At 52.8% G+C, this 64,952-nt stretch overlaps 8 protein-coding genes and 1 long non-coding RNA gene across 16 annotated transcripts in view; 5 read left to right on the top strand and 4 right to left on the bottom strand.

Annotated features, from left to right (window-relative positions):
• Positions 1-4,761, top strand: part of LOC309889176 (C-type lectin domain family 2 member B-like) — a 22,219-nt gene extending 17,458 nt beyond the window's left edge. Inside the window, exons 2-5 of the mRNA XM_082781932.1 lie at positions 2,739-2,849; positions 3,192-3,373; positions 3,759-3,862; positions 4,161-4,761. Coding sequence (XP_082638058.1) covers positions 2,739-2,849; positions 3,192-3,373; positions 3,759-3,862; positions 4,161-4,302 — 539 coding nt within the window. The 3' untranslated portion in view covers positions 4,303-4,761. The remainder of the gene's footprint in view (positions 1-2,738; positions 2,850-3,191; positions 3,374-3,758; positions 3,863-4,160) is intronic.
• Positions 4,762-11,078: 6,317 nt separating this feature from the next.
• LOC309889177 (C-type lectin domain family 2 member B-like) lies at positions 11,079-16,070 on the top strand. The gene is made up of 6 exons (XM_082781933.1): positions 11,079-11,331; positions 13,182-13,344; positions 13,600-13,710; positions 14,047-14,228; positions 14,607-14,710; positions 15,009-16,070. Exons 2-6 carry the CDS (start codon positions 13,257-13,259, stop codon positions 15,145-15,147), a joined length of 624 nt encoding a protein of 207 aa, XP_082638059.1. The 5' UTR covers positions 11,079-11,331; positions 13,182-13,256; the 3' UTR covers positions 15,148-16,070.
• Positions 16,071-16,846: 776 nt separating this feature from the next.
• LOC309889191 lies at positions 16,847-18,876 on the bottom strand. The gene is made up of 3 exons (XR_014319201.1): positions 18,326-18,876; positions 17,774-17,902; positions 16,847-17,452 (listed from the first exon to the last, which is right to left on the bottom strand). It is a non-coding gene; the product is annotated as an uncharacterized lncRNA (long non-coding RNA).
• A 6,404-nt stretch (positions 18,877-25,280) lies between these two features.
• Positions 25,281-29,575, bottom strand: LOC309889169 (C-type lectin domain family 2 member D-like). 3 transcript variants are annotated; one of them, XM_082781919.1, is made up of 7 exons: positions 29,489-29,575; positions 28,692-28,854; positions 27,039-27,236; positions 26,738-26,821; positions 26,125-26,303; positions 25,904-26,004; positions 25,281-25,789 (listed from the first exon to the last, which is right to left on the bottom strand). In XM_082781919.1, exons 2-7 carry the CDS (start codon positions 28,777-28,779, stop codon positions 25,609-25,611), a joined length of 831 nt encoding a protein of 276 aa, XP_082638045.1. In that variant the 5' UTR covers positions 28,780-28,854; positions 29,489-29,575; the 3' UTR covers positions 25,281-25,608. The 3 variants fall into 3 exon arrangements, with proteins under 3 accessions (XP_082638045.1, XP_082638046.1, XP_082638044.1); XM_082781920.1 differs by lacking the exon at positions 29,489-29,575 and having other exon boundaries at positions 27,039-27,233; positions 28,692-29,465; XM_082781918.1 differs by lacking the exon at positions 29,489-29,575 and having other exon boundaries at positions 28,692-29,461.
• Positions 29,576-30,997: 1,422 nt separating this feature from the next.
• On the top strand, positions 30,998-32,671 carry LOC309889174 (killer cell lectin-like receptor subfamily F member 1; the record flags this gene model as incomplete). Its single annotated transcript, XM_082781927.1, has 6 exons — positions 30,998-31,122; positions 31,500-31,622; positions 31,709-31,834; positions 31,946-32,100; positions 32,325-32,440; positions 32,548-32,671. The coding sequence occupies exons 1-6, from the start codon at positions 31,038-31,040 to the stop codon at positions 32,669-32,671; spliced, it is 729 nt and encodes a 242-aa protein (XP_082638053.1). The 5' UTR covers positions 30,998-31,037.
• Positions 32,672-33,907: 1,236 nt separating this feature from the next.
• On the top strand, positions 33,908-44,430 carry ZNF692 (zinc finger protein 692). The gene is made up of 12 exons (XM_082781881.1): positions 33,908-33,949; positions 34,904-35,104; positions 35,202-35,233; positions 35,679-36,089; positions 36,602-36,650; positions 36,861-37,007; positions 37,632-37,760; positions 40,254-40,316; positions 40,547-40,625; positions 41,023-41,137; positions 41,439-41,538; positions 41,993-44,430. The coding sequence occupies exons 2-12, from the start codon at positions 34,917-34,919 to the stop codon at positions 42,318-42,320; spliced, it is 1,641 nt and encodes a 546-aa protein (XP_082638007.1). The 5' UTR covers positions 33,908-33,949; positions 34,904-34,916; the 3' UTR covers positions 42,321-44,430.
• LOC309889151 (E3 ubiquitin-protein ligase TRIM7-like) lies at positions 43,683-50,356 on the bottom strand. Of its 2 annotated transcripts, none has more exons than XM_082781886.1 (7): positions 49,759-50,356; positions 47,397-47,483; positions 47,072-47,299; positions 46,423-46,445; positions 46,222-46,337; positions 45,865-45,897; positions 43,683-45,113 (listed from the first exon to the last, which is right to left on the bottom strand). In XM_082781886.1, exons 1-7 carry the CDS (start codon positions 50,269-50,271, stop codon positions 44,587-44,589), a joined length of 1,527 nt encoding a protein of 508 aa, XP_082638012.1. In that variant the 5' UTR covers positions 50,272-50,356; the 3' UTR covers positions 43,683-44,586. The 2 variants fall into 2 exon arrangements, with proteins under 2 accessions (XP_082638012.1, XP_082638011.1); XM_082781885.1 differs by having other exon boundaries at positions 43,693-45,113; positions 47,397-47,501.
• A 2,981-nt stretch (positions 50,357-53,337) lies between these two features.
• Positions 53,338-57,867, top strand: LOC309889139 (uncharacterized protein). 3 transcript variants are annotated; one of them, XM_082781861.1, is made up of 5 exons: positions 53,338-53,492; positions 53,852-53,967; positions 55,004-55,113; positions 55,285-55,383; positions 55,813-57,867. In XM_082781861.1, the coding sequence occupies exons 3-5, from the start codon at positions 55,026-55,028 to the stop codon at positions 57,804-57,806; spliced, it is 2,181 nt and encodes a 726-aa protein (XP_082637987.1). In that variant the 5' UTR covers positions 53,338-53,492; positions 53,852-53,967; positions 55,004-55,025; the 3' UTR covers positions 57,807-57,867. The 3 variants fall into 3 exon arrangements, with proteins under 3 accessions (XP_082637987.1, XP_082637986.1, XP_082637985.1); XM_082781860.1 differs by having other exon boundaries at positions 53,849-53,967; XM_082781859.1 differs by lacking the exons at positions 53,338-53,492; positions 53,852-53,967 and having other exon boundaries at positions 54,819-55,113.
• An 820-nt stretch (positions 57,868-58,687) lies between these two features.
• LOC309889155 (uncharacterized protein) lies at positions 58,688-61,645 on the bottom strand. 3 transcript variants are annotated; one of them, XM_082781891.1, is made up of 3 exons: positions 61,508-61,645; positions 60,760-60,917; positions 58,688-60,348 (listed from the first exon to the last, which is right to left on the bottom strand). In XM_082781891.1, exons 2-3 carry the CDS (start codon positions 60,845-60,847, stop codon positions 58,973-58,975), a joined length of 1,464 nt encoding a protein of 487 aa, XP_082638017.1. In that variant the 5' UTR covers positions 60,848-60,917; positions 61,508-61,645; the 3' UTR covers positions 58,688-58,972. The 3 variants fall into 3 exon arrangements, with proteins under 3 accessions (XP_082638017.1, XP_082638019.1, XP_082638018.1); XM_082781893.1 differs by having other exon boundaries at positions 58,688-60,345; XM_082781892.1 differs by having other exon boundaries at positions 60,760-60,936; positions 61,508-61,639.
• Positions 61,646-64,952: the final 3,307 nt, after the last annotated feature.

Raw genomic sequence — 64,952 nt, 5'->3', positions numbered from 1 at the left:
GGGTCAGTTTCCCCACTGAGTGGGTAATCCAGGTTCACAATCTATCTGTTGCTTCACAAACAATGCAAGACCTTCAGTTGCCAGCCCGTTAAACTTCAGATTTCTTTTGACATTTTTGCTGTTTGAAGTGGTAATGTTTCTTCACTTGTCTGACTTGACTTAACACTGCAATTTTCACCTAATTGCCCTATGGAGTCTGGTGTCTGCATTTTACAAGGTCCAAGGTCGCCTGCTAAGCTTTCTTGTCACTGTAAGCATATCTCAGTACCACATTCCTTCCTTGTACTCTGCACAATATTTCTATTCCCACACAGGCACTCCTACTACCTCAGTTGTCATCAGGCTGAGTGCTCCACCTCCCGCACTGTTACTGCGCAGGAACAGGATGACTTACATAAGACGCCAGGACTAGGCAGAGTGCTGCTGGGGTAAGTCCACATCTGAGAACCTAAATTTGGGGCCAGCTGAGCAAGGAACGCTCGGCTCGGGGCTGAAATGGGGAGGGAAGGAGCAGCCAGCCAGGGCGGGTCTCCATCTTCTTTCTTTTTATTTTTTTTTTTAAGATTTTTTTATTCCTTTGTCCTCTCCAGTTTTTTCACCCTCTTTATCTCTTTAACACTTCCTGCACTAGGAGTAGCTACTCCTCTCATTCATTGAATTGCAGCACAAGCAAGACATAAGACACCAGGAGTAGACACACTGCTCTTAAGGTAAGTCCACGTGCGAGCAGCAAAATTTGGGGCCGGCTGAGTAAGGAACGCTCGGCTAGGGGCTGAAATGGGGAGGGAAGCAGCAGCCAGTCAGGAGGGGTTTCCATCTTCTTTCCTTCTTTTTTTTTTTCTCCAAGATTTTTTTATGTTCCTTTGCCCTCTCCCATTTTTCTACCCTCTGTCTCTTTCTCACTTTTCTTTTTCTGTTTGTGTCTCCTCTTGTTCTCTCCCTTTCTTTAATGCCAAAAATGTGCCCCCAGTGAGCTTCCACACCACCCATGTGTTTCTGTGAATAGATCAAAAAAAAAAAAACACATTGCCCAAATTGTTCCTTTTCATCTGGCTTTATTGCTGCTTCTGCTAGGGAATGAAAAGAAGAATAAAGGTGAAAAGAAGCAAAAAATAATATTAATCAGTAGAATTAATAATCTGGGTGGAGCTGCGGCAAAAAAAGAAGACTGGGAGAGGAAGAGGGATGAAACCTGGGTACAAGCTAGTCGCATTGCTAGTCGAGGGAAGTGATTGTCCCGCTCTACTCTACCAGTGCAGCTTCACCTCGAGTACTGTGTGCAGCTCTCATTGCAGTCTACAACTTCCTTGCAAGGGGAAAGTGGAGAGGCAGGTGACCTATTCTCCATAATCACCAGTGATAGGACCCGCGGGAACGGCATTAAGCTGAGGCAGGGGAAGTTCAGGCTGGACATCACAAAGAGGTTCTCCACCGAGAGGGTGGTTGCACACTGGAGCAGGCTCCCCAGTGTGCAAGCCAAATCTGAAGCCAAGCCAGGCTTTGTCGTACGGAGTCTGGGGAACCTGCAGCCCACTCATATTACCACTGTTTATTCCCCCCTGCCAAATTCAATCCTAAAACTTCTTTGAAAACACTATTTCCCAGCACAACCCCTAGCACTGAAAGTTCCTCATGCAATTTTTCCTTGCGTGCTGCTGTATTCACTCAAAACCAAAACTTTTCTCCTCCTTAGGAGCTTATTCCTAAAAGTTTGCAATGTGGATGAAGGCTGTTTTGGAAACAAAATCTTTCCTTGTTAATTATTTCCCAACAACAGTGACAAGTTCTGTGGCGCAAGAGCTGCTCTGTTTGGACAGCAGACGGCTCACCCTGTTATCGTTGCAGGGGAAACTGAGATACGGAATGGCTGCAAGCCAAGAATGTCAGCACAAACAAATGCTGGCTTATTACCTCCTGTGCTTCTTTTCCAAATTCAGATTCTTGCTTGCTTGCTGGGCTGAAGCCAGCTGGGGGAGGGTGTTCTGTCACAAACAGCTCAACTCCCTTTGAGTTTTGAACCCTAATGGGTGGTACACTTTTAATTTATTTTAGCATTTAAAGTCAGTTTAAACTTCTGTCTTTCTCTTTTCTCCTTCTCTTTCCTTTTCTCCTTTTCTTTCCTTTTTTTCCCTTCTCTTTCTTTCTTCATCTTTTCTTTCTTTTCTCCCATTCTTTCACCCTTCCGCCATTCCCCTCCAGCAGACCACAAGCCCTCTCCCCAACCACGGTTTCCCCATGTCCCCTCCAGATCCCCACAAGTCCTCAGACCCGGGGGGCTTTGCTGGCCCCCCAACACTCAACCCTCTCCTTGCTATCACAGCGTGGTCAGCCAGTTGCTGAGACAGCCCTGGATGTGTGGATGTGATCAGTGAGACCCGACATTTCCTTGCCAGCCATGGGGAAAAGAGCCCAAGGAAAAACTCACCCTGACCAAGAAGAAGTGCCGAACCCTCCAAGAGATGCAGAAAAACAATGCAAATGGGGTAATGCTGGGGGAAAGCGAGATCTGGCTCCAGTGGGGCACTGGTGGGATGGGCACCAGGCAGGGTGTTTTGGTGGGGGGAGGACAGACTCTGAATTTTACCATGTAGCCACCTCTGAATCACCTGGAGGACCTCAAAGAAGGGAGCTCCTATCCCAAGGGGGAGGGTTATAGGATCAACCGTGGATCCAGCAGAAAAAGGGCAAATGGGGGGTGGAAAGACCCAGCCCACATCTCCTGCTCTCTTCTCCACCAGGCTCCAGCCCCCATGGGATGGGAAGGAAATGTCATTGTGGACAAAAGTTCCTGGCTCCGTTGTGTGTGGTGCTGAGTGTCCTTGTCCTCGTTCTGCTGGTGGTCTTGGTTGGTGAGTCCCACTGGAGCATCCCCACGGCAGGGAGATTGGCCAGAAACTTGTTTCAGGGATGGAGTGGGGAATTCCAGGGTTTTCCCAGCAGGATGAGAAGCCCTCCAAGCATAGCACTGAGCCTGCTTCATGAGGCACCCCCTTTTGTCCCCTCAACCAGGCTCTACTCAGCCTTTCCAAGCAGGTGCCCAATTTTGGTGCATTCCAACCACCCTACATTTGCTGGAGGGGAATACATATAATTAAAAAAATGCTATTTTTCTGCCTTTTTTTTTTTTTTTTTTTTTTTTTTTTTCTGTGGCTGTCCATGCATCTCACCTGCTCGGTTTTCTCCTTTTACAGTTGTGCAGCAGCAGTCTCGCTCATCACATCCCCAATTCTCCGACGTGTGTCCAGCCATGTGGATCGGCTTCCACAGCAAGTGCTACTATTTCTCAGAGAATGAAAGCAACTGGAAAACCAGCTTGGAGAAGTGCAAGGCCATGGAAGCCTCCCTGACCTCCATAGACAGCCTGGAGGAACTGGTGAGAACTGGGCACGAGTCCCAATGCCGGCTCTGGTGTGGAAAATGTGTGGGACCAGACCAAAATCCCATTTTCCCCCCAAATATCACCCACTGACAAAGCCAGGAGAAGATGCCCTGGGGAAAGCACCAGCCTGGGCTGGGGCATGAGCAATATCACATTATTTTCTCTAAAACTCCCTCGCTATGTCTAGATGGGTGCTGTCCTGAGCTTTGCCCTCAAGGGGCTTCCTTTTTCTGTGAAATTGAAGAATATTCACATCTCTCGTATTAAATCACCTTCCTATTGCAGGGTGCTCTGCAGGCTGGAGGCAGAACTTGTCTGAGTTGTGTTTTAGGAAGGCAGCATCACCTAAACCTTATTTTTTTTTCTTTTTTCTCTAAAGGCTTTCATCAAGCGCTACAAGGGCCAAGCAAACCACTGGTTCGGGCTACACAAGGAAGACGATGGCCAGCCGAGGTGGACCAATGGCACAGCCTTCAACAACTGGTCAGTCTCTCTGCCTGCTGGGGTTGGGTACTTTGGGTTGGCAATTAGGGCAGGAGTTCTTATAGGGTCTGGGATGGCCTCTTTTGGGACGGGGACCTTCTCCTGCCACCGCACCGCTGGTTTTCCATGGGAGGCTTGGTGCGGACCAAGGATGCTGTACTCTGAACCCCTGTTAAACATTGAACACTGCCCCTTCTGACCTTCCCAGGAGAGGAAACCCCAGGTTTTCTTCCAGTTTTTAGGGTAGTTTTCCTACTTATTTCCCTTTTACTCACTCCTGAGTGTGTCTGTGTTGCAGGTTTGAGGTGTGGGGAGGTGGCCCTTGTGCTTACCTAAACCAGGAGATGATCAGCTCAGCCCTCTGCCACACGGAGAAATACTGGATCTGCAGCAAGCCCAACAACTACGTCAAGTGGAGGCAAAAGATTTACTCCGAATAAAAGATCCCATAACCATATAGCTCGTACCAGGACCACAAGATTACATAGCACAAAAATTTGTAAAAAGTTACTTAAATCTGCTTTTTGCCACAACAGTATTACCTAGTTTCGCTTTTTGAGTTTACAGTTAATCTTTTGTACCCAAGTCAGCAACATTCCTGTTTCTCTCTTGTTGTACAGCAGAATATTGTCTTTTCTTTTTCTACATTTACCGGTTTTTTATTATTCATTACTTAATAATGAATTAATATTAATCATTTGTTTACTTATTTATTATATTATAAATTATTTACCTATAACGAACTTGAAAGCTGTGAATCTGATGTGCTATGGAATCATGCTATTTTTTTACTATAAACTTCCTATTGGAAGGAGGATATGGTATGATTGGAACAAATGCAGTCTGTATGTACATATAGGTATGCTTTTTTTAATAAAAAAAAATAAACTGCATGCTAATTCCACCCATCCATACACTGATAGTCTCAGCTGTGCTTGGTCGCGTTCAAAACCTGAAATTACTCGCAGAGCTGTAACAAGGAGGGTTGGCTTCACCCCAAATATTAGCAGCAAGCGTCCTGCAGGCTGGTCTTTTCGGGGTGGGCACCACACAGCTCTCTGTCTCCTGCAGTCTTTGAAAGGAGATGGAAGGGTTTTGTCTGGCAAACCCACTTGTGGGCGCTCCCACAGCCATCAACATCCAGCTTCTTGTCTCTGAAGGTCACGCAGCTGTTCTCCACACTCCCAAGGGAACCAAACCTGCAAACCAAAACCGTCAGCCCTAAAAAGCAGCTCCTTTTGCTCTTGGGTGAGGGGGCAATGGGAGCTTCTCCCCCAGCCTGTCTCACTGGGCTCCAGATGGCTTCTTGCTGTGGGCTTGCCTAGATGAGCGTGCAGATTGCTGTGCTTGCACTACCATCTGGCTCCTTCCTCCACTGGAGCATGCCCACGACATTAAAACCACATTGGCTGCATAGGTGTGATGAGATCTTAGGTTGCAGTGCTCTGTACAGCCAACTTTTGGGCTATAAAGCCTTTCTGGGGGATTACAAAGCTGACATGGACACCAAATATTGGAGATTTTGGGGCTGAAGTGGAGCAAAGTTTCTCTGCACACCACGGGTTGCAGCTGTACTCACATGGTGGCATCGAAGGAGGAGTTGTCCACCCATTTCCATACGTAGTTGGATGCATTTAATCCGATCCACACCGTTAACTTGTCCCGGCGGATGATCTCACTTAAGTGCTCCTGGGAAATGGAAGAGGAGTGTTGGCTTCCAGGGGCCTTCAGCAAGAGGCTCGTTGGGGTGCAAAGCTGGCTTTTTGAACCCATTTGGTTCATCCTCAAAGAGATGGGCCCTAAACACCACCCCGTGCCTTGAGTGCTGCCTCACTCAGTGGGTGGAAATTGCTTAAATTCAGAGCCCGAGACACCAGAGGCTCCCCCTGAGCTCTGTGTCCCTCCTTCTTCCCATGCCAAAGGTGGGAAGAGGCCTCCAAAGCCCTTTTGGTGGTGATTCAGCCCTGTTCCCTCCTTAGTACGAAGTTGCTTGGAGCTACCAAGCCTCCTGACGCCACCCAGCAGTTCCGGGGCTATTTTTGCCCCTCTACCTACCAAAACCCAGGACTTTTGTATCCTTTTCAAGCCTTCTCCACTCTGTACTTACCATATCGGTGGTGTTTCAGAGCACGGCCAGATGGAACCCCCGACTTTCGCAGTCTTTTTCACCATCCATCCAAGTCCCAGTCGACTTGGGAACCTGGTAGCACTGGTCCTCAAGAAGCTGCCAAGACTGGGGGCACAGTTTGCAGCCCCCGTGGCCTGGACAGGAGATGGAGCCATGATACACTCCAAAAAGTGCTCGAGGTCTCGCTCAAACCAGCCAAGAGGCAATGGGGAGCGAGCTCTCTCCCCTCCCAGATTTTTCCTGCCTGCTTTTCCCACCCATCCACTGCAAGGAGGACACGGTAGGGTGAGCACGGTGAAGGTGGAGAGGTGCCTCCTCCTCCCGGAGGCCCACAGGGGATGGAGATGATCAGCAAAACGAGCAAAATCAAGGGGATATGTCTGGTCCCACACAAAATTGAGGTAAAACAATAAAAGATACAAAAGGGTGGGCCGTGAGACTGGAGGAGGCAGGAGGACCTTGTGCCCCTCACCTGGGCACCAGGTGTGCACGGGTCTGCTTCTCTCAGCTTCTCAGCTTCTCTGCTTCTGCTTCTCTGCTTCTTCCCAGCTCCGGTGTGCCCGTTTCCAGCGACTTTCTGTACGAACTTCTCTGAGCAGTTTGCTGAGTTTGGCCGAACCCATCTTCATGAGGCAATCAATGTGCCTGTTCCTGTCCTGGTCTCCATTCTGCCAGCCTGTTCCTTTTCACTCCTTTTTCCTGCTTCTTTATTGATGACATAACTTCATCGTGTTGCCTTTTTTATCTTGAGGGCAGGCTCCCCTCTTACACCCTTGTCTCCACAGCAGTTCTTTTCAAAACACCTTTTCATTGGTCAAACAATTTTGCATATAACAACAGCAAACACCCAGAAACTTCCATGCCTTAACAGCTGGAGAACAAGAGAACCATCTGGAGAATAAGAAACCAGAGACTGCATGGAGTTTCCTGAATCACCCTTCTTTGTTCCCTCTAAACTCTTTTATATTGCTGATGGCCTCATCGTTAAGAGTCTAATGTTATCTCAACCACGGGGCTTTGAAACCCCCATGGCCAAATTCCACATCTCCCCCTTCTTTATTAATATCAACCATTTTCTCGACACGAATTACCACTCCTTATATAACAAACCCAATATAAAACAGGAGCATTGAACGGCTGTGAGCTGTGGCAGGAAGCTCTTTTCGCACCGCTGGTTTGCACTTCACTGGTGCAGCTCTGAGCATTTTGGTTTCCTGGCCTCTGGACCCTGTTGCTATTTATAGAGAGGTAATTTCTGTCGAGAAAATGGTTGATGTTAATAAAGAAGGGGGAGATTTGAGAGTGTGACCATGGGGGCTGGAAAACCCCGTGACTGAGGAAACATTAGACTCTTAACAACCAGGCCATCAGGAATATAAGAGAGTTTAGAGGGAACAAAGAAGGGTGATTCAGGAAACTCCATGCAGTCTCAGGTTTCTTGTTCTCCAGCTGGTCTCTTGTTCTCCAACCATTAAGGCATGGATGTTTCTGGGTGTTTGCTGTTGTTATATGCAAAGTTGTTTGACCAATGAAAAGTTGTTTTGAAAAGAACTGCTGTGGAGAGAAGGGTATAAGAGGGGAGTCTGCCCTCAAGAAGGGAGAAGAAATAAAAGAAAGAAATAAAAGAAAGAAAGAAAGAAAAAAAAAAAAAGCAGCACAATGAAGTTACATCAATAGAGAAGCAGGAAAAAGAAGTGAAGAGGAACAGGCTGGCAGAATGGAGACCAGGATGGGAACAGGCACATTGATTGCCTCATGAAGATGGGTTCGGCCAGTCTCAGCAAAGTGCTCAGAGAAGCTCGTACAGAAAGTCACTGGAAATAGGCGCACTGGAGCTAGGAAGAAACTCGAGCTGAGAGAAGCGGACCTATGCACACAACTGCCCCTCGCTGGTCAGCAGCTACGCATTATGGGGAGTCATACGTCCTTAGGAACAAAGTCCTGGTAACCTTACAGCTTATTCTCCTTATTAACAATCTGACAGTTTATGAGCCAGAAATATGGAACCAAACTGAGGTCAAGGTGTGGGACTCTGCAACTAAAAACGACAAGGTTGCAGTGGGATTGCTCAGCACCTGGCGAGCAATCTCTGAGGCCTTAAAGAGCCATTTGGGGCCACAATCACAAACGCGTGGTTTGCCAGACAGTGAGGGAGCTGCGGGCTCCTTTGCTGATCTGACTGCTACGCCATCGGCCCCTCTCCTGCTACAGCCGTCAAAGGCTTTTGTTGTTACGCCCCCTGCTGACCTAAACGTGGCTTTTGTGCCAGGCCTCATTGGACTTGAAAAGGGAGATGGATATGCTTTTCTTCGATCCGGGAAGAACGGGATACATAAGGCCCAAAGACCGAGTTGCTTGACAACTTAAAGCGAGACATATTGTTGAAAAGGAATGGAAAATGGAGACTTGTTTGTAATCAAGAAAAGGAATGGAAGATTGAGACTGTTAAGTCATGGAACTTAAAGGATTGTTTGTTACCTTTCCTGATTGTACGTATGTATAGGCATACTCAAGCTGAGAAGCAAAAAAAAACACCCACAAGCTGCCTCCCTCACTTGCCCGAGGTGATGAACAGCAGCTCAGCTCCTCTACACCCCGTGCTGCACCTGGGAGGGGGCTTGGGAGGGTCCTGGCTCAAGGGAAGGGCACAAAATGAAGCCTTGGGGTGCTCAAAGCCACAATTGCTGCTTGGTTGCAGCCCGCTTGCAGAAGCCCTCGAGCTAGGTGAGAAAGGGGAGCGTGCAAAAGCTCTGCAGGTAGCGGTGTCCTCGGGGAAATTCTCCTTGCAGCACACTACCCTCCTCGTTTCTGAGAGATTTGGGGAAAGAAATCTGCTTGTGCAGCTGCTCTGCCCCTTAGCGGAGGTGGACAGCAAACATCCTCGAGGAAAATGAGGATTTGGGCCAGTTGTCTCATACAGTTGTCCTCCCATTCTTGTTTAAAAGTGATCATCCCCCCCCCGTCAAAGATCAGTCGACAAGTTTGTTTTATATCAAACGGGAGCATATCGTCTCCCCTGAAAACACCATCTATGAGGGTGGAGACCATTGCAGAATGAAGCCCTTTATCTGCAATGGCTTTAACAATCGCTTGTACATCCTTAGGGTTTATTGGAGACTGAACCCTCTGCCCCCCATCTGTCACCCAGACTGGGAATGCTAGCATGGCCGGAAGAGCCCAGTCGGCACACGCAATCTTAATTTTCCTCCAATCCGTGAGAGGAATTTCTCCCCCTCGCGGTGCTGCTTTATTTCGGATGGGGATATTTTTGCTATCTGTCCCCATTTCCTCCTCCGAATTTGAATCGGTATCTGATCCGGAATCGGAGCTCGACTGACTGCTCACCTCTGAGTCCCAGCACCCTCCCGTCGAGTTCGGTCCCCACCCACCACCCCTTTGGGCGGGCCGCTCTCTCCCTCGTGGCTCGCCCCGCCGCCTTCTCTGCGAGGCGTTTGCCCCACCAGAGCGTTTTTTCGGATGGCCGTTCCGATCGGCTCTCTGCCCCTCTCTCGCGCTTCTACCTCCTCCCCGGTCGTCCCCACAGCCGTTCTCTTTCTCCCATTTCCACGTGTTAGTAAAACCTAGCACTTCATCCCCGTTCCCGCCGGAGGTTTCTTCACCTGACTCTTCGTCTTCTAGTTCGGCGCCGTACTGGGGCGCACATGGCAGTGGTCTCTCCCAGATTTCCTCAGACACTGGTTCCCCACCGGCACCCCTGGCTTCCTCAGCTGAGCCACCCCATAGCTTCCACAACTTTGATACGACCTTCACAAGGGTTTCCATCTTCCTTGTTGGTCTGGGAGCGTCCTCCCCGCCGGGCTGGTCCCGCCGCTCCGGCCACCGTTCACCCAAATCCAGGAGTTTTCCCAGGTTTCGGCACCAGTTTTTGCAAACGGGCAGATGGCTGTTTCCAATGGAAATTTGCTCTTCTCTTTTTATTTTTATTTTTAGGTCACTCATCCTCAATATCTTCATTAGCAAGGGGGAGTGGTTAGAGCAGGGGAAGTTGTTACAAGGCGAAAAAAAAAAAAGGTTTCTCAGCACACTAATTACTGATCCGGACCTTTGGTAATGGTAAAGAACTCACAGAGCATTGGAGGAATCAGGAAGAAGAGAGATTAGGAACAACACGGTGCACAGTAACTCATTGGGGTATAACAATGGACTTTTGGTGTATCACGGAAACCACATCGCGCTGGCACAGGCAGAACTCTCCCTGGATGCTCTGAACTATCACTGCTGAGATTGGGAGGAGGCTCGGCGACAGCAGCACAGCCGCCTTTAGCCACAGGGGTGCTGGGACATGCCTGGGGAAAAAAATAATAATACCTAAAACCAGTGTGTTCCCCTTCCCGAGAAACAAACATGGTTGTGCTCACACTGCCCCAGGGGAGAGCTTTCCAAAGGGCAAAAATGCAGTGAGAAGAGGGGGAAAGCACCAAAATGTATCCCAAAAGGTTGACAGTGCCAAAGTGCCCCTCGATGCTGGAAATTGTGGGGAAGGCTGAGCCATATCCTCTACACAACTACCATAGTGAGATTATACATATCTTCTTTGAAAGAAGATATTAGAAGAAAATATTCTATTAACATATCTTCTTTGAAACTATCTGAAAGGAACCTGTGGTGAGCTGGGGGTCGGCCTCTTATCACAGATAATTAACGATAGGACCTGAAGGAACGGCCTCAAGTAGTGCCAGGGGAGGTTGAGGTTGGAAATTTGGAGACACTTCTCAGAAAGTGTGGTTAGGCACAGGGACGGGTTGCCCAGGGAGGTGGTGGAGTCACCGTCCCTGGGGGTGTTCAGGGAAAGGTTGGACGTGGTGCTTGGGGACATGGTTTAGGGGGTGACATTGGTGGGAGAGGGATGGGTGGCCAGAGCTGTTGCTCCGCCTCCTTCCCTCACAGTAGTTCCCCAAAATTACATAATGTTATTGCTCAGTTCCAGGAAGCAGGGGGGCGGGAATCACAGCAAGTGCACCGTCACTCCTCCTGGGCGCCTAATCTCCTCCCACTGGGCGCCTAATCTCCTCCCACTGCCGTTTTGCAATAAAAAGAACAGACGGTTGCCTCAGGAAAACTTTTTTACCCATGTTCAAGTTGCAGCCACTGAGCTTTTTCAGTTCTGAAGCCTTACTATTTAAGACAGGATTTGTTTAATATCTGAAGGTATTCCTACTGCAAGTGCTCTTCCGTAGGATCATAGGCTGAGTGATACCACTCCCTCGCTGCTACATGACGCTGCTGCATGACCAGGATAACACAAGCACTATTCCTTCTCTCATTCCTTAAATTGGAGCACAACCAAGAAGACACCAGGAGTAGACACACTGCTCTTAGGGTGAGTCCATGCTGGAGCAGCAAAATTTGGGGCCAGCTGAGCAAGCAATGCTCAGCTAGGGGCTGAAATGGGGAGGGAAGGAGCAGCCAGCCAGGGCAGGTTTCCATCTTCTTTCTTTTTCTTTTTTTTTTTTTTTCTTTAAGATTTTTTTTTTTAATTAATTTGCACTCTCCTCCGTCTTGCCTCTGCTGCCTCCGTCTTGCCTCTGCTTTTCCCCGCGATTTGTGGTTTTCTTGATCAGTACTGTGGAAATTTACCTCTTTGCTGCCTGAATGGATTCACACTTCCACACTGCCCCACACCACTCATGTGTTTCTGTGATTAGAGCCAAAAAAAAACAACACATTGCCCAAATTGTTCCTTTTCATCTGGCTTTATTGAAGCTTCTGCTACCACAGGGGGTGTGTAAATCTTCTTGCAGATGTTTAGAACTCCTAGCGTGTTTGTTTGTTTGTTTTAAGATATTTTAAAACATTTCACGCTTTTTTTTTTCTCCTGTTTATTTCTTTGGGAGGGCTTTCCCAGTCTTTCTTCTAATCATCTAGCTAAGGCAGCTGGCTGCTTTTTTTTTTTTTTTTTTTACTCCTGGGAGGGAATTAAAGAAGAATAAAGTTGAAAAGAAGCAAAAAATAGTATTAATCGGTAGAATTAATAATCTGTGTGGAGCTGCAGCAAAAAAGCAGACAAGAGAGGGAAAGAGGGAAGAGGGATGACACGTGGGTACAAGCTAGTAGCATCGCTAGTCGGTCGAGGGAAGTGATTGTCCCAATCTACTCTGTGCTGGTGCAGCTTCACCTCGAGTACTGTGTGCAGCTCTCATCGCAGTCTACAACTTCCTTGCAAGGGGAAAGTGGAGAGGCAGGTGACCTATTCTCCATAATCACCAGTGATAGGACCCGCGGGAACGGCGTTAAGCTGAGGCAGGGGAAGTTCAGGCTGGACATCACAAAGGTTCTCCACCGAGAGGGTGGTTGCACACTGGAGCAGGCTCCCCAGTGTGCAAGCCAAATCTGAAGCCAAGCCAGGCTTTGTCGTACGGAGTCTGGGGAACCTGCAGCCCACTCATATTACCACTGTTTATTCCCCCCTGCCAAATTCAATCCTAAAACTTCTTTGAAAACACTATTTCCCAGCACAACCCCTAGCACTGAAAGTTCCTCATGCAATTTTTCCTTGCGTGCTGCTGTATTCACTCAAAACCAAAACTTTTCTCCTCCTTAGGAGCTTATTCCTAAAAGTTTGCAATGTGGATGAAGGCTGTTTTGGAAACAAAATCTTTCCTTGTTAATTATTTCCCAACAACAGTGACAAGTTCTGTGCCGCAAGAGCTGCTCTGTTTGAACAGCAGACGGCTCACCCTGTTATCGTTGCAGGGGAAACTGAGATAAGGGGTAGCGGCAAACCACGCATGTCAGCACAGACTGATGGTGACTTATTACCTCCTCTGCTTCTTTTTCAAATTCAGATTCTTGCTTGCTTGCTGGGCTGAAGCCAGCTGGCGGAGGGTGTTCTGTCACAAACAGCTCAACTCCCTTTGAGTTTTGAACCCTAATGGGCGGTACACTTCTTTTAATTTATTTTAGCATTTAAAGTCAGTTTAAACTTCTGTCTTTCTCTTTTCTCCTTCTCTTTCCTTTTCTCCTTTTCTTTCCTTTTTTTCCTTCTCTTTCTTTCTTCATCTTTTCTTTCTTTTCTCCCATCCTTTCACCCTTCCTCCATTCCCCTCCAGCAGACCACAAGCCCTCTCCCCAACCACGGTTTCCCCATGTCCCCTCCAGATCCCCACAAGTCCTCAGACCCGGGGGGCTTTGCTGGGCCCCCAACACTCAACCCTCTCCTTGCTATCACAGTGTGCTCAGCCAGTTGCTGAGACAGCCCTGGATGTGTGGATGTGATCAGTGAGACCCGACATTTCCTTGCCAGCCATGGGGAAAAGAGCCCAAGGAAAAACTCACCCTGACCAAGAAGAAGTGCCGAACCCTCCAAGAGATGCAGAAAAACAATGCAAATGGGGTAATGCTGGGGGAAAGCGAGATCTGGGTCCAGTGGGGCACTGGTGGGATGGGCACCAGGCAGGGTGTTTTGGTGGGGGGAGGACAGACTCTGAATTTTACCATGTAGCCACCTCTGAATCACCTGGAGGACCTCAAAGAAGGGAGCTCCTATCCCAAGGGGGAGGGTTATAGGATCAACCGTGGATCCAGCAGAAAAAGGGCAAATGGGGGGTGGAAAGACCCAGCCCACATCTCCTGCTCTCTTCTCCACCAGGCTCCAGCCCCCATTGGATGGGAAGGAAATGTCATCGTGTACAACAGCTCCTGACTCCGCTGTGTGTGGTGCTGAGTGTTCTTGTCCTCATTCTGCTGGTGGCCTTGATTGGTGAGTCCCACCGGAGCATCCCCATGGCAGGGAGATTGGCCAGAAACCTGTTTCAGGGATGGAGTGGGGAATTCCAGGGTTTTCCCAGCAGGATAAGAAGCCCCCCAAGCATAGCACTGAGCCTGCTTCATGGGCACCCCCTTTTGTCCCCTCAACCAGGCTCTACTCAGCCTTTCCAAGCAGGTGTCCCATTTTGGTGCATCCCAACCCCCCTACATTTGCTGGAGGGGAATACATATAATTAAAAAAATGCTATTTTTCTTCTTTTTTTTTTTTTTTTTTTTTTTTTTTGTGGCTTTCCGTGCATCTCACCTGCTCGGTTTTCTCCTTTTACAGTTGTGCAGCAGCAGTCTCGCTCATCACATCCCCAATTCTCCCACTTGTGCCCAGACAAATGGATCGGCTTCCACAGCAAGTGCTACTATTTCTCAGAGAATGAAAGCAACTGGAAAACCAGCTTGGAGAAGTGCAAGGCCATGGAAGCCTCCCTGACCTCCATAGACAGCCAGGAGGAACTGGTGAGAACTGGGCACGAGTCCCAATGCCGGCTCTGGTGTGGAAAATGTGTGGGTCAAGAACAAAAACCTATTTTCCCCCATATTTCACCCACTTCCAAAGCCAGGAGAAGATGCCCTGGGGAAAGCACCAGCCTGGGCTGGGGCATGAGCAATATCACGTTATTTTCTCCAAAACTCCCTCCCTACATCCAGCTGGGTCCTGTCCTAAGCTTTGCTCTCAAGGGGCTTCCTTTTTCTGTGAAACTGAAGAATATTCACATCTCTCAAATCAAATCACCTTCCTATTGCAAGGTGCTCTGCAGGCTGGAGGTGGAGCTTGTGTTTTAGGAAGAAAGAACAACCTAAACCCTTTTTTTTGTTTGTTTGTTTTCTCTAAAGGATTTCATCAAGCGCTACAAGGGCCAAGCAAACCACTGGTTTGGGCTGCATGAGGATGTCAACGGCCAGTGCAGGTGGACCAACGGCACAGCCTTCAACGACTGGTCAGTCTCTCTGCCTGCTGGGGTTGGGTACTTTGGGTTGGCAATTAGGGCAGGAGTTCTTATAGGGTCTGGGATGGCCTCTTTTGGGACGGGGACCTTCACCTGCCACTGCACTGCTGGTTTTCCATGGGAGGCTTGGTGCGGACCAAGGATGCTGCGCTCTGAACCCCTATTAAACCTTGAATGCTGCCCCTTCTGACCTTCCCAGGAGAGGAAACCGCATCTTTCCTTCCAGTTTTTAGGGTAGTTTTCCTACTTTCTTCCCTTCTGCTCACTCCTGAGTGTGTCTGTGTTGCAGGTTTGAGGTGCGGGGAGGTGGCCCTTGTGCATACCTAAACCAGGAGATGATCAGCTCAGCCTTCTGCAACATGGAGAAATACTGGATCTGCAGCAAGCCCAACAACTACGTCGAGTGGAGGCAAAAGATTTACCCCTAGTAAAAGATCCCATAAACATAATGCTTATGCCAAAACTAGCACAGAAATTTGTAAAAACTTATGTAAATATGCTTTTTTGCAGCAACAGTATTCTAATTTATTTTCTGCTCAGATTCTTGCAGGCTCAGTCAATCTTCTGTACTGTCCAGCAACGAGAGGGATCTGGGAGTTTTAGCTGATAGCAAGGTGAATGAATATGAGCCAGCAGTCTGCCCTGGCAGCCAGGAGGGCCAACCATACCCTGGGGTGCATCAAGCATTATATCACTAATCGGTTGAGGGAGGTGATTGTCCCGCTCTACTCTGCCCTGGGCCGGCCTCCCCTTTGAGTACTGTGTGCAGTTTTGGGCACCATAGCACAAAAAGGACATTAAAGTGTTGGAGAGTGTCCAGAGAAGAGCCAGAGAGATGGTGAAGGGCCCAGAGGGGAAGACGTATGAGGAGCTGCTGAGGGCACTTGGCCTGTTCAGCCTCAAAAAAAGGAGGCTGATGGCAGACCTCATCATGGCCTACAGCTTCCTCCTGAGGTGGAGTGGAGGGACAGGCGCCGATCTCTTCTCTTTAGTGACCAGGGATAGGACCTGCGGAATGGTGTCAAGCTGAGGCAGGGGAAGTTCAGGCTGGCCATCAGGAAGAGGTTCTTCACCGAGAGGGTGGTTGCACACTGGAACAGGCTCCCCAGGGAAGCAGTCACTGCAGCAAGCCTGTTTGGGTTTAAGAAGCATTTTATCTGTGCTCTTAGTCACATGGCATGAATTTGTGTAAACCTGTATGTTTTTAATACTAGATCTGTAACCTACAAATCTGATGTGCTATGGAATTATGCTATTTTTTTACTATAAACTTCCTATTGGAAGGAGGATATGGTATGATTGGAACAAATGCAGTCTGTATGTACATATAGGTATGCTTTTTTTAATAAAAAAAAATAAACTGCATGCTAATTCCACCCATCCATACACTGATAGTCTCAGCTGTGCTTGGTCGCGTTCAAAACCTGAAATTACTCGCAGAGCTGTAACAAGGAGGGTTGGCTTCACCCCAAATATTAGCAGCAAGCGTCCTGCAGGCTGGTCTTTTCGGGGTGGGCACCACACAGCTCTCTGTCTCCTGCAGTCTTTGAAAGGAGATGGAAGGGTTCTGTCTGGCAAACCCACTTGTGGTCGCTCCCACAGCCATCAACATCCAGCTTCTTGTCTCTGAAGGTCATGCAGCCGTTCTCCACACTCTGAAGGGAACTGAACCTGCAAACCAAAACCGTCAGCACCCAAAAGCACTTCCTTTTGCTCTTGGGTGAGGGGGCAACGGGAGCTTCTCCCCCAGCCTGTCTCACTGGGCTCCAGGAGGCTTCTTGCTGCGGGCTTGCCCAGATGCGCGTGCAGATTGCTGTGCTTGCACTACCATCTGGCTCCTTCCTCCACTGGAGCATGCCCAGGGCATTAAAACCACGTTGGCTGCATAGGTGTGATAAGATCTTAGGTTGCAGTGCTCCGTACAGCCAACTTTTGGGCTATAAAGCCTTTCTGGGGGATTACAAAGCTGACATGGACACCAAATATTGGAGATTTTGGGGCTGAAGTGGAGCAAAGTTTCTCTGCACACCGCGGGTTGCAGCTGTACTCACATGGTGGCATCGAAGGAGGAGTTGTCCACCCATTTCCATATGTTGTTGGATGCCTTTAATCCGATCCACACCGTTAGCTTGTCCTGGCGGATGATCTCACGTAAGTGCTCCTGGGAAATGGGAGAGGAGCGGTGGCTTCCAAAGGCCTTCAGCAAGAGGCTCGTTGGGGTGCAAAGCTGGCTTTTTGAACCCATTTGGTTCATCCTCAAAGAGATGGGCCCTAAACACCACCTGTGCCTTGGGTGCTGCCTCACTCGGTGGGAGGAAATTGCTTAAATTCAGAGCCCGAGACACCGGAGGCTCCCCCTGAGCTCTGTGTCCCTCCTTCTTCCCATGCCAAAGGTGGGAAGAGGCCTCCAAAGCCCTTTTGGTGGTGATTCAGCCCTGTTACCTCCTTAGTACGAAGTGGCTTGGAGCTACCAAGCCTCCTGCCACCAACCAGCAGCTCCGGGGCAGTTTTTGCCCCTATACCCACCAAAACCGAGGACTTTTGGGTCCTTTTCTAGCCTTTTACACTCTGTACTTACCATATCAGCGGTGTTCCGGAGCACGGCCATATGGGACCCCCGACTTTCACAGTCTTTTTCACCATCCATCCAAGTCCCAGTTGATTTGGAAACCTGGTAGCACTGGTCCCCAAAAAGCTGCCAAGACGGGGGGCACAGCTTGCAGCCCGCGTGGCCTGGAGAGGAGATGGAGCCGTGAGACACCCCAGAATGTGCTCGAGGTCTTGCTTAAACCAGCCAAGAGGCACTGGGGAGGGAGCTCTCTCCCCTCCCAAATTTTTCCTGCCCACTTTTCCCACCCATCCACCACAAGGAGGACACGGTGGGGTAAGCACGGGGAAGGTGGAGAGGTGCCTCCTCCTCCCGGAGGCCCACAGAGGATGGAGATGATCAGCAAAACGAGCTCTTCCTCGCCATGCTCATTGACACCGAGCCGTGCTTGTAGCCCTCCTGTGGCACCCATCCCACCCCAGGGACCCCCCCGGGGAAGGGGTTACCTGCGGAGCCGTTCCAGTGGCAGAAGTAGCGCAGCAGGGAGGGAATCACGCACTCCTCCATCCTGCTCCTTCCCCTGGCTTCACTCTTGTTCTGCAGAGCGTTGGGAGGTGTCGGCATCTTCTGAAAAACTTGGAGGTAAAATTTTGTAGTGAGATTGAGGCTGTTTGGGCACAACACCATGAAAACCTTGCAGGGCTGAGTTGGGTTTCCAGATCTATTGTGCAAACTCTTTTTCTGGTCATGATTGCACCCAACTTTTGGAATAGCATAAAAATGTTGCTTGTGTCCACCACACTTGCTTTAAAAGCCTTTTTTTTTTTTTTTTTTTGTGTATGTTTTTCTGTGTTTTTGTTGTTGTTTTGTTTGTTTGTTTGTTTGTTTTGAGAGGGGATTTACTCTTGTTGGATGCGTCCCGTGGCATCTACATGGTTCCTGGGATAAAACCCTGTCCTCCCCTTGGCGAAGAAAAAAACCCAAAAACAACAAACAAAGTACACTTTCCCTTGTGATCGCTTGGGTTTTAGATTTGTTTTCACGCGGGTTTTACTTACCCTGCACACTGAGCACTGCCACCAGCACCAGCAGCACCAGGTAGCCCAGCCCGCTCAGCTTCAGAAGGACTCCGTGCCACTGTGGGCACACGGCGGGAGCTGAAAGAGTCCGTGGTTTTGTTCAGAAAGTGCTTTCTTGTAAAATAAAATGAAAATACAATGAAATGAAACGAAACGAAATAAAATAAAATAAAATAAAATAAAATAAAATAAAATAAAATAAAATAAAATAAAATAAAATAAAATAAAATAAAATAAAATAAAATAAAATAAAATAAAACAAAACAAAACAAAACAAAATAAAGCCCCTCTGTTTGAGCAGAAGTTGACAGATGTTTTGCTACCTCCACACACACACAAAAAAAAGTGAAAACCCAACGATCACAACCTTCTCTTTGCATCTCCCACCCCAGGACCCTCCTTGCGTGGGTCCCGCTGCTCGCCATTGTGCAGCTTTGGCTGGAGCAAAGCCTCCAGGAGCTTGGAGGGGATGCGGGGACAGACCCAAACTCTTGGGAAATTGGCCTCATTTAGAGCAGATGGTGGCCGGTGGGACCCGGGTCCCTCCACACCTCCTCTCCACCAGGGTCCTGGGCGTGTTTTGCCAAGCTTTGACTTCCAACGGCTTGCGTTGGGGCTGATTTTTGCTGCGGGGAGAGCAGCCCCAGCAGTGAAATCGTTGAAGCTCTGGCCGTTTGCAAGCTTCCTTCTCCCCCGTCCTTCCTTCTTTCCTTCCTTCCTTTCTTTGCCTGCACAAACCGGGATCAACCCCGCAACCCAACTGGCGCTTGGCCGTGTTTCTTGGCCAAGACGCAAGCAGACCCAAACGCCAGCTCTTCCTGGAGGAAACGAAGCTCGCTATGAGTGCCCACCACCCGAAATTGCACTTACTGTGATGCCTCTCAACAGCTGAAGAGCCACCTCTGGTCTGCCTTAAATTGGCGTAAATAATTTCCCCAGCCGTGGTCAGTTTGCCCGCCCGCAGAAGCGTCCCAGGAGTGACAACATCCCCGGGGAACCTTTGCGTTATGACTAACGTTCTTGCGCCTGCGTCTAGAACCACCAGGAAGTGGCTTTTTGTAGTCTTTGGTTTTTTGTTTTTGTTTTGTTTTGTTTTGTTTTGTTTTGTTTTTACAGACTTTCCTTTCACAGAATCATCTAGGTTGGAAGAGACCTTCCAGATCACCTAGTCCAACCTCTGACCTAAAACTAACAAGTCCTTCACTAAACCATATCCCTAAGCTCAACACCTAAATGTTTTTTAAAGACCTCCAGGGATGGTGGTCCCTTTCAGTCGAAGGATGGCAGGTAGGCAGACATCCTCAAGGCAGGAGGAGGTCGCACCTCTGGAGGTGCAGAAACACCTTTTGGCTTTAGTGAGTGCAGTAAGCATTGTGGTGCTGAGCTGTCAGGAGAGCAGAGAGGTGACAAAAGACAAAATAAAAGCCATTAAATAATATATATATATTTTTTTAATGGGGGCAGACCAACACGTACCAGCAGATAGTCAGGGAAGGACGAGAAAGGTGATATTTGGTAGGTCTTCCCTGGAATACGCTTGGGCATCAGTTGCGTGTAACCCAAAAGCTGGAAAGGGATGGTTTTGATTGCAATTTGTTGCTTTTTCTTCCATGCCAAGTCATTTATCCTGTAACTTTTGCACCAGAAGAGGCAAAGAGGGTTTTTTTCCTTGCTTATTTTCTGCAGCAAATTTACATATGCACTATCTTGATGTTTAATTTCATTTTCTCATGCCAGCGTGACCTAACCTCTGCTGCATGGAGCATCTGGCACTTCCTAGGACTGGGGAAAAAGCACCACCAGTCCATTCTGCTGTTTGTTGTTACTCTGCCTTCAGCTCTCATTGACATGGAAAGTTTTGTACTCAGTTTTCTGTGGTGAGCAGAGGGAGGCCCCCTTTTATATTTCACTTCCTTCGCGGTGCCAAAAAATGTGTCAAAAAAAACACACCACCACCACTAATTAAAAAAAGGCTGCACAAAGACTCTGCCTCCATCCTGACCATAGCTTGCAAAACTTAATATATATATATATATATATATATATATATATATATATATATATATTTATGTAAAAATCTGCATCCAGATAACTTAATTGCAAGATAATTATTTTGGATAGCCTGGTTACAAAAACTTCCTGTTTGAAGAAGTTCCTCCCAGCGATGAAGAAAAAAAATATAAATGGGGTAATGCTGGGGGAAAGCAAGATCTGGCTCTGGTGGGGCATTGGTGGGATGGGCAGTTGCCAGGTTTTTTGGGTGGGTGAGGACAGATTCTGCAGCCACCTCTAAATCCATCTGGAGGTCCTCAAACAAGTGCAGGTGCCTTCAAAAGACACGCATCAGCCCTGCATGCTCTCCCCATCCTTCAGTGCTCCCCCAGAGCTACAAACCTTGCTGCAACTGATTTCTTAGCATTCTTCCTAAAGGACTCTCAGTAGGCATTGTCCCAGGGACATCCCCCTGTCCCCTGGGAACCTTATGTCCCATTTCTCCTATTCCCCTTAAGTGTGCTGGTACAGAAATTGACCTCCTATGGGGTAGTACACACCAACGTTATGATTCTAGAAAATGGGGGTGTACTGCCGAGTACTTTGCCATGCAAGGGGGTACCGTAGAGCAGAGGTCCCAGAAATGCTTCCTTTCTCTCTCTTTTCTCACACTTCACCCATCTCCAGCCCTCACGGAGCGATGGAACCACCTCTCTGGCATTTTCTGTCCTTGCCCATGTTCCCAGTTCTGGTGCAAAATCATTTTTGTTCCACAATACTGAGCTTATCAAAGGCAAGCATCCCCTGTAAGCCCCCTCTCAGTTTCCCCAGCTTGAGCGACTCTCTGGGACCCCAAGAGCTGCTTCTCGCACCCCACTTCTTCCCCCCGCCAAGCAATCGCCACCCGGGGTATCCTCTCGCCACCACAAACCCGTGGTGGGGACGGAGGATCGGACCCCGCTACCTGTGTCCCGGGGGGGTCCCGGCCTCTTCTTAGCACCCCGCCTGTCCAAGGCCATGTAGCCATCCTCATCCTCCATGGCAGGAGGACACGCGGCAGGTGGAGGGGACACGATGGAGTCTGGAGGACAGGAAACCAAAATGCTCAGAGCTGCAACGCTGAAGTGCAAACCAGCGGCGGGGCCAGAGCTTCCTGCCACAGCTCACGGCCGTGCAATGCCCCTGTTATATATGGAGTGGTAATTCGTGTTGAGACAATGGTTGATATTAATAAAGAAGGGGGAGATTTGGGAGTGTGGCCATGGGGGTTGGAAAGCCCCGTGGTTGAGATAACATTAGACTCTTAAGGATGGGGCCATCAGGAATATAAAAGAGTTTAGAGGGAACAAAGAAGGGTGATTCAGGAGACTCCATGCAGTCTCAGGTTTCTTGTTCTCCAGATGGTTTCTTGTTCTCCAGCCATTAAGGCATGGATGTTTCTGGGTGTTTGCTGTTATATGCAAAGTTGTTTGACCAATGAAAAGTTGTTTTGAAAAGAACTGCTGTGGAGAGGAGGGTATAAGAGCGGAGCCTGCCCTCAAGATAAAAAAGGCAACACCGATGAAGTTATGTCATCAATAAAGAAGCAGGAAAAAGGAGTGAAAAGGAGCAGGCTGGCAGAATGGAGACCAGGACGGGAACAGGCTCTTTGATCGCCTCATGAAGATGGGTTCAGACAAACTCAGCAAACTGCTCAGAGAAGCTCGTACAGAAAGTCACTGGAAATGGGTGCACCGGAGCTAGGAAGAAGCTCAAGCTGAGAGAAGTGGACCCGCACACACCTGGTGCTCAGGTGAGGGACACAAGATCCTCCTGCCTCCTCCAGGCTCACGGCCCACCCTTTTGTATCTTTTATTGTTTTACCTCATCCTCGTGTGGGCCCAGACATATCCCCTTGATGTGCACAAGGCACTGCTTCATTGTGGTTCCAGTAAAAAAGGTACACGTGCTTGAAAGCAGCCAATAAATGTGTTCTTCCAGGATTTTATTGGGGAAAAAAAAAAAAAAAAAAAAAAGCACACACAAACCAAACAAAAAACAAAACAAAACAAACAACAACAACAACAAAAGCAAAAATATTGTTTCTTTTTCCTGTTATAGCAAACCACAGCTACAGATTGACTTTTCACACCATGAAAAAAACATCTTGATCAACTAGGAGTTGTTGTCGCCCTGTCTCCCCCTTTCCCTCTGCACCCCCAAGGATGCAAAAATAAAAAATGATAATCCTGTTTTGAGGGGAAAAAAAGGTATTTGGATATGCACCCTAAAGGATATGTGCCCTAAAGGATATGCGTCCTACAGCCAACCAGACCTCAAAGCGCCTCAAAAACACCAGTTTTGCCTCAAGAAGAGGGGAGTTGTAGCTGCATTTCTGCATCCCCTCCCCTTTGCATCATTTCATCAGTCCAGCTGAGAAAAAAATGTTGCATCCAGAGCTTTTGCCATTATTCCTCCTCTCCTCTGCCCCTGCGCCGGGGAGGGTGTGTGTGTGTGTTAAAAAATCTTCCCATGAACCGGGTTTCTTCAACAAAAGTATCACGGATTTGCTCCTCTTCCTCTTTTGACACCAGGATAACATCATTAAGAGAACAAGCAGCGAGCAATGAGCGTATGAGTTATTTATTTTATTTATTTATTTGCATACATGTCGTGGGGGTTTTTATCTCTGCAGTCGTGGCAGGGATTGTTTAAAAGCAGCAGCTGACACACGGGACTATACGAAGTGGTGGAGTCACCATCCCTGGAGGTCTTTAAAAGACGTGTAGGTGTTGAACTTAGTGATGTGGTTTAGTGGAGCACTTCTCGGTGTTAGGTTAGAGGTTAGACTCGATGATCTTGAGGTCTCTTCCAACCTAGACAACTCTGTGATTCTGTGATTCTCTGAACCTCTCCACATGGACAGTATTTGTTGCAATGAGATCTGAGAAATTGCCACGGTCTCTGCCTCCACTTCCTCCTGGCTGTGCACGCACGGTGCTTCCTCGTGGTCGTGGGCCGGGTCCTCAGGGCGAAGGCCGTACGTCTTCCTCTTTATGGACTTTCCACCTCAGCCACAAAACTCATCTAAACCAGTTCTTACTCAACAGAGGATGAGCTGTCTTCCCATTTTATTGCTTTTCATGTCTTGCTAGCCAGTGTTTAAAATTGTTATAGATATCCCTTGTCTTCCAGGATTATCCCATCTCAGTCCTTTCCTGGTGGTTAGTTTCCGATGTCCATCTGTGTTAGCTAAAACTTGCAAAATCACCATGGGGTGACTTCTCTAGACCTGCTGTAGTTCTACAGTTAGCCCTTTAGCATCTATTCCTTCCTTCAGGGCCATATCCACCATTTCCATACATGGCTCATACAGCATGTATTATTGAAGACAACGAAGAGAAGGTTCATTAACGCACATCGGATGCTCGGCCCTTGCCCGGGAAGCCGGGTTCCAGCATGAGTCATGGTTTTGCAAGAAGACAAAGCAGCCACTTTCTAACATTTCCCCTGAGCTTTCATTACTGAACTTGAGCTTCCGTTACTGAACTTGAAAGGATGAGGAGGGTGGTTTCTGGTGGTTTCGGTCGAATTTCTTAGCTGTGCTCCTCTTTTGGACGCGGTGGTGTAATGGCTTAACCCGACTGACAGATAAGCACCACTCAGCCACTTCTTCCCGCACCTCCCCTTCCCACCCCGTGACACTGCAGAGAGAATCAAAAAGAAAAAAAAAAAAAAAAAAAAAAAAAAAAACGAAAGCTTTTGGACTGAGATAGAGACCGTTTCTTAAGACAAAAAATAAATGAATTTTTTAATAATAAATGGTGTGGAATACCCTTTTGGACAGTTTGGGGCAGTTGTCCTGGGTCTGTCCCCTCCCAGCTCCTGCTGCACCCCCAGCCTGCCCGGTTGCAGGACAGAGCAAGAAGCTGAAAAGTCCTTGTCTTGGTGTAAGCTCTGTGACAATTAAGACATCAGCGTGATATCACCATTCTTCTCATCCTAAATCCCAAACACAGCACCATACCAGCTACAAAATGAGCACCGGGCGAGCGTGTTTGGACTGAGCGAGTGAGCTTGGGGCTCTGCTAAGCGGGCTGTAGGGTTCTCGTGGGGATGTTGCCATCTGCTGTTTCCACCAGGCAGCACCATTTGCTTACAAGACATCCTTTACTGACAAGCCACCCCAAAAGCTTTTTCTATTCACCTTTTTAACCAGACTGAACTTTTTAACCTGACTTCTCCCAAGAATTGTGGGCAGGGGTCTTCAGGACGTGGGCAGTGGTCTTTGGGAGGAAGACCGTGTAGGGAACCATGGATGTAGATCATGGAAAGCTGGTGGGATGATTCCCAGGACTGGAGCGTGGCTGTTGATGGCTACAAACTGTTCAGAAGGGAGGAAATAATTCCTGTATTAGGAGTTGGATAGATTGTGAAGAGCTCTGCCTGAGAAACAGCCACGACCAGGCGGAGAGCTCGTGGGTGAAAATCAAGGATCGGTCCGGTAAAGGACCGGTGGTTGGGGTCTGCTACAGCCCATCTGACTGTTGTGCTCACAAGCTCTTGTCCTGAGGAGGATTTCAACCACCCAGACATCTGCTGGGATAGCAGCATGGTGAGATCCAGACAATCCAGGAGATTCCTGGAGTCTGTTGAGGATAACGTCCTGGTCCAGGTAATATAGACGGACCGACACGAGGTGTAACCTTACTAGACTTGGTGCTCACCAGTGTGGAAGAGAGCTTTACAGAGGTTACGACTGCCTGGTGACGACCACTACCTGGTGGAGTTGGTGACCCTGAGGAATACGGGTCTGGCAAAAAGCAGAGTCAGGACCCTGAACTTCCAAAAAGAGGACCCTGAACTTCAGGAGAACAAAATTCTGTCTGCTCAAGGAATTACTGGCTGGAATCCCCCATGAAACTGTCCCTAAGGCCATAGGAATGGAACACATGCACGTATATACATGGATAAAAATATATTTCACAGAATAACAGAAAGTTAGTAATTGAAAGGGACCTGGAAAAATCATTTTGTCCATATATAAATAATAACAATAACAATAATAATAACATAGGGCACAACAAAGTGCAATGTGGTCGATGCTCTTCAGATGATGTCGAGAACATCACCCCCAGGTCTGGTCCGTAAGGTTTGAGTCTTGTTCAGCTCTGATGTTAGTCAGCACCTCTTCCACCTCAGGTTCCATCCTTAGTCATCAGGCTTCAGTTTTGACCTCAAAACCACAGACGCAAACACTTGAAAGGATTTCTGAAGAGCATCATCCTTCATCAATGAGAGGAGCCGCCAGTGTCCAGCATGGAGAAAGTCCTTTCTCCACCATCTTTCTCAGGAGCTGCCCCCACAGCCTGGGGCTTGCTGCAGATATAAGGCCGGCTCTGCCAACAGCTTGAGGTCGCCACGTCCTCGCCATTCAAGTAGACGCACTCTGCGACGCCCTGCACCGGGAACCTGCAACGACAAGGAATGCCACTGCAGCCTTCTGCACTTCCCCGTGCCCTTTGGCAGCAGTGCAAGGCCACGGCACACCGGGGCCATCAGGCTCTGCCCGCTCGCAGGACTCACGTCAAATTGAAGCTGCTGCCATCCACCCACCGCAGTTGTTCACCCCGTCTCCGCAGCCCAAGCCAGGAATCCCCGCTGTCTTTGAACTGTCTCAGAAATTTCTGGGCGGCAAGGAGAGAAGCAGACAGTCAGAAGATGCTGGAGCACCGCGCTCCGTCAGCCCCACGGGACTCGCTGCCCCGCTGTGGGAGCCCCACAGCCACCCAGCACCCCGCACTCACCAATTCCCAGTCCTTTTTCACCACGACCAGCGAGGCCCCGTGTCTCGAACACTGCTCCTGGCTCCAGCTCCAGTTGCCTTGCTCCTGCTGCCCCGACAGGTAGTAGCAGACGTTGCGGTACCCAACCCATTTGTAAGGGCAGGCCAGCACCGGGGCTGTCTCCTGCTGTTTTCTGGTTGCTGCAGAGCAAAGGGGACATTAAATGAGGTTATAGCAAGAGGGGGATCGGGCTCTTCTCCCTCCCAAGTGGTAAGACAAGGGGAGAGTCTCCCAAGCTACACCAGGGGAGGTTGAGGTTGTATATTAGGAGGAATTTCGTTACCAAAGGGGTTGTGAGGCATTGGAATGGGCTGCCCAGGGAAGTGGTTGAGTCACCATCCCTGGAGGTCTTCAAGACACGGGTAGGTGTAGAACTCAGGAGCATGGTTTAGTGGTGGACTCCTTAAAGTTTGGGCTGGATGATCTCAGAGGGCTTTGCGTAGCATGGCTCGGGTTGGGAGGGACCTTACAGATCACCCAGTTGCAACCCCGGCTAGTTCTATAACCCGGCTGCAGGGGGGCACGGGCAGCTCTGTGTAGAGGGGTGGGATGGTGGTGGCCACTCTGCCCTTACCTATCAGCACAACCATGCTAAGAATCAGCATCAAGGTCAGGAATAGCAGCACATCACGCTGTCGCTGGGTTGTGCAAACCCTGCCTGCAGCAGAAGGAAAAGAGATTTGTGGTGAGGACGGGGCTGTCCCACAAGCAGCACTGCCCTCACGTCGCCAGCACGACCAGAAGGCGATGCCAGGGGGATCACGGACACCCCTCGACCCCGTCTCCCTCCTCCTTGGCACGGGGTTCACCCCCACAAGTGCTGCAGCAGCAGGAGGACAGCTCAAAACCCAGCTGGGCACTGGCCCTGCACTCACCCAGGCATCTTTGGGTCCTGTTTCTGCCTGTGGGTGCAGCATCTGTGGGCATCGCAACAGAAGAGGTCGCCGCCGTGTCCTGGGGGTCCTGGGGCTGGTCGGGGTCCTCATACTGGGAGGTGAGGCCACTCTGCTCGTCTTGCACCATAGTGTTCACTGCTCCAGGAGTGCTTAGCACGTCAGAAGGCATTGGTGCTGCTAAAAAAAAAAAACAAAAAACATAGAAGGCAAGGCTCGGATGCGGTTCCCCTCCCCTGCAAGCCCAGCAAGCGGGGTGATGAGGTGGAAAAACGAGGCTGAAGGAGAGATCCCTGGGTGGCTGCAGACAGCAGCACCACGAGGCTCGGCCCCGTAGCTCCACCAGCGTGCACCCAGCTGTTGAGAAACACCAAGCATATCGTGCAGGATCCCACCCAGGGCGTGTTGAGCATCTTCAGGAAAGGAAGAGGTGGAAGGAGCTCGCAACGTCTGCAAGCAGATTCACACAGCTCTTCCATTGTGGGTTAGTTTCTGAAAGGGAACTGAAAGGGAGCAATTTGGGCAACATGAGGGTTTTATGCACACACACACTGCAACATGAGAGCTCACCCGATGCAGTTTTGGCATTGAAAGCGAAGGCAGAGAAGAAGAGGGTAAGAAAAAAAAAAAATTGAAAACACACAAAGAAAGGCAGGAAAGAGACAAAGAATTGAGAGTGGAAAAATGGGAGAGGGCAAAGGAACAACAGCAAAAAAAAAAATCTTTAAAATGAAAGAAAAAAGTTGGGAAACCCACCCTGGCTGGCTGCTCCTTCCCTCCCCATCTCAGCCCCGAGCTGGGCATTGCTTGCTCTGAGCATTGCATTGCTTGCAAGCATTGCTTGCTCAGCTGGCCCCACGTTTGGCTCAGATGTGGACTTCCCCAGCGGTGCATCAAGTAACTGAATTCTGCTTCTTCACCAGCTTTTATGAATCTGACAGGGAGCGGCAGCCGTGCTGCGCTATGACCTCATGTCACAGCACCTCGACACCAGCTATTGCACCACCTTCCTGCCCTACCCTCCCCCTGTCTCTGGGACGTGGGAGAGAATCAGAGAAAAAAAAAAAAAAAAAAAAAAAAAAGCCTGTGGGTTGAGATAGAGACAGTTTATTAAGGCAGCAAAGAAAGGAAAATAAAAATAATAATGGGAAATAATAATGGGAATAGCGCTACTACTACTAATGTGTACAAAACAAGCGATCCTCGCAGCGTTCAGGGTCTGAGCAGGGCAGGCGATGAACTCATGCAGTGCATATTCCCTCGGGCTAAGCTCAGTACCATGAGAACAAAAATGTTTTTTTTTTTGCACCAGAATTGGGAAGATGGGAAGCAGAGGAAATGCCAGGGAGGTGGGCGGCTTCACAGCTCCGTGAGGGCTGGGAATGGATGAAGAAAAAGAGAAAAGAAGCATTTTGGGGACCTCTGCTGTATGGTTCCCCGTAGCTCCGGGGGAACAGGAGGATGGGGAGAGCATGCAGGGCTGATGTGTGTCCTCTAAAAGCATTTGTTTGGGGACCTCCAGATGGATTTAGAGGTGGCTGCATGGAAAAATTCAGAGCCTGTCCTCACCCCCCCCCAAAAAACCCTGGCTGGTGCCCATCCCCCGAGCAAGATCTCACTTTCCCCCAGCATTACCATATTTATGTAGGTTTTCCTCATCTCTGGGAGGGTTCAGCTCTTCTTCTTCCTCAGGGTGAGTGTTTTCACAGTCTCCTTTCCCCATGGCTGGCAAGGAAATGTCAGGTCCCGCCGATCACGTGTAACTGTCCCGTCCCGATGCTGCGACTGCCGGAGCACCCTGCGATAGCGAGGAGATGGTTGAGAGCTGGGGGGCCACCAAAGCCCCCTGGGTGTGAGGATTTTTGGAGATCTGGGGGGAAACGTAGGGAAAAAGTGGGTGGGAAAAGGGTTTGCAGATTGCAGGAGGGTGAGGGAAGGAAAAGGGGACAGGAAGATGCACGGGGCGGAGGCAGCGGAGTGGGGGAGAAAGGAGCAGGGGCAGGCTAAGGAGCTGCAAGAAAATTCAGCCAGCACCGCGGCAGCAGCAACTTTCATAAAGCCAGCTGAAAAAGAAGAGTTTTGGGAAACGTGAGGTTTTCGAGGCGCTCCTCGCCGAGCCACGGCGCTGCGTGCGCCCATCGGGTGCCAAGTTCATTGAAAGAAGGGAGCGAGCGAGAGGAGGACGAGAAAAAAAAAAAAATAAATAAATAAAACACAGCAGAAATGCAAAAAAGAAAGGTTGAGAGAGTGACGAAGAGGGCGGGCAAAGGAGCAAATAACGAAGTAAATAAATGAACTTTAAAGCAATGAAAGAAAAAAAAAGTTGGGAAGCCCGCCCCGGCTGGCTGCTCGTTTCCTTCCCGTTTCAGCCCTGAGACCGAGCGGTGCTCGCTCAGCTGGCCCCGAATTTCGCTGCTCGGAGGCAAACTTACCTTCTGAGCGTCTTCTCCGTTGTGATTTGTTGCAATAAATGTGCGGAGATTAAATGAATCACGAAGGACAGCCCCCCGTTACGTAAGCCGTTGCTTTTGCCCATTGCCTGGCCACGGCTACGCCTTCACATATATGGAATGTAAATAATTAAATAAATAAAAGCAACTCAAATGACTCAAAAGCTCACTGCTCGCGCTTGGAGTTGCCCTCACCATGTTACCCTGGCTGCCAAAAGAGGAAGGGAAGCAAATCTCTGATGCTTGTGATGAAGAAACCCCGTTCACAGGATGATTTGAAACGTCCTGTCCCCGGTGCAGAAGCAGAGAGGGGGAGAAATAATGGCAAAAACTTCCAGATGTTTCTTTTTTTTTTTTTTTTTTTTTTTTTTTTTTTTTTTTTTTACTGCTCTGACAAAATGTCCCTGCAAAGGGGTGGGTGAATGTTGCTTCAACTTCCCTCTTCTGAGGGCAAAACGGTGATTTCGAGGCTTTTTGAGGTCTGGTTAGCCCGACCACATATTTAAAATAGGGCGCATATCCCTTCGGGTGCGTATCCTTCGGGGTGCATATCCTTTAGGGTGCGTATCCAAATAGCCTTTTTTCCCCTCAGAACAGAATTATCATTTATTTATTTTTTTATTTATTTATTTTTTTCCTTGAGGGTGGAGAGGGCAAGGGGGGAGACAGAGCGACGACAACTCCTAGATGATCACGATGGTTTTTCGCGGCGTGAAAAACCAATCTGTAGCTGTGACTTGCTACAGCAACAGGAGGACAGGAAAAAAACAAAGAACAGTGCTTCATTTTTATTTTATTTTATTTTATTTTATTTTATTTTATTTTATTTTATTTTATTTTATTTTATTTTATTTTATTTTGTTTTGTTTTATTTTATTTTATTTTATTTTAATTTAATTTAATTTTATTTTATTTTTCAGTTTGGTTTGGTTTTGTGTTTCTTTTTTGCAAGAAAATCCTGGAAGAACACAGCCGGAAAGCTGTGCACAGGCAGGGGCTGAGCAAAGGCACCTGGCAGAGCAGGGAAGACAGGATTAATTGCTGGTGTTAATAAAAAAAAATAGAAATAGCTAAATTAATTAATCAATTAAACACTTTCTTAGCTGCTTTCAAGCACGTGTGCCTTTTTTACTGGAATCCCAACGAAGCAGTGCCTTGTATCCATCAAAGGGATTTGTCTGGGCATGCACCAGGATGGGGAAAAACACTAAAAGACACAAAAGCACCTTTTTTTTGGCCATGAGACAGCATTAAGACCCAAGTCTGCCCCTATCTTCTCATTAGGGATGTAATTTATAGGGCGGACCGTGAGCCTGGGGGAGGCAGGAGGATCTTGTGCCTCTCACCCGGGCACCAGGCGAGGGTGTTGGTGACCCCAAAAACTTTCAGGGGCATTGCACGGCCGTGAGCTGTGGCAGGAAGCTCCGGCCCCGCCGCTGGTTTGCACTTCACCGGTGCAGCTCTGAGCATTTTGGTTTCCTGTCCTCCGGACTCCATCGTGTCCCCTCCACCCGCCGTGTGTCCTCCTGCCATGGAGGATGAGGATGGCTACATGGCCTTGGACAGGCGATGCAAGCGGGGTGCTGCGGAGAGGCCGGGACCCCTCCGGGATGCAGGTAGCGGGGTCCGATCCTCCGTCCCCACCACGGCTTTGTGGTGGCGAGAGGATACCCCGGGTGGCGACTGCTTGGCGGGGGGAAGAAGCGGGGTGCAAGAAGCAGCTCTTGGGGTCCCAGAGAGTCCCTCAAGCTGGGGAAACTGAGAAGATGCTTTGGGGGGACGCTTGCCTGTGGTTTTTGGCCACCCCACGGCACCCAGACGCTGGCTGCTGGTGCCCCAGTTTCGCTCCCATCTTGTCACCGTCGGGCTCGGCTGCATCCCCCAAAACCCTTTTGCTCTGAAGAATTGGGGCACCCCCTGGGACAGAGAAAAGGGCTGACGGATGCTCTCGGCCCCGCCACTTCTCCTTTTGTGTCCCTTCCCCTGGCTGCAGGCCCTGCCACGAGGGACCCCGAGCCAGGCTTCGCCCCACGGTGGATTCGCACCCCCATGCGATCCCCCCGCTGCCTCTTTGGGGCCCTGGTGGCCGTTCTGCTGCTGTCCTTTGTGATATGCGGTGAGTTGACACCCCTGGGCGTCCTTTTTCGGGGGTGCTGGGGACTGGGGACACCCCCGTTTGGGCTCAGGGTCCCTCTCCCCCAGTGTCTTGGCTGCTGGTGGAGAGGCACCAGGGGGCTGTGGGGTGCGGGAACGCGTCGCAGGGACAAAGTTTTGCCACCCTGGGCTGCACCCACCTGGGGCTGAGGACGAGCCTGTGCCCCCCTGGAGGTAACCCCCTTAAAATATTGCATCCCCCCTGTCTGAACCCTGCTATCGCCCACCCCGTGGCGCTGTGATGGGGTTTTTCGCGTGGCTGTCTGTCCGTCTGTCTGTCTGCAGAGGGTGGGGGCTGCAAGCTGTGTCCTGTGGGGTGGACGCTGCACAGGAGGAAGTGTTTTTGGGTCACCAGCAAGAGCAGCTCCTGGAGGGAGAGCCGGGAGAACTGCAGCCATCAGAGAGCCCAGCTGCTTGTGCCAGAGGACCAGGGCGAGCTGGTAACGGGGCTGATACTGGCTAGGATGTGGGACGGGGCTCAGGGTTGCACCCGAGGGGCTGTGGGGTCCAGAAATTTGGGGTCCGCACCCATAGGGTGCAGGGATGGGTGCCCAAAGCTCTGGGGTAGCATTAGGGACACCAGCGGGGCTCCTGGCTGGGTGGGGGAGCCAGTTGTGGGGACAGCAAAAACCACCATAGTCACCAGCCCCGTTTCCCATTGTAGGACTTCCTAAATCGAGTCATACAGAAACCCACACGCTACTTCTGGATCGGCCTCTCCCAGCCCTCTGTGGGGATGGGTTGGACCTGGCTGGATGGCTCCCGCCTGGACCAGAGCCGGTGAGAGCCTGGGAGAAGCCTGGAGGGGATGGATGGGGGGGTGGACACCTCCAACGTCCCCTCGGGGACCCCCGTGAGGTGCCACGGGATCTCTCTTGCACCCTCAGGTTCAACCTGAGCACCCCGAACGCCAGCGGAGCCTGCGGGGCGCTGAGGGAGGACAGGATCATCTCGGAAACCTGTGGCTCTGCCTTGGCGTGGATCTGCCAGAAAGAGGCCGTCCTGCTCTGAGCGACTTGGGAAAAAAATAAAAAATAAAAATAATAAAAAAAAAACACATTGCTTTCAAAATAAAGTCCCTTCTCACCCCTGCGGGCTTTGTGTTGTCTGCTAGGGCTGCTGTATTTTCAGCACGCAGGGGGCATTTTGGAAAGGGGTGGCTGGTGTGAAGAGGGGGAAATGAGGTTCTGGGATTTTGGGGGAGGCAGGTGAAAAGGCAGCTTTTTTCTTTTTTCTTTATTTATTCTGCAGGTGGGATGAGCCCTGACAAAATCAGGGTTGCACAAGCTGACGTTTTCATATGATTCCTGGAAAAAAAAAAAAAAAAGGCCTTTTTTCTCTCTGTAGCCCTTGGCCACCTTCTTCTCGTTGTGGCTGGTGGTCTACAAGATCGGGGTTGCACAGGCCGACATTTTCATATGGTTTCTGGCAAAAAAAAAAAAAAAAAAAAATAGCCCCAGGTGTATAAACCACAATGAGTGATTCTGTGGCGCTGAAGCACTAGGATTCATTTTCTCTGCTCTGAGGTGGCAACTCATTTGCATGTATGTTTTAATGTATATAAAACAGAAAGAATAGACTCTGACAACTTCAAGAGGCCTCTGGGGGGGGGGGAAGAGGACGTCATAAAAGCAAAGAAATGCCCTGGGGAGAAATGGGAGAGGGGAAGGAGACGGAAAATGGTGGGGCAAAAAAAGCCATATTTGAAGATATTTGTTGCTTTCACTTTTGTAATGATGCCAAGAGTTGTACTGGGGACCTGGGCTGTGTGCAGAATAAGTTTAGGTTAGAAAAAAAGTGAGAAAGGAGCAATTTGGTCAAAAAAGGGGTGGTGTGGGGCAGGCTGCTGGGGAGGGAGGCAGACACTGCCTCATAACTGCTCTTGAAGAGGATCCCACGCACAACTGGCTGTGGTGAAGACTAAGTTGCACGTAATGTGGAATATTTCACAACCAAATGCCCGAAATTGGGGATATTTCCCCTTATTTCAGCCCCCTTGGAGAAGCCTCCGCCATTACAGGGCCGAGGACTACAACTCCCGTCAGCCCCCGCGCGCGGGTCTCGGCTCCAGGCCGGGCCGGCGCAAGGCGCAAGGCGCATGCGCAGTGGCGGGGGCGGGCCGTCCGCCATTTTGTGCCGCTTCCTGAGCAGTGTGAGCGATGGGGGGGGGGGAGGGGGGGGGTTGGCTCTCGGCTCTTAAAGGGGGCACGGCCTCAGGGTGGGGCCCCCTCGGGTTACGGTGGAGAAGGGCCCGGCGGAGCGGGCTGAGCGGCGGGCGAGGAGGCTCCGGTGCGGGTCGCGGCGGCGGAGCGGAGCTTGGCCCCTTCTCCATCATGGCCCCGCCTTCCCCGCTGCGGGGCCCGCTTTAAGGAGCGGCGGCGGCGGGAGCGGGGTCGGGCGGGGGGGGGGGGGGGGAAAGCGTCGTGAGGGAGGGGGGCGGGGCTAATTGATGAGGGGGAGGGGCTTGTGGCAAGGGGGCGTGGCTTGTGGGAAGGGGAGGAGGGGTTAGGTGGCGGGGCGGGGCTTCGTAGATGAAGGGGCGTGGTCAAACGGAGCGGTGGGCGGGGCTACGGGGTGGGCGTGACCACGCAGGGTCAGGGCTGCGGTGGGGGCGTGGCCATGATAGATGAGGGCGGGACTTATAGGGGTGTGGCTAGGAGGGGGCGGGGTTTAAGCAGCTGGGGGCGGGGCTCCTGGTCTTTGGGGTCTCCCCCTGAGCCCCTGGCCCCATAGCCCTGGCCCCAGCCCCCCCCTCACCCCCTTATCACCCCCTTATCACCCCCCCAGACCCCTCCTCACCCCCTTATCACCCCCCCAGACCCCCCCACACCACCCCCCAGCCCCCTCATCACCCCCCCAGACCCTCCCTCACCCCCTCAGACCCCCCCTTTACCCCCTCATCACCCCCCCAGACCCCTCCTCACCCCCTAATCACTCCCCCAGACCCCCCCTCACCCCCTTATCACCCCCTCCTCATCCCCCAGACCCCTCCTCACCCCCTTATCACCCCCCCAGACCCCCCCTCACGCCCTCATCACCCCCCCCTCACCCCCTTATCACCCCCCCAGACTCCCCCCACCCCCTCATCACCCCCCATCCCCCCCATCACCCCCTCATCACCCCCCCAGACCCCCTTATCACCCCATTATCACCCCCCAGCCCCCTCCTCACCCCCTTATCACCCCCCCAGACCCCTCCTCACCCCCCTCTCACCCCCTTATCACCCCCTTATCACCCCCCCAGGACCCCCCCCCTCATGGATCCCGGCCGCCCGGGCCGCCAGCGGGCCCCCGATTGCGTCCGCCGCCAGAAACGCCGGGAGCTGGACGCCCGCCGCAGCAAGTGCCGAATCCGCCTGGGGGGCCACCTGGAGCAGTGGTGTCGCCTCAAGGAGCAGCTGGGCTTCGCCCTGCACTCCCAGCTGGCCAAATTCCTCCTCGACAGGTCCGTAGACCAGAAAACCCCCCAAAATACCCCCCAAAAAAACCCCCGTGGGGTCGGGCGACCTTCAGGTCGGTCACGCTGCCTCCTCCTTCCGCAGGTACAGCTCCCAGGGTTGTGTTTTGAGCCCAGGTAGGTGCCTTTTTCCCCCATGGATACCCCCAATCTACATTTTCTTTTATATTTTTTCACCCAAAATGCATTTATTGTGAAAATTCGCATTGCACAACACCCTTTCCTGGGAGGAGATGCTTGCGGCGGTGTGGGGATGGGGTCGCCGCGAAGGTGGCTCTTGCCCCGTTGGTTTGTTGGGGATGGTGGTCCCCTCCCCCAGCTGCTTTTTGGGGTCTTTGTGAGGTTTTGGGGTTGTGAAAGAAGGGAAGAAGCAGCTGTGAGGGTGCTCGTGGCGTGGGGACACCAGGAGGTTGGAGGTGGGGAGGTGGCAGAAGGAGCCCTTTGACGTTATCCCAACACCAAAAAATCTTTAATTGGGTTCAGAGAACCAAAAATCAACCCAAAAGTCAAATTTTTGGACCTGTTCATCACCAAATCACTTATTTTTCATGCCCTAACCCAGGACCAAGCACCCCAGAACCCAGCCTTCTCCACGCCGATGCCTTGCAGCGCCTGGTCGCCCTCTCCCATGGCCATGGCCAAGAGTGCGGCTTCGTCCCCGACGTGAAACCCCCAGCCTCGGGCAGCCCAGCCCAGCTGGTGTGGGAGTGTGTGGCCGGTCACAGCTTCTCCTGGGGCGTCCCCACCGTGGCCGATGGCCAGCAGCCTTGGGGAGTCACCGAGGAAGATTTGGGGTCCAATTCCCCACCGGTCCCCAGGCGCCGGCGGTCGTTGCGGCGGGCAGGGCTCGTTGCCGAGCCCAAAGTGGACGGATCCAGCCCCAAAAAGGATGGTGCTGAAGCAGAGGTGGCAGCTTGGTCACCCGCTGGTGACGGAAACCGGAGGGAGGAGGCGGGTGAAAGCAGTGATGGAGGTGAGGTTGGGTGGTGGTCCTCCTCGTCTTCAGCTGGGAGGAAGGTGGGCTCCCGTGCTCTGCTCTCGTTTCACTGTTGGCCTCTTGTAGTCCAAATTAGAAGATTTTTGGGTGGTCCCAAGTCTCTTGTAGTCTAAAATTAGATCTTTGGGTGGTCCCAAGTCTCTTGTAGTCTAAAATTAGATCTTTGGGTGGTCCCAAGGCTCTGGTAGTCCAAAAGTAGAAGATCTTGCTGACCCCACATAGGTAGAGCTCTCAGAAGTTCCTCCATTTAGCCAAGATCAAGGAGAAAACCTTCTTCTTTCCTGTCTTAGCTAATTCAGAAGAGGTTGAACTTTCCAGGAGAGGATTTTGGAGTGACTTGGCCAGCAGAAGGGCGCAATCTGCTCTCCCAACACCTGCAGGCTCCCCGGTCCTGCTGCCAAATCCACTCCTCCTTCCTCTGCATCTCCAAGATTTTGGGTGAAAGAGCCCTGCCTTACCTCACCACCACTCCTTTCGTTTCCTCACAGCTCCCCGAGGGCAGATGGAGGTGGCAACCACAGGACTGGACCATGAGAGGTGAGTGGCGGCCCTGTGGGGCTTTCCCCCGGCACAAAACACCAAAAATTGGCGTTTCCTGAGCTGAAGGTTGCGCCTGAACGGGGTCATCCTCGAGCTCTTTGCACCCGTGGCATCTTCTGACGGCAACGCCACCATTTAATGAAGTTTCTATAAAAAAATTACTGCTGGGACATAGCAGAGCTGATTTTGGCCGTTGCATTTTGGCAGCACACCCGCGTTGGAGGAGAAACCGGAGCAGGGCAGCGCGTCTCAGGAGGAAGAGGAGGAAGAGGAGGACGAGGACTTCGCCGAGGACGATGACCTTGCCTACACCGATGACCTGCGTGATGAGAACTACCACCCGTCTCTGGACAGGTGAAGAGTGCTTAGAGGCTGGTGGCCAACCGTGGCTCAACGGTGGCCAACGGGGCCCAACTGTGCCCCAACCGTGGTCAACGGGGCCCAATGGCAGCCAACGGTGGCCAACGGGGCCCAACCATGGTCAACAGGGCCCAATGGTGGCCAAGAGCAGCCAACCGTGCCCCAACGGTGGCCAACGGGGCCCAACCATGACCCAACCATGGTCAACAAGGCCCAATGGTGGCCAAGAGTGGCCAACCGTGCCCCAAATGTGGTTAACAGGGCCCAACTGTGCCCCAACAGTGGCCAACAAGGCCCAAGGGTGGCCAAAGTGGCCAACCGTGCCCCAACCATGGTCAACAGGGCCCAGTGGTGGCCAAGAGCGGCCAACCGTGCCCCAGATGTGGTCAACGGGGCCCAACCATGCCCCAACCATAGTCAACAGGGCCCAGTGGTGGCCAAGAGCAGCCAACCATGCTCCAAATGTGGTCAACGGGGCCCAACCGTGCCCCAACAGTGGCCAACAAGGCCCAATGGTGGCCAAGAGTGGCCAACCGTGCCCAATGAGGCCCAACCACACTCAACGGTGGCCAACCACCTAAACCATCTTGCCCATCCCGTGTCTCTCTTCTCCCCCAGTGACTCGGAGCTGCAGAGACGCCAAAGCCAGCCAAAATCCCGCAAGAAACCCGTGAAAGAGGAGCAGAGCCCGAGCGAGCCGAGCCCGATCGACCCCAGCCCAGCAGAAGAGAGGGGTGGGCGAGTCAGGTGAGCGGGGAAGACCACGGCGGTGGCTACTGAATGAGCATTTGGGGGCACCTTTGGACACGCTGCTGCTTTCTGGGCTGAGAAACCACACGGAAAACTACCCAAACGTTGTAAAAACGCGTGAAGTTCAAGGGAGAGGGCTGCGTGTTTGCAAAGGGAGGTGACAAAGTCACCTGCAATCAGGTTTTAGTCCTCGTTGGGGCAGAGCTGCTGGCACCTGGCCCCATCTTGTGCTGGAGCTTGAGAGGAGGGATCTGGCTGCTGGTCTTGATGGGGGAGTCATTCACGGTGTCTCCTCTGCGGCCACGCACGTGCCTGCTGCTTTGGGTGCTTCAGCACCTAGCCTGGAGCTGGTCCCAAGCACGGGTGGCCACGGAGCAGAGATTTGGTGGCCTCCAGAGGGGTGAAACCACCTCCAGAACCACCGGAGGTGGTTTGGTTGCTCTGGTGGATGGTGAAAACCTTCTTCCAACCTCCTCACAGCAGCCTGGCCTTGCTGGAAGTTTGCAATCCACATTTGCAATCCCTCCTCTCCTCGCATAGGTGCGGGGACCGTCCGTATGGTTCCACACGGCCCAAAATCCCACGTTTCATCCCCACGCACAGGGCTATGTCACTTGGTTTTTGTCCTCCACGCGCGTGGCCGTGCTTCTTGGCTGGCAGCAATGTCACTGGGTTGTCACCCCAAACGAAACGGAGCCCGTGGCGATGGCAGCGCTCATCCAACCTCAAGCCTTGGTCGAAGGACGTCCTACTCAGGACCAGAATTGTTGAATTTGCGAGCACTTTGAGGCTGAGTTATGGTTTAGCCACTCCTGCCCAGCCACGTGGGCTCAAAAATTCCCTTTTTCACTCAAAATGAGACAGGAGGGTGGAGTAGTTGCTCAGTTCCAGGCGTCTTTTAAGCAGGAAGAGTAAATCCTGTCCGCCCCCGTGAGGGTTGGTCTTGATGCTGGTCCCGTGCTTTGCCTCTCGGGTCTGACACACAAGGAGTCATCATCACCTTCCTGGATTTTCTTCCAATACAAGGGCATTTAAAAAAAAATAAGTAAAAAACCCAACTTTTTACTTGGAGTTAGCTGGAGCGACCACTTATCTGCTCTTACCTTTGTGTGCCCTTGAGCGAAGACACCAAAACGCACCCCCCCAAACCTTAGCAGGTAAGTATTGCACGCTTCCACGAAGGTTTTTGTATTTATTTTTTCGCTTTGGCATGCTTTTACCACTTCGTTTCGCTTCTCAACGCCCTCCCTGTCTCTTGCAGGAGCTCAGGAGCCGCCTAGGAGCTTGCTGGAAGAGAGGACGTGTTCCCAAAAAGTCGTTCCAGAAAGATAAATGGAATGGTAAATCTGGCATTTGCCTTTCTTCTCTCCTTTTTGGGTTACACCAAGGGATGCCAGGCACTCAAATTCAATTTGACAGGAAAGGTTTGGTTTCGCTGGTCCCTGTTGATACCAAAAATTAAGTAAGAGAGGGATTTTTTCACACCTCTGTGGTATTTGGGGGTTCTGCACGCTTCCCACTTGTCACCCTCACATTCAAACCCCCAAAAACCTCAAGATGGACCCAAAAACCTCTTGGGATTTTCAGATGTGGCTGATAAAAGCGGCTATTGACTTGCTTGTGCAAAAAGCAGGGTGGTGGGGAAGCTTTTAACACCCCTCCAAATTAAACTTGAGGTCAGTGGTGTGTTTTTGAGGAGTTTTATTACAGTTGTCGTACTCGGACTTAGAAAATTTACTTTTTTTCCCCCAGTTTTGGAGCAGCAACTGGAAGAATGGAGATAAAAGGCTGTTCTAAGAAGAAAATATGGCTCATCCTGCACAGCCTCTTCTCGCTGCCCTACGGTAATGCCACCCTGAGCTGATAAAAAACACTTTGAGGAGATTGTAGACAAAGATGCCCAGCCCGTGCTTTTATTCAGATGCAGCCTGGCGTGGCCATCTATGAACAATCTCTTTCTTGCCCCATAAAAACATCCATTTTTTAAAAAAATCTCTCTCTGATTGCAGGATATCAGCCAGGAATAGCTGCTCTTTCCACAAAGCCATGGATAAAGCTGAAAAAAACACACAGATGAAACTTGTTTTGATGGGGACGAGCACTCAGTGAGGTGGACACGAGGATGACGACAATCAGAGATGCACTAGGACGCTTCCAAAAACCCTGTTAAAGGCTTTGTACTGAATAATAAAAGATTTTATTTCTCTTTACAGTGTCTGAAAGGTGCGTTTGTTAACCTCGTTGCCTGCTGCGAGGCGGGGGGGGAGAAATATTTCAGTGGCTTTCTGAAGTTTTTAAGACTTTCTGATGTTAAAAGGGGAAGAGTTGACCAAAGGATGGTTTGGTCGTCCAAAGGATGGTTTGAACGCCGTGGTTTTTTTAGAAACCATCAGCTGTGGCTGCTTTCCAGCTCCTCAGCTCTAAATTGAGGCGAGGAGAGGGGATTTTGGGGACAGGAGCCTCGCTCAAGACCTTTTTTTCCTCTTCCAGCTGCAAGCGGCGAACGCGGTCGTGCGACGAGGACGTGGCCCAGATCGGCCCCAAGAGGATCAGGTAGCGAGGGCTCCGGGAAGGGGAGGATGAAAAGGTGCAAATCAGCCCTTTTGGGGCATAAACCACGTGCTGGGACATTTTTCTTGTCCCTGCAGCAGCTCCTGCTGCGATGGGAGGCTCTTATTTGGCTAATATTAAGCTTCTGGGGGATAAAAATGATGGGGGAAGGAGGGAGATCGGCTGCTTTCTCAGCTCTCCGTGCTCACCCTGGTAATTCCTCCCTCTTCCAGGAAGGCAGCGAAACGCGAGATCCTCCTGTGTGACTTCGAAGGCTGCGGCAAGATCTTCTCCAACCGCCAGTACCTGAACGTGAGGCCGGTGGTGGTGGGGAGGGAGGGCCCCAAATCCCTTTTCCGTGCACGGGGAGGTTCAGCCGAGCGCCTTCATCCCTCCTGCTCCTTGCTTTGAGCCTCTGCTGCGGCCGCTTTTGAGCCAGATTTTGTCTCCTGAGCTCCGTTTTTGACGTCTCTGCTCTTCTGAGATGGATTTGGAGATCCCAACTTTTTAATTCTCGGCTTTATTAACCAGCAGCTCGCTGCCTGCTCAGCCCAGGGGACTGCTCCCAGTCCTAACTTCTGTTTTGGATCAAAAAAGATGAATGTTGTAGCTGGAAGATGCCCCAGGGCTTCCTCCAAGCGCAGGTTCTTGGTGAGGGATTTTTGGGGTGGCCATCTTCACTCCTATCCTTTTTTTCCCCACATTGCAGCACCACAAGAAGTACCAGCACGTTCACCAGAAGACCTTCACCTGCTCGGAGCCCAGCTGCGGCAAATCCTTCAACTTCAAGAAGCACCTCAAGGAGCACGAGAAGCTGCACAGCGGTGAGCCAGCTGCCTCCATCCCTTCTTAGACGCCTTTCCCGGGCTGCTCCCACCTCCTTGACCCTATTTCCATACCAATACCTCCTATTTGCTCCCTTTTTTGACCCGTTTACCTTCTAGACTACCACATCAGCTTGATTTCCACCTTGGAGGTCCATCAATTTCTTGTTTCTCTCCGTTTCTGTGCTGGCAAAGCATCCCGGCTCCTAAAACACACCCCAAAATCATCATCCGGGTTCCTTTTCGAGGCTGGAGCAGCCCCTAAACCATTTTTTTTTGTTGTTTTCCTCCTGCCTTGCAGACAAGCGGGACTACATCTGCGAGTTCTGCGCCCGCTCCTTCCGCACCAGCAGCAACCTGATCATCCACCGGCGCATCCACACGGGGGAGAAACCCCTGCAGTGAGTTCCAAATCCCATCCCGTAACGATTTGGGGTCACCTCGCTGGCATCAGCGCTGCTCCACATCAGGTTTCCTGCTCCACATCAGTTTTCCTGCTCCACATCAGTTTTCCTGCTCCACATCAGGTTTCCTGCTCCAGCAAACGGCACCTGGATGCAAAATTCGGGGCGCAGGCACGGGGTTGGCTGGAGGAAGCTTAAATTAAGCCATTTTCTGGAGGGTTTTGGGGGAGAGCAATGCGTTTCCTTCCCTCTAGGGTGTGCTGAAGCCACGCAGAGCCGGCCAGCACAGCCCTGAGGTTGCTCAGCTGATAAAAAAAAAATTGCAGCATCAAGATTCTCCCTCTGCACTCACTGGGGGATGGCACAAATTTACGTGCTTCCCCCATCTGCTTCCCTGCTTTATTTATTGTAGGTTTTTTCCCCTCTTACACCCCGTCCCGTTTCCTCCTAGGTGCGAGATCTGCGGCTTCACCTGCCGCCAGAAAGCCTCCCTCAACTGGCACATGAAGAAGCACGACGCCGACTCCTTCTACCAGTTCTCCTGCGACATCTGCGGCAAGAAGTTCGAGAAGAGGGACAACGTCACGGCCCACAAGAGCAAAAGCCACCCCGAAACCCCCGGAGGACCCCCCCAAGCCGTGCCAGCCTCACCTCCGAGCCTCCTGGGGGCTGGGATGGGGCAAACGGAGGCGCTCGGGGTCTTCGGGGCAGAGCAGGAGGAGCCCCCAAGCAGGGAGGATGAGGGAGAAGCGGAGAAAAGCGCTGCCTCGGCTGAATAAGGGCGGTTTTGGGGCAGAATCTGGGAAAAATGCTGGATGGTGGTGAGGTCGGTAGCAAAATTCCTCTCGGGACTCATCCAGCGGGGACCAAAATCCTCCTCGGAGGAGGGCAGGAGGTAAAAATGATGCTGGATCCTCCAGGAGGCACCGACCTCATGTCCCAGTGCCAAAAAACAAGGAAAAAACATGAAAAAACAAGAAAAAACAAGGGGCCAAACGAGGACGGGGTGGCAGAGGGGCTTCCCTGCTCCTCCAGGGAAGCAAAACTTCCCCCTCCTCACCTCCTTGCACGAGATGGGGGCTCGTTCTTCCTATATTTTGCGGCAGGATCCTCAATAAAAGAGTCGTTTTGTAGAAAATTACTGATTTGGCACGAAAAACAGACAGGGTTTTTATTCCCAGACCCAAGATCGTCACGATTTAGGGCAATAAAAGGGGGCGAGTTGGGCTGGGAAGCCGAAGGTCGCCGGAGGGGATCCAAACTGGATGGGTTTCGGCATCTCTGTACCTTTTCTGTACTTTTTTCCCTCTTTTTCCCCCCAGTCCAGAAGTATTTGCAGTATTTATGTATCCTAGAAGACCCTCAGCCCAAGAAAATTGGGGGAAAAAAGATGTATTTAAGGATTTAAGGTTTTTTTTTGGCACAGATTTATCTATTTTTGATGTGGAAAGGGGCTGCTGGAGCATCCGTGGTGCTTAAAATGGGGCTGGTTGTAGAAATTCAGCCTTGGACCCCAAAAAAGCAACGTAAATCTTCCAGGAACTTCCTTTTTTTGGGGTTTCAGGATCCATCCTACAGCGACGAGACGCTCCCCGGGGGCTTGGTGAAATATTTGAAGCAGCCAGACCCAAATCTGTCATAATTAGGGCTCATTTTGGCCTCTCTTCTCCCACGGGGGGGATGCTGAGCCCCACGCAGCCCCGTGGCAGGGGTTCTTCCAGTCCCAAAGCAGCAAAAACCCAGCTCGAGGCCCCCAAAAAAATTCCCCCCCTTTAAAATTTACCCCTTTGGGCAATAATGTTGAATATTTAACTCAACCCCTGTGCAGCGTTGAAGCCTCTGAGCGCCAGGAGCTGCACAAACCCCATTAAAAATCCCCCCGTGCTCGCAGGAGCTGAGCTTTTTGAGGTTTTCAAGGGGAAACACGAGATGGGGGGGCTCCAAAAAACCCCCTCCGTGGAGGAAACGAGGCCCCAGCTCACAGTGGGAGGGAGGAGACAGCAGCAGCGTGGCCCCGGGGAGCGATTTTTCCTCCTGTCCCACGTTTTGGGCCCAAAAACCACAGGAGGAGGCGCTGGGTTGGTTTTTTTTTTTGTGTTTTTTTTTTTTTTAATTTTGCACAGCAACTTTTATTTCCCCACTAAACAGAGTAAACAGGGCAAAGAGACGTAACAGCATCGCGAGGGGGGGGGGGGGCACACGAGGGTGTAAGCACGCGCGAGGTCACACCTAAAAACGAGCCTTCCCCAACCACGCAGCCAAAATCCCCCAAACTGAGCCCAAAAGCTGGCTGCATCGAGACTCCTGGTCAGCAAGCTTTTGGGGTGGCACCCAGCACCCCGAGCTCGCCCTGCCTCGCCCCTACAAACCTTCAGCAACGGGAAAGGGGGAGAAGATCGCGGGGTTTTTGCTCTCTAGTGGCAGCAAAAGACAGGCTGGGCCCCTTCCCGAGGAAGGAAAAAGCGAGGACAGGGGGAAAAAACTGCTAAAAAGGTGACCTGCAGAGCAACGGTGTCAGAAATGGGGGCTTGGGTACGGTACCTTTCCTCCTCACACAGGTTTTCTAGCCCTCGAGAGCTTTCCGGGGTGCACGAAGCAGGCGGCTTTGCTACGGGGTGAAGGCAGGAAGCGAGGAAAACCCCCCCAAAACGGGGCTCTTCTCCCTGGTTTGCCACGGGGGGGGCAGCCAGCTTAAAAGAACGAGAAGGGAAAAGGGTTGCTTATAGGGCAGGCCGGAGCGTGAGGAAAGAGGAGAAAAGAACCTCAGAGAGGGGGGCTACGTAAGCAGCCGGGTTTGTCCACCCTCAACGGTTGGTGCCCCCAGAAAACCTTTTTCGGGGTAAAAGCGACCCAAACGGTTTTTTTTTTTTAAAAACGAGAGAACAGAAAGATGAAACTCCCCCCCTAAAGCTGAACTAGGAAAACACGGACGAGTTTTGGGGGCTTTTTGTCTGAAAGCAAGAGGGGAAAAAAAGGGAAGGGGATCGGGGCACTACTTGCAGGTCACCTCGAGGAGGGATGGAAGGAAAAAAGAAACGAGAGGGGTCAATTGCAAAGGGAGAGCGAGGAGCCCACATAAAAGAGCCAGAAGAAAGGGAAGATCTTTTCGGTGAAAACGGCGGTGAAGGTGAAGATGGGAGCCATGTTATCGGCGTTGTAAAACGCCACCCAGCCGCCCTCGTAGTCCAGGTACACCCCGATCTTCCTGGGCCTCTCGCAAAGGGACAAGGGCGTCTCCGGGGAGGTGAAAGCCTGGTACTGATCCCAATTCTTCCCCTTCCAGTTCAACCCCACCGCCCAGATCCCTTCCTCGGGTGCGAAGTCGATTTTCTCCTTCCTCCGCACCGACTCGCGGGCCGCCCCCAGCACCCAGCTCTCCCCGTCGCCCACCTCCACCTCCCAGTAATGCCTCCCAGCCACGAAACCCTCGGCCGCCAGCACGCAGAAGGAATAATCGAATCTTTTGGGGTTGGCAGGCAGCTCCTGGGGGGCGCTCCGCAGCCTCACGCTCCTCTTGTCCTCCGACAGCACCAGGTAGGGGTTGGCCGTGTCCGGATCCAGAGAGAGATCGCCTGGAAGGAGAGGAGAACGTGAGAATCAGCAAGAAAAAAAAACCTTTTCCACCCTAAATGGGGATTTCTGGCCCCAACCAGACGAGGCCAGCAGCAGGGATGTCACCAGCAAGGAGTTTTAGGCCCAAAAAGCCGCGTGGGAGCAAAACTCAGGACCCTTCGGTAATTAAAACAGAAATTTGGGTGTGCCATCCTGCAAGCCTGCAGGCTTGCTGTCCCCAGAATAGAAATTTGGGGACAAAAATGGTGTTTTTAGTCGGTGCCACGTGCCAGAGAGGAAGGAGAATAAAGATCCTCGGGTTTAAGGGCTGCTCTTGCCCTCCAGAGGCCCGGGAGGAGCAGAGGCTGCTTAATTTGGGTCTTTCCTTCCCCTGCCACCACAAAGCCAGGCAGGGAAACTGCAGCTTCAGCCCCGAACCAAACGCCGAGGATTCAAAGTCCACCTCGGAGCAAAATCAACCCCCCACGAGCCGTGCCAAAGGTCTCCGTGCTCGGGGTAGAGCAGAGCAGCTCAATATTCCTCTTAACCCTGCAGTTTCCTAATAAATTTTGAATTTTGGGCCTTTTCTGGGCTCTTCCAGCAGCTGGATCATTTCTTTGCCTCTTTTTTGGCGGCACCAGCGAGTTTTTTCTTCTCCTGACCTCTCAAAGGCCTTACCTCAAAGATTTTTCCCCCCTGAAAAGCTGAAAATGAGTTCAGAGCTGCAAAAATAAAGGTCAGACTGCCCCGTAAAGAAGCCAAACTGCTCACCTGTATCGTTCTCCAACTCAAACCGAAGGTTTTCTGCAGGAAAAGAAAGAAATTTAGGTTCATTTACGCGTGGGGAATCCCCAGGGATTACCTACAAGCACGTGTCCTTGCTCCCTGCCTTGTGGGAAGCCACCAAACACGATTGTGTGAACCCATAATGAGCTTTTCCAAGCAGAAACCCAAAGGAAATGTGATTTTCAAGCAAAAAGAGCTTCGATTTTTCAAGGAAAGGCTCCTCAAACAATAAAAACTCTCCCCCAAAGGGCGAAACAAATGAGAGCGAAGCCCTCGTTCTCTTTTTAGAGAAATTAAGCACAAGGGAAACGCTTTTAAAGGTTTTTTTTCCTCAGTGCTCACCCTTGAACTCCAGCAGGACCTCTTTCAGCACCGCGCTCTTCTGGGAGAAGCTCTTCAGTTTCTTCTCCAGCTCGGCAAAGCCGGCCTCCGGCTTGCAAAACATCCAGCTCTCAAAGCTGGGGAGAAAAAAGCAGAATTAGGAGCCCTCTGGAAAAAAGAGGGCTCCCCCCAGTTAAACCAGCAAGGGCCCAGTTCGCTCACCTGCTTCCAGCTGTGGTGACAACCTGGAGAGAGGAAAAAAAAAGCCTCAGTCAGTCCCACAAGCTCCAAAATCCACCCCAAAACCAGCCCCTTCCCCTCAGGGGTCAGCTCCCCGTTGGTGTTTCAAGGGCAGGGAGCAGAGTGACTCACAAGAATGGCAAAATTTGTGGTTTTCACCCCCCTTTTCCTTTTTAGGGTGAGAGGGGGGGAAAAAACAAATCCACAAATCTCAAAAATTAAGAAAAAAATCACGATTGCCATCAAGCTGCCAAGATTAAGATTCAGGATGAATTGATGATGAATTAAGAGAGAAACGGGTATCTGGGAGATTTATTCTGATATTTTTTAGCAACAAAAGGGGCCAAAAAAGCTTTATTTTTGAGGGTCAATTTTATCCCCACAGCTCTGGGGAGTTTTGGGAGGGAGGCAGAAGAAGAGCAGCTCTGCAGGAAGCCAAGAAAATCCTGCATTAATCAGAGTTAATTAAGGGTCCCAACCCCAAATTGCTCCCCAACAGAGCACGGCGGCACCCCACGGTCTCTGTTATGGGTTTTTTTACCCCAAGAGTGCCAGAGCAGAGCTTTTTGGGGTTTTACACCCTGCTACACCATAATCTACGGGTTGGGAGGATGCATCCCAAGTTTCTCACCTGCCCGGACTGGTTCCCGGGGCCGTTTTCTCCTCCCTGCTCCCCCAGCAGCTTATCGAGCTGGGCGATCTCCTCGGAGAGCCTGGAGACGCTCTCATCTCTCCTCTTCACGATGTCTCTGTCTAATTCCTCCAGGCGGGACAGCAGGAGCTGCTCCTTCTCCTCCAGGAAACCTCGCAGCTCCTTGCACTCGGCCACGATCTTCTGCCTCTCCACTTCCGTCTGCTTCTAAAAACCCCAGGAGGGGGAAAATTTTGTGAGAAAAGCAGCCCCGGAGGGAATGGGGAAGGTTTGGGGAAGTCCCTCTCCCCCCCCGGGTGCTCACCAGCAAGTCTTCGCTCTGCTTCTCCCTCTCGGCCTTGGCTTCTTCGCGTCCTTTCCGCAGGGAGCTCAGATGTTCCTGCGGCACCTCCTGGAAGGAGGAAGAGATCTGAGGAGAATTTAGGGGGGGATTAGGAACACGGAGGAAAAAGATAGGAAGGAATTCCCGCCAGTCCCGCTGCCACAAGGGGCTAAATTTCATCAAACACGACTTTTTTTTGCAGCTAAAGGCAGCGTTAACCCAAATTGGGGTGAAACCAGCTCTGCACCGCGTCCTCCCTCTCTCACCTTATCCTCATCCTTTTGTTTTGGGCATACCAAAAAAAAACCAAAACTAAAAAGCAGCCTGAGCTGCTCAGAGCCAGGTAAAGCAGGAAAAAGAAAGAGAAACGAGCACGGGGTGGGGGAAAACAACCCAGCTTTTAGCTCCCTGTAAAGGCAAACCACTAACCCACGAAAAAACCCTTCTGCAGGGATCAGCTTTCACCTCCTGGCCCCATCGGGGTTCTGGCCACCACATTAAGTTCGTTAACGGCTTAGTTCGTTAACTAAGTTCGTTAACTGCAAAGCAAACCGCAGCGCCCGGCCTTGTTGAAGTCACTTGACCCCCCCGACGAAGCAGCTCCTAGCAACGCCGAATAAAAAGCAGCAGGGAGGACGCCCCGGCGGGGCTTTTTGGGGAAAGAAAACCCTAAAAAAGGGGTTTTGCTACGAGCTGGGAGGTGAGGGAGGGCACGAACGCGGGCTCGCTGCCTGGCACCGCGTGGAAAGTCACGATCGAGGCGTGAGATTAAAGCAAAGGGCAGAAAAACAGGGCGCAGGCTGCAAGCTGCGCCTGATGGGAAACCATTTTTTTAAAAAAAAAAAAGCACAAAGGCAGATTAACGAGGCAAAAAAACAGGGCAGCGCTCGACGGCGGAGCTGCCTGGAGATGTCGCCGTGCTAAAAAAGGACAAGATCCCAAATTTGGGGTGAGCGACGGCGGCTCAAGCTCCAGCTCCCCACTAAAAAGTCATTTTCATCCCCGGGGTGAAAATTAAAAAGCCCCTGCACTCAATCTGGCCTGAAAAAAACAGTATAAAAACGGGAATTGAAGAATTAACGGGTGGTTTTAATGCTCGGTGGTGCAAGATCTCCCCGGTGCCACCCTCCCTTCCTCCTCCTCCAGCTGCTGCTGCGCAGTAAGCGCCCGCTGCCCGGCCGGCATCTTGCTTTTCTCCTCCCCGACCAAGAAACTGAGGCCTGGCTGCTCAGATTGGGCTCACCCGCCCCCAAATCCCTCGTTATTCTCCCCAAAAAGCCCCCTCAGGGCAAGGAGGAGGGCGTCCCTTTCTCCACCGCGGAGATCCGGCTCCTGCGTCACGTTCCCCAACCGCCCTGGGCTGTTTTTTTTTTTTTTTTTATTTGCAGGGAAAAAAAGCTTCTCCTATGGGATTCCTGCTGCATTTTTTTGCCCCAAATCACGCTCAATACTGAAAAAAATCCCTATCCCCATCCCAAAGAGGCCAGCTGCATGCTTAATGCTTTCTCCAGGGGGATTTCTGCTCGGGGACGTGGCAGGTGAGGATTTGGGGTCGCCTGGTGTTGTTTTGCACACTCACACCCTCACAAAGGCGACCCCGTGCCACTTGATCTCCGTGTTATTCAGCACGGGAGACAAAACCAGCCAGCTCCAGGGCAGCTCAGTCCCTCCCAGTATCCTCCCAGTTAACCCCAGCGCCATTTTGAACGGGGGACCTTCCCCCTGACCCGATCCTACTGCACGAGGTCAGCCCTCACCCCAAGATTTCCCCCCATCCTGGGGGGTGTTTGGGACCCTACTGCTCCCCATATCCTGCCCCACCACACAGGGCAGCACCTACCTCGGAAAGGGGTCCCTATATAAGCCCCCACAGCCCTGTAGGGGACCCCATTAAGCATGGGGGGCAGCCCCAGAGCACTGCACCCCGTATAGATGTGAGTTAGGGGTTCCATATCCCCGATAAAAGCTCCCTATTGCGTTTAAAACCTGGGGGGGGGGTCACTTTTACACCCTGCTGTGTGTGTAGAGGGGGTCCCATGGGATTTAGGGTGCACTGCTCCACGTGGGGTGCCCATATTACACCCCCATATTTAACAGGGGTGCTTTTCTTTCACAGAACAATGACCCTTATTATATCCCCAACCCTCAACAAACCCAAATTCACCAAAAATGGGGTCTCCACCGTACTCCATTTTTATTAGGGTAGGGGGGGCTCCTCTACCGAGCCCCCCACCGCACCCTCACCCCCAGGAGACCCCAATCACCCCCCGGGGCCTGCTCCCCGCTGCACCCCCCCACCCTATAACCCATTTGGGGGGTGCCCCCAGGCTGCTCCCCGGCTCACCTCGGCGGCGTGGGCCGCCTCCTCGGCGGGCAGCACGGTGTGGGTGCGGTGCTCCCGGGAGAGGTGGCAAACCACGCAGACGGCCCGGCGGTCCTGCACGCAGAAGAGCCGCAAGGGTTCACCGTGCCGGGGACAACGCGGAGGCCCTGGGGGACCCGGCGGAGCGGCGGCGGGCAGAGGCGGAGAAGGGGCTGGAGGCCCCGGAGGTGGCTCGGCGGGGCCGGGGGGCAGCCCCAGCTGGCGGACGATGTGGACGATGTTGCCGAGGGAGCGGTTGGGGCGGAAGAGCCGCTGCGGCACCGGTTCCCGGCACTGCGGGCAGCAGAGGCGCCGCGCCGAGTCCTCCCAGCACTGGGTGACGCAGGCCCGGCAGAAGTTGTGGCCGCACTCGGCCACCAGCACCGGGTCGGTGAAGTACTCCAGGCACACCGGGCACGTCAGCTCGTCCTGCAGGCTGCGGGCGGCGCTGCAGGGAGCCGGCGGCACGGCGGGGGGAGCGGGCGGCGCCTCCATGTCGGAACCTTCCCCCTTTCCTCCCCCCCCTCCTTCAATCACCGCCACGAGCAGCGCTGCGCTCCGAGCTCCGCTCCCCTCCGCGCCGCCGCCCCGACTGGCGGCCGCTGGGGGCGGGGCCGCGCATGCGTGCGGCGAGGGGGCGGGGCCGAGCATGCGCGCTGCGCGGGGGGAGCCGGCGGGAGGGCGAGTGCGCCTGCGCGGAGGGGGGGAAGGGGCGGGGCTTAGCTAGGGGTTGAGGGGGGCGGGGCCGTGAGGGGGGCGGGGTTTGGTTCCTATAGGGTCGGGGGGGGGGGGAGGACCCCAAGGACCCCCTATGGAAGGGAATTTGGGAAAGATTTGGGGTTGTTTATAGGGTTTTGGAGCTTTGTAGGGTGGTGGGAGGGGGGAGCACGCCTCTGACCCTATAGGGTGCTGGGGGGGGTGCCTTAATGCCTATAGGGGCTATAGGAGCCATGCACATCCCCCCCAAGCACCTTAATGTCTATAGGGTCTATAGAATCCATGCACACACACAGCACCTTAGTGTCTATAGGGGCTATAGGAACCATGCACATCCCCCCCCAGCACCTCAGTGTCTATAGGGTCTATAGGAGCCATGCACATCCCCCTGCCCAGCACCTTAGTGCCTATAGGGTCTATAGAATCCATGCACACACACAGCACCTTAATGTCTATAGGGTCTGTAGAAGCCCTGCACACAAACACAGAGCACCCTATAGACACTAAGATGCTGGGGGGTGGGTGTGCATGGCTTCTTATCAGGTGCTGGGGGGATCCTATATGGTATGGGGAGAGGGGAATGTCTCTGCCCCTGTAGGGTGCTGAGGGGGTGTGCCTTAGCATCTATAGGGTCTATAGAAGACGTGCACACACACACACATCTTGGTGTCTATAGTGTTGCATAATGCTGCATCCAGCTCCACGATCCCAAAATGCTCCGTTCACTCCCTGAAAACACGCCTCAAATGCACGTTTATCCGCATCTTCACCCGTCCCTGCGAAACAGCTGCCATTAAGTCACGCATTAATAATCACAATCATCGTCTCCCTGTCTCAACTTCCAACTACAAAGTGACTTTGTTGGGCTGGACGCTGGCAATGTGCTATTTTTAAATTATTCTTAATGTTCAGGGTTCTTTGCCGACAGTGTCACCACAGGGCACGTGAGGCCGGAGCTGTCCCCCTCTTCTGCCGTCACGTTCTTCCATTTTTCTTGATTTTTCCCCTCAGCTGGTACCACAGGAAATGCTGGAGGGAAAGCACGTTTTTGGGGATGGAAAATTAAAGGAGGTTAATTGACTCTGACGCCAGCAAGGTCCCGGTTTTGGGGTGCCTATGGCACAGAGAAGCATCCCGGGGTATTGAGGTGGGTGCTTGAAACCTGCCCCAACCACCCCGGTGACATTTAATTTCAAACGCATCTTCTCAGATGTAATTAAGCCTTAATACCATAAGCCATTTGCATGTCCTGCCTTGGCTTTTTGTCATTTTTAAACCAGCTTTTATTTCTAACAAGAGGAGACACCATGTCCAGCGAGGAGCGTTTGGAGCCACGCTGGGTCACAGGTGTCCTGTTTCACCTCAAAAATAAGCATTTTAGGGAAATTTGACACTGGGTTTGCACCCCTGTCACCCAGCAGCCAGGTTTCCTGTGCAAATGATAAAAAATTGCAAAGTAGAAGTTGGAGAAGCATGAGAGAGATGGAGGATTTAATACCAGGATTTCCCTGCCTTTCTTTACATTTTTCTCACTGTCCCTCGTGAAATTTGCTCTGAAGAGGAAGTAGGTGTGGGAGATGCTACTTTCTGGTGGTGGTTTGGATGGGGTGGGCTAGAATTTGGGGTGAAAAACTGCAAATTTGGGGCCTGCGTGCTGAGATCTCCTCAGGGAGGAGGTGCCCGCTTCCAAAATGGCGGCGCCGTGCCCGCTTCCAAAATGGCGGCCGCGTGCCCTCCTTCAAAATGGCCGCCTCGCCCTCAGGCAGGGCAAGAGGAGAAGATGGCTGCGGCCTCCCCCTCCCTAAAGGGCCGTCGGGGCGAGTAGGGCGAGATGGCTGCTTCCTCCCTTTTTGTCTGAGGAAAGCCTTGCTCAAGATGGCCCCCTGGGGCGGGGGAATGAGACCTTGGTGTTCATCTTGGGTGAGGGCAGCCATTGCCACGGTGATGGGTCCTTTGAGGATGCACCCCCCAAAACAAACAAACAAGCAAAAAACAAACAAACAAAACCACGCGTATGGGGCCATTTTGCAGCTTCTGTGAGCTCCTAAATCCTCATATGTCTCTTAAACACATCAGAACTGTGCTCCTTGCCAGCAGGACATGCATGCAGCTGTCCCCATTGACAGATCCCCCCCCTTTCTCTGCAGAAACAGCCCTTGGAAAGAATTGGGACAGCTGCTGCCCCGTTCCCTCAGTCCAGACTTGCTCAAATGTCCCACGATACCTCCCCCCATTTCCAAATTTAGGATATTTGCCCTCAAAGTGGTCCCTAACAGATTTATCATCCATAAATTCAGGGGGTCCTGCTTTGAGCTGGCAGAGGCCTGCAGTGGGGAGCTCCGCTGTGAACCACAGCCATCCACGAGGAAATGTCACTGTGGGACCCCAAAATTGTCATATTTTCTATAATTTTGGGAAGAACGCCTCACTGTTTCTCCTCAAACCATGCTGGCCACATCATGGGGGTGAAAGTGGCTGCCAGCCAAAGAACTGCTCTGATTTTGCTGGTGACATTGTGCATCCAGATGTGTTGTTATTTTGGGGAGGTTTTGCAAGGGAAACCGTGTATCCATGCGATTTTTTTTTTTATTATTATTTATTTTGCTCTTTTTTTTTTTTTAATTTTCTCCCAAAGGATATTTTAAAATTTCTATTTCCGCCTGTGCCGTAGATATTGCCGCCAGAGGGCCCTGGCAATTGTGCAGAGCTCTTTACCCTTCACTCTCTCTCTCTCTTTTTTTTTTTTTTTTTTAATTCCTTCCTTCCTTCCCCCTTTTTTTTTTTTTTAACTCTCTTATTGCCCAGGATATCAGAGGGGCTGGGCTTGCGGCCACCGCTCCCTGTGGCCCTTGCACCCCAGGGAGGGACACCCAGCCCCCTGCCCCTCTGTGCTGTGTTTTGGGGAGAGAAGAGGGATTTTTTTTCAAGGCAGGGTGGGGGGCAGAGAGTGGGGCACCTCCAGGTTTTGTCGCCAGCACCTCCCGAGCCGGAGACCACAGGTAACGGGGAGGCTTGGTCTTTGGATGCGGATAGGGAGTGTAAAATGGCTCCTTTTCCATCCCCCTTTCCTTCTCCCCTCCGTCCTTCCTTTCTTCTCCCCTCCCAGCCCATCCACCTCGCCACCCGCACACTCAGCTCAGCCCGCCAGATGCTCTCCATCCTTGTTAAAAAAAAAAAAAAGAAAAAAAGAAAAAAAAAAGCTCTTCCCATTGTCTTTCTGGAGGTGCTGGCGTCCCTCCGTCCTTCCCCCTTGTTTTGTTAGCACGGGGTGGGATTCATTTCGTGTCTCATTCGGGTGCCTTTGAGTGCTGAAAGTACTGATTCCCCCCTCCCCTTTTGTTTTATTTTTTTTTAGCAGGATGGAAAAACCACCCGGGAAAATAAAATGAAGCAGGATGAGCTGCCAGGGAAAAAAAAAAATGTAGGAGGGATCCGCGGTGTGCGCCTGAAATCGCCCTTTTATTCCTGACATCAGTAAGTCGGGTACAGCCTGCCCCAAACCTTTCTTTCTGTCCCCCCGTCAGTCCTCCCTTCTCCATCCTCTGCTGGAAAATAGAAATAAAGCGGGATCCTAAATGCTGCTCGCAGAGGAGGATGAGCGAAAGGAGGGAGGAGTGGGAGCAATTTGTTTTTTTTTAATGATTTTGCAGCAGAGAGCGCCAAACCTGGTTCCTCTACTTGGGAAAAGTCACATTTTCCCCCCAGATTTGTTAGAGACGGTGCTGAGCACCCGAAATTTGTGGCTCCTCAGGGCACGGTAGAGAAATATCTGTAATTCGTCCTTTTTGCAGGGTTGGGGAGCAATTGCTGTGTGTTTTGGGGGGGGCAAAAAATGAAAAATTTGGGACAGAAATCTTGATGAAGGTGAAGGAACCCGTGGAGGAGCACTCAGGATTTCAGGATTTGGTACAGTAGGAATTAGCTTTGATGAGATTGGAGTGAAAAATCACCCAAAAGCTGCTGTGTACACTGGAAAGCGTGCACAGAGCATGTCTTGGACCTGTTCCACCTACTAGAAAGCAAACTCTTGCATCCAGTAATTCAGCCGCTCAGATTTAAGTGCTTCTAACCTAATTGCCTGCAACCCTCAGAAAAATACCTGCATCTATATTAAAAATAAAAAAAAATAAAAAAAGGATTTGGCTGAGTTATTGAGCGTAGAGTCTGCTTGTGCAGTAAAAAAAAATGAATCTCTGGTGATAAGTGATGCTATCAGTGATGTATCGGTTCATTTTAGGGTGAGGATGTTGTCTGCAGGTTACTGAAATATGGAATATTAATGGAATATGGGGTTTATTCTTTATTTTTTAAGAATTATGCTGGAAGATTTGGGAAAATAAGCGGTGGATTAAGGGATAGAGGCTTATCAGCCCCCAGTTTTGTGATGCAGTGGGGGCTCAGCCTTTCTATCAGCCGGCAGAGAATCCACAGGTTAATAAAACGGGGGGTTTTGCATGCAAATCCGTGGGGTTGGGTTGTTGCTGATGGGGGTGTCACGTCCTTATTGCAGGGGGGGGCTCGCGAGGCCGGCCATGGAGCCCTACGTGCTGCTGGACCCGCGACAGCGAGCGCTGTATCGCGACGTGATGCAGGAGAGCTACGAGACGCTGATGGCGCTGGGTGAGGAGACCCCAAAATAATGGAGAAAATTCGGGGATGGGCCAAATATCCGAATATGGGGACAGGATTTGGGTCACTGGATCCTCTCATCTTCGTGCGAGGGGTTGGGGGGCTCCTGAGGAGGGCGAGCCCTGCTGATCCGTGTTTCTCCCCCCTCCTTTTTTTTTCCAGAATTCCCCGTTTCTAAGCCCGACCTGCTGTCCCGCCTGGCCCACGAGGGTGAACCAACAGCCCTGGATCTCCAAGTCCCCAAGGACGCCCCGTCTGGAGGTGAGCCCCTGCATTGTGCCGTGGTCGTGGCACAAAAAAAAATGGGGTTGGCTCCTGCTGGTGGCTTTCCCCCGCCTGTGGACATCTCCCCAAAATTGAAAAAGATGCTGGGAAAGCCAGAGCGCAATGCCAGAGGGATGTCCTGGCCGAAATGGAAATGCCAAAGCCCCTCTGCAGTCAGCCGAGAGGATTTTTGGGGTGGTCCAGAGAGAAATGGGGGTGTGGTGGAAGCGATGGTGATTTAATTACTGCGTTCGTGCTGGTGGCGGGGGGGTGGGTTGGGGATCGGCTCCCCTGGAGGTGCTTCCCTGGAGGAAAACGTGAAATAAAACGAGGAGGAATCCCCCCCTTGCCCTCCATTTCATCTCCCCAGCCCCGGCAGAGACAAAATCTGCCTGGGTCGCGTCTCTCTTTCCCTGTGCCCCACAGAGGACGGAGCACGAGCGGAGCAGGAACCCCCCGGAAAAGAAACTGCCGAGAAAGAGCCCGAAGCCTCAAAACCCACGGCTGAGGAGCATCCCTCGAGCCCCGCCGAGGTGAAGGCGGGCGGGAGTGGGGAAGCCCCGCCGCAGCGAGCCCCCCAGCCCGGCACCACGTGCGGCGAGTGCGGCAAGAGCTTCAGCCACAAGTCGGCCCTGGTGAAACACCAAAAAATCCACAGCGGCGACCGGCCCCACGAGTGCCCCGACTGCGGCAAGGGCTTCATCCAACGCTCCGACCTCACCATCCACCAGCGGGTCCACACGGGCGAGCGGCCCTACGCCTGCCCCGACTGCGGCCGCCGCTTCAGCGTCAGCTCCTCGCTCCTCACCCACCAGCGCACCCACGCTCCCGGCGGCCAAAAACCCAACCGCTGCCCCCAGTGCGGCCGCAGCTTCGCCGACCCGGGGGCTCTCGACCGGCACCAGAAGAGCCACTTGGGGGGGAAACCCTACGAGTGCGGGGTGTGCGGCAAAGCCTTCGCCTGGAGCTCCCACCTCGAGCGCCACCGGCGCATCCACACGGGGGAGAAGCCCTTCCAGTGCGCCCAGTGCGGGCGAGCCTTCGCTTGGAGCTCCCACCTCGACCGCCACATGCGCACCCACGCCGCCGCCGCCGCCTCCGAGGAGGAGGAGGAAGAGGAGGAAGAGGATGAGGAGGAGGAGGAAGAACCCCCGCCGCCGCCCCCCCAGAAATGCGCCGACTGCGGCAAGCGCCTCAACCACCAGACGGACCCGCGGCGCTTCAAGCACAAGGGCACCCAGACGCCGCCGCTTGGGGACGACCCCCTCAGCAGCCCCCCGCGGCCCTACCGCTGCGAGCAGTGCGGCAAAAGCTTCGCCCACGGCTCCGACCTCCTCAAACACCAGCGCGTCCACACCGGCGAGCGGCCCTACCCCTGCCCGGATTGCCAACGCTGCTTCCGTTGGGGCTCGGCTCTGGCCAAACACCGGCGCACCCACGCCCGGCAGCAGCCGCTTGCCAAAAGCTGCGCCGAGGAAAGCGGCGCCGGGGGAAAACCCTACCCGTGCGGGGCTTGCGGGAAGAGTTTCGGCTGGGTCTCGCACCTGGAGCGCCACCGGCGCGTCCACACGGGGGAGAAACCCTTCCGCTGCGGGGAATGCGGGCGAGCTTTCGCCGTCAGCTCCCACCTGGAGCGGCACCGGCGGGTGCACACGGGCGAGCGGCCCTACCGCTGCGGCGACTGCGGCAAGAGCTTCGCCGTCAGCTCCACTTTGCTGGCCCACCGCCGCACCCACGTCGCCCAAGCGGGCCGGCCCCACTCTTGCCCGGAGTGCGGCAAAGGGTTCGGCACCCCGCTGAGCTTGGAGAGGCACCGGCGGCTCCACCGCGGAGAAAAACCCTACCAGTGCGGCGTCTGCGGCAAGGGTTTCGCCTGGAGCTCCCACTACGACCGCCACCGGCTCACCCACACGGGCGAGAAGCCTTTTTCCTGCGCCCACTGCGGCAAACGCTTCGGCCGCAGCTCCCACCGCAACCGGCACCAGCGGGCTCACGGCGCGGGGGGGGCCGAAAAGCGCCACGGCTGCCCCCAGTGCGGCAAAGCCTTCGGCCTCGCCGCCGCCCTGGCGGCTCACCAGCGACTGCACGCCGCCGCCGCCGCCGCCGGCAGCAGCGGGCTCTCCTTGCTGCCTCCCTCCTGGTGGGAAGGAGAGAAGCCGGGGGGGGGCACGGCGACACCCCCCGAGCTCTGGGCGGAGGAGACCGGCTCCGTTTTCCAGCAGCACCCAGTGCCTTCCTCCTCCTCGCCCTCCTCGCCCTCCTCGCCCTCCTCTTCCTCCTCCACGGCCCCTAAAGGCTGGGCTGCCAAAGCTCTCGTGCCCCCCGGCGTGGCGTGGAGACCCGGGGAGGGGGACGCCCTGCGAAGCGGTGCCGCGGCCCCCCAAGAGCCTTGGGCGTCCCTGCCGCCCCCCAGCTCCTGAGATGGGGGCAGAATTTGGGGTTGGGGGGGGGGGACAGAGCCACCCCCTGCTTTTTGGGATGCCCCAAAGCTGGGGTGGGGTCCCCCAGCCCCTGGCAGGGGGTGCAAAGGGGCTGTTTGGGAGCTGGGGAGGGGGTCCAGGACACCCTGGGGTGTGTTTGGGGGGGGTTAGGATGGAACTGAGGGGGGTGAAGTGGGGAGAGGGGGCACACGGAGGGAGAATGGGGTGAGGGGTGGATTTGGGGAGGGCTGGCTGATCGCCCTATAGCCCTCTCCATCCTCTGTTTTGGGGGGGTTTGGGTGCACGGGAGGGGACCCAGCAGCAAAAAAAAACACAGGGTTCACTGCGGGGATCCCCTGCCACGGGGGGATTTTGGGGAGAAACGGCTCGGGAAAGAGAAAAAGGGACCGGCCCCAACTGCCCCAAATATGCTTGGGTCACACCGAAGCCGGTTTGGGATGCACCAGGGGGCTCGGGCAGGGATGGAGAGGCTGGCTTAGCAGGTAATAAAATAGAGGGTAGTTCACCAAAAACCCCTCTCCGTGTGTCTCGCTGTCTTTTGTCCCCGGAGCACGATTTCCCCAGCAAGCCCAGCTCCTACCCGGGGGATTTTTCCCCGTAGGATCCAACCCCAAACACATCCCGCGGGGTCCACGTGCGTTAAAACCCCTCCACACATCTCCCACTGGGGGCAGCGATGGGATTTGGGGTTGTGGTGCGAGGAGAGCCAGGCACAGCTGGCTGTAGGGCATGGGGTTTACATTTTTTCCCCTCTTTCCCCCCCAAAAAATCTCCCTCCCCGCTTGCTGCGCCCTCAGGGGCCGGTTTATCCCCACGGGGTCCCCGTCTCCAGCCCCAAAAAGCAGACCCGAGATGGAGCAGGCACAAATAACCACGTATTTTGGCACAAGGACAGCCCCAGCAACCCATGTTGACCCTTCCCAATGCAAAAGGGCACCGTGTGTCCCCCGGGAAGGGGCTTCGTGTCCCCAAAAACGTCCCTTTTTGGAGTCCCCAGCACCAAGGGTGCACGCAGCGTTCCCCCATCGCTTCTAGGAGACATCAGGAAGGAGAAACCCCGATGGAAGAGGGCGGCAGGGCTGCTCAGAAGTGTCCCTTGCTGTCCTTGGCCTCGTCCCCATCCCAAAGTTTTCTTTCGGGGTCTTTCATTGCTCCTCTCCGCAGTCCCCGGGCGGATTCGCCAACCCTACAGCACACCGGGGCGCAGCGGGGGGCTTTCCCCCCGCCGGCCGGGTCCTGGAGGAGGGGGAGAAATCCACTTTGGGGAGGTGGCTGCGGCGGTGCTTGGTGAGGTGGGAGCTCTGGCTGAAGGCTTCGCCGCACTCGGGGCACTCGTAGGGTTTTTCCCCGGTGTGGACGCGGCGGTGGCGCTCCAGGTGGGACGCCCAGGCGAAACCCTTGCCGCACTCCCCGCACGTGTAGCTCTTCTGGGCCGCGTGGCCCCGCTGGTGGGCCAGGAAAGGGGGGGCCTCCCCGAAACGCTTCCCGCACTCGCCGCACTTATAGGGCCGCTCGGGGGAGTGGGTTTTGCGGTGCTGGAGGAGGTGGGCTTTTTGGGCGAAGCGCTCGCCGCAGCTGCCGCAGGGGAAGGGGCGCTCGCCCGTGTGGACCCGCCGGTGCCTCTCCAGGTGGGATGCCCAAACGAAGCCCTTCCCGCAGTCGCCGCAGCGGTGGGCGCGCTCTCGCCGGTGACCCCGTTGGTGGCGGGCCAGGGCCGGCCCCGCGCGGAAAAGCTTGCCGCAATCCCCGCAGCGCAAAGCTTTTTTCCCCAAATGGGTGCGGCGGTGGCGGGCCAGGTCGGAGCTCTGGCCAAAAGTCTTGCCGCAAGCCGGGCACCGGTGGGGCCGCTCGCCCGTGTGGCTGCGGCGATGCTTGGCCAAGTGGGAGCCTTGGGTGAAAGCTTCGCCGCACTCGGGGCACCCGAAAGGTTTCTCCCCGGTGTGGACGCGGCGGTGGCGGGCCAGGTGGGAAGCCCAGACGAAACCTTTGCCGCAGTCGCCGCATTTGTGGGGTTTTTCGGCCGCGTGGCCCCGGCCGTGAGCCGCCAGCTCGGCCGCCCCGGCGAAACGCTTGCCGCACTCGCCGCATTTGTGGGGCCGGTCGCTGGCGTGGGTGCGGCGGTGCTGGAGGAGGTGGGAGCTTTGGCTGTAGGTCTCGCCGCACTCGGGGCAGCCGAAAGGCCGCTCGCCCGTGTGGACCCGCCGGTGCCTCTCCAAATGCGAAGCCCACGGGAAGCTTTTCCCGCAGTCGGCGCAGCCGTAGGGTCGCTCCCGCGCCGAGCCCTTGGCGCCCGCGCCCCCCCGGAGGGGTTTGGCGCAGTCTAATTTGGGGGCCGGGGTGGTTTTGGGGAGTTTGGCGAGGCCGTGGGGCACGGCTTTGTCGGGCCGTTTGGTTTTCCTCCGGTTGGAGCCCAAAGTTTTGGCCCTCTCCGGGCTGCGGGACGGGCGCGCTTCGAGCTCCTCGGGGATCTGCTGGGCGGCGCCTTCCTCCGCGGCTTTTTCGCTCACCAGCCCCTGAGCTGCTGAGGAGATTGGGGAGAAAAAAGGAAAAAAAAAAAAAAAAATTGGGGGACGGGTATTTAAATAAATGGAGCAGGTTTCCCCTATAAATCCGGTGTCCCGAAGGGGAGGAGGAGAGGAGGAAGGAATTGGGGACAGGGACACGCATGAGTACCCCACGAGCTCTTTTCCAATTAAATAACATGCAGAAACCCGTAATTTTTTATTTTAAAAGAGGAAAATATTAAGGAAAACACTGGGGTTTTTGGGGAACCCCCCCCTTGAAACCCGCCTGGATTCCTCCCTCCCCGTTCCCGTCCCGCTTCCTTGCCTTTTGGGGAAGGGGGAAATAAAAATAGGGCGGGGTGAAAAAGGGATTGGGGTGCTCGAGGAGAAAAAGAGGGGATTGGGATGGGGTGGGTTTTTTTTTTTACCAAGGGACATCAGCGTTTCGTAGCTCTCCTGCATCACGTCCCGGTACAGCGCCTTCTGCCGCGGGTCCAGCATCACCCAGGGCTCCATGGCACGGGGGGGGGGACACGGGAATAAAGATTTGTGCCTCCCCTCCTCGCTCACGGCTCCTCAAAACCCCCTGCGGGGAAGAGAAATCCCTAAAACGGGGGAAATCCCCCCAGAAATGCTTCTCACTTGGCGTTTTGATGCTTTTCCCGGGCTGAATTTGGGGTTTTCTGTCTCCCTCTCGCAGCGCATGCAGGGTGTCCCCCCCCCCCCAAAAGATTAAACCCCCCCCAGGGGAGCAGGAGGGCCCCCACTGCCTCAAAAGGGATTTGGGGGAAGAAATGATGAAATTGGAGCTTCTGCAGACGGCAAAGGAGGTTTGGGAGGCAGAGTTCTCCCCGTAATAACCCCGTGTCCCTCCCCATAATAAAATTTCGCCCTCGAAATCTTCCCCCCTAAAAATATTTCCCCCCCCCCCCTCTCATTTTTCCACCAAACCACATCCCGCACCCTCTGCCTTCCTCCCCCCACCGTCCCAGTTCCCCCAGTCCCCAGCCCACTGGGAATCGGCCCTCCTGGACTGACAGCACCCTAGGGGGGGGGTGTCCAGATCCCATTAACTGTGCCCCCCCCTCATCCTCTCCCCAAAAATAATCCGCTCTCCCCAGCGAACACCCCCGAGGGCCACGTCCTGCAACCTCCGACCCCTTTCCACCCCGTTACCTGCGAGCTCTGCCCTTCACCGGGGGGGGAAACTTCCCCCCCCCAAACAGCCACCCCAGTGCTTTTTTAGGGTGTTTTTGGGGTGCGCGGACCCCCCCGACAGCGGGGCACAATGGAGGCGATGCCGGCCATGGCTTTGCTCCGGAAGCCCAAGCCGGTATCCGGCAGAAAGGAGACGCCAAGAAAAAGCTCAGATCTTACCCAGAGCCCTCTAGAGGTAACCCAAACCCGCCTCCCCCCCCCCATACACATCCCGCTGTCCCTAAATACCCAGGGGGGGTCACACAGAGGGCCTGCTCCGTCACCTCCTTTCCCCAAATATCTCCGATGCGTTTTTTGGGGGACCCCCGGCTCCTCAGCCCGGCCAAAATCCCAGCTCTTGGGTCCTTGAGAGGTTTTTTTTTAGGGTTTTGCAAGTTTGGGGTGCGGGGGGGGAATGGGGTGAGATGGGACAGGAGGGACATGGGGGGGGCGGTTGCGCTGCTGGTGTTGCTGGGGGCAAGAAATTGGGGTTTTCGCCTAGAAATGGGGACCCAAATTGGGGGGGGGGGGGTGATAAAATTGTTAAATTATGGGATTTAGGAAAGGAAAAGATGCTTTTCTCCCCTCCCATCATCTTTTGGGGTCTGAAAGAGGAAGGATAAAACGGGGAAGGGGCTCAGGGTGAACTGGGGTGGACTGGGGGGCAACTGGGATTTTAAAGGGGATGGGGGGGTACAGTTTAGCTATGGGGTCCCAGCATATGGGACACATCCCACGTATTGAGGGGGGGCACCACAGGTCCCATTGTGTGCCATATGGCCCAGAAGCCCCTCAAAAAGGGGGAAGCACCCCCAAAAATTGGCTTATGGGGGGGAATGGGGTGAGATATGGAGCCAGGTGGCATCCCAGGGATTATGGGGACACCGATCCCATTGTCACCCTGAGGAGATCGGGGCTTGGTGGGGGACACCAGACCCCCTATTTTCATCAGCTGGTAGGCAAAAACAACTTGTTTCCCCCCAAAAAAAAAGATTTAAATTATTATTTTTAAGATTATTATTATTATTTGGCGATTTAACCCCTCCCTGGGTGGGAAAGCAGCGATTTTCCTTTTAATTTCCTTCACCCAGGGCTTGGGGCTGGGGGATTATCCTAAATCCTGCCCCCCCCTAACGCACAGGCATTTAACCCCTTCCTCCCCGGGGCCGGTTGCTGCAACCTCCCTCCTCTTCCCCCTCCTCAGCAGGGGATGGATGATCCCAAGGGGTCCAAGCCCTGGTTTTGGGGAGTTTCACATTTAGGCTCTACGTTCCTTGGGATTTGTCTGGGGAACGTGTTTATGGGGCTCCAGGCACTGGCTTTGGCTCTACCCCTGTCCCAGCTCCTAAAACCTCTGCAAAATCACACCAAACCCAGAAGCCCAGCCCTAAATAAAGAGAATTGGGGGCAGAAAACATCATTTCTCTCCCCAAAACACTAAATAAATGTTATTTCATGATGTTGGGAGCAATCACCCTGCTTCCAGATGTCCCTAGTGGGGCTTCCAGCCCCACACCAGACATTTGGTGTGGTCTCAGCTCCCACCAGAGCCTTTTTGGGGCATTTTGTGGCTTCCCACCAGCATCACGGTGGGCAGCTACACATCATCCTACATTTCCAGGATGCTGGAGATGCTCCCATCTGGGAACCAACCCCAAACACCCCATGTTGGCATCACGGGGCGCTAGGCCCGGTGGCCATCCCTACAGGAACCAAGAAGGCGAGAAAGGCTCTGAGTTCATTTTTATTATTACTATTTTTTTTTCCTCCTTCACTTTTTTTCCTTCTTCTTCTTTCCCCGGGGCTTAAAACGAGGGAGAAGAGGCAAAACGTGGTGGCGAGAGGCGTCCCTCACTGCGCGCCGCGGGGCACGAGGGAGGGAAACCTCCCCCCTCTTCGCCTCATGACCTTCTCGGCGGCGGCCCTCAGCTCCGTGGTGCCGATGAAGGACCCGCGGCGCTGCTTCCTCCAACGATCTGCCTCGCTCACCAGCCCCTTGCTGACGTTGTCCATGAAGGATTTCATCAACCTCTTCGCCCTGACCGACATGCGCCCGGCTACCGGTGGCACGAGGCCGGCAGGCCCGGGGAGGCACCTCCAGTTGGATTTCTTCTTCAACTGGGAATTGAGTCCCTTTGGGACTGGTTTCCAGCTCCCCGAACTTCTCTGCTTAACGAGAGGCTTCATCTGCTGGGCTTTCTGCTTCCTCCTCCTCCTCCTCCTCCTCCTCTTTCTTGGGGGCTGCCCTCGTTGCTTGGTGGCTGCGGCCATGGGGTGTCCTTCGGCCTCGGTGGTCGTGGTTCCGGGGGGGTCCCGGAGCTTTTTTAGGGGTGGGTACAGGCAAATGAGGGCTCGACACCGCAGCCCGGGGTTGGATGGGCGAGACAGGGCTTCTGTGACATTATGTGTAATTTGCATAAAGATCTGAGCCAGAAAAACCCACAATTGGGGCAAAGAAAATACAGAAATACATAAAAACACACACATATATGTAAAATACATATAATACATATGCATTTACATGGCTTAAAACCAAGAAAAGCCCCAAATACTTCCCCTCTGGACCCACTAGCTTTATTTGAAGGTTAATTCTCGAGGATGAGGAGGGGGAGGAAGGCTCCCAGCGGTGTCAGGATGGCCGAGTGGTCTAAGGCGCCAGACTCAAGGCTCTGCTTTCCCTCCCTGGGGTTTTCTGGTCTCCGAATGGAGGCGTGGGTTCAAATCCCACTTCTGACACACCTTTTCCTTTGCCATCTCAACCCTTTTCCACCCCTCCCGCACGCGGATTAGGGGAAAACGCCGATTTTCCCCCATTTTTTCGGCGCTAAAACTCGCTCCTGCTCCCATGTCTACGCCCAGCCCTTTGCACCCACGCGTGGGCAGAGGCCACGAGTGGGTCACGGCGAGGAAACAGGGAGGGAAACGCTGTTTTTGGGGGTGTCCTGGCTGCCGGGGGGGACAAACGCGACCCCCCCAGCCGTGGGCTGGGGTCCTCCTGCGATGGGGTCACGCGTGGGGCCGCGCCGTAGCCCCAGTATCAGCTCTTCCCTGGTGGTCTAGTGGTTAGGATTCGGCGCTCTCACCGCCGCGGCCCGGGTTCGATTCCCGGTCAGGGAAACTCCTTTTCCCCCCACCCAAAATTACTTTTTTTTTTTTTCTCCTGCTAACAACCACAATCTTTTTATTTTATTTTATTTTATTTTATTTTATTTTATTTTATTTTATTTTATTTTATTTTATTTTATTTTATTTTATTTTATTTTATTTTATTTTATTTTACTTCATTTTACTTCATTTTACTTCATTTTATTTTACTTCATTTTATTTTACTTCATTTCATTTCATTTCATTTCATTTCATTTCATTTCATTTCATTTCATTTCATTTTTTCCTCAAATTCAACCCTAGAAGCACGCACTCACGC

Source organism: Aythya marila, assembly GCF_965140915.1.
Source record: "Aythya marila genome assembly, chromosome: 33".
Taxonomy (NCBI): Eukaryota; Metazoa; Chordata; class Aves; order Anseriformes; family Anatidae; genus Aythya; species Aythya marila.
The sequence above is the reverse complement of the archived record's forward strand: the minus strand, read 5'-3'. Positions and strand labels throughout refer to the sequence as shown.

Excerpts from the sequence above, each read along its gene's own strand:
- LOC309889177 (XM_082781933.1), top strand. The coding sequence starts at position 13,257 with ATGGGGAAAAGAGCCCAAGGAAAAACTCACCCTGACCAAGAAGAAGTG. Across the intron at positions 14,229-14,606 it reads TAGACAGCCAGGAGGAACTG|GATTTCATCAAGCGCTACAA; the intron begins GTGAGAACTGGG and ends TTTTCTCTAAAG. Across the intron at positions 14,711-15,008 it reads GGCACAGCCTTCAACGACTG|GTTTGAGGTGCGGGGAGGTG; the intron begins GTCAGTCTCTCT and ends TCTGTGTTGCAG.
- LOC309889139 (XM_082781859.1), top strand. The coding sequence starts at position 54,948 with ATGCAAATCCGTGGGGTTGGGTTGTTGCTGATGGGGGTGTCACGTCCT. Across the intron at positions 55,114-55,284 it reads CGAGACGCTGATGGCGCTGG|AATTCCCCGTTTCTAAGCCC; the intron begins GTGAGGAGACCC and ends TTTTTTTTCCAG. Across the intron at positions 55,384-55,812 it reads CAAGGACGCCCCGTCTGGAG|AGGACGGAGCACGAGCGGAG; the intron begins GTGAGCCCCTGC and ends TGTGCCCCACAG.
- LOC309889151 (XM_082781885.1), bottom strand. The coding sequence starts at position 50,271 with ATGGAGGCGCCGCCCGCTCCCCCCGCCGTGCCGCCGGCTCCCTGCAGC. Across the intron at positions 46,446-47,071 it reads CCGGGAACCAGTCCGGGCAG|GTTGTCACCACAGCTGGAAG; the intron begins GTGAGAAACTTG and ends TCCTCTCTCCAG. Across the intron at positions 46,338-46,422 it reads GTCACCACAGCTGGAAGCAG|CTTTGAGAGCTGGATGTTTT; the intron begins GTGAGCGAACTG and ends TTTTCTCCCCAG.
- LOC309889155 (XM_082781891.1), bottom strand. The coding sequence starts at position 60,847 with ATGGAGCCCTGGGTGATGCTGGACCCGCGGCAGAAGGCGCTGTACCGG. Across the intron at positions 60,349-60,759 it reads CGAAACGCTGATGTCCCTTG|CAGCTCAGGGGCTGGTGAGC; the intron begins GTAAAAAAAAAA and ends CAATCTCCTCAG.
- ZNF692 (XM_082781881.1), top strand. The coding sequence starts at position 34,917 with ATGGATCCCGGCCGCCCGGGCCGCCAGCGGGCCCCCGATTGCGTCCGC. Across the intron at positions 35,105-35,201 it reads GCCAAATTCCTCCTCGACAG|GTACAGCTCCCAGGGTTGTG; the intron begins GTCCGTAGACCA and ends CTCCTTCCGCAG. Across the intron at positions 40,626-41,022 it reads CCAACCGCCAGTACCTGAAC|CACCACAAGAAGTACCAGCA; the intron begins GTGAGGCCGGTG and ends CCCACATTGCAG.
- LOC309889169 (XM_082781919.1), bottom strand. The coding sequence starts at position 28,779 with ATGGGGAAAGGAGACTGTGAAAACACTCACCCTGAGGAAGAAGAAGAG. Across the intron at positions 26,304-26,737 it reads TAGCATGGTTGTGCTGATAG|CAACCAGAAAACAGCAGGAG; the intron begins GTAAGGGCAGAG and ends TTTGCTCTGCAG. Across the intron at positions 26,005-26,124 it reads TGAAAAAGGACTGGGAATTG|AAATTTCTGAGACAGTTCAA; the intron begins GTGAGTGCGGGG and ends CTTGCCGCCCAG.